The 60,948-nt window shown below is 45.4% G+C and overlaps 1 protein-coding gene and 1 pseudogene across 1 annotated transcript; both read left to right on the top strand.

The window, feature by feature from the left end:
• The first annotated feature begins 13,623 nt into the window (after positions 1–13,623).
• Positions 13,624–14,830, top strand: LOC140906023 (C-C chemokine receptor type 8-like; annotated as a pseudogene).
• Positions 14,831–34,569: 19,739 nt separating this feature from the next.
• On the top strand, positions 34,570–35,395 carry LOC140906157 (C-C chemokine receptor type 5-like). The gene is given in 2 exon segments (XM_073329660.1): positions 34,570–34,841; positions 34,843–35,395. Coding segments are annotated over 2 exon segments (825 nt in total).
• The last annotated feature ends 25,553 nt before the right edge of the window (positions 35,396–60,948 follow it).

The following is a 60,948-nucleotide window of genomic DNA, read 5'->3' as shown; positions in this document are numbered from 1 at the left end:
AAGTGTGCCGGGCCATTAATCACATCCTGCTGCGAAAGACCATGACTCTTGGCAATGTGCATGAGATTGTGAATGGCTTTGCAGAAATGGGCTTTGCAGAAATGGGTTTCCCTAACTGCGGAGGGGCGATAGATGGCACGCATATTTCAATTCTGGCACCGGGCCATCTTGCGACTGAGTACATTAATCAGAAGGGGTATTTCTCTATGGTTCTGCAGGTGCTTGTGGATCACCGTGGGCGTTTCACAGCCATTAACGCAGGCTGGTCCAGAAAGGTGCATGATGCACGCTTCTTTAGGAACACCGGCCTGTACAGGAAGCTGCAAGTATGGTGTAGTGGGGTGGCTGCCCCACTCCTATCCTAGAGGGGGCTTCAGCAGGCCAGGGAGGCGGTGCAGGTGGGAGGCCAATCAGAGAAGGCCTGCTAGGGAGCCAATCAGAGGCTGAGTTAGAGACAGCCAATCAGAGCCAGACTCAGCCATATATAAAGGCTGCCCAGGAAGAGAGTGGGTAGTCTCTCCCTGGTGGTTAAGGGAGGAGGGCTGGCTCCTCAGCTGGAAGGTAGCACCTTGGACAGAGCACTGCTGGGGAAGGCCAGAAGAAGCTGGGGAGCTCCAGCCAAGGAAAACCCCAGGCTGCTGGCCTAGGTCAGACAGGTGCATAGGGCTGAAGGGGAAGTGGCCCAGGGACAATAGCAGAGCAAGGGGAGAGAAGGAGGGCAGAGAGGCTGCTGCTAGAGGGTCCCTGGGTTGGGACCCAGAGTAGCAGGTGGGCCTGGGTCCCCCCCCTTCCCCTTGTGCTACACCAGGCTGAAGAGGAGCGTGGCCTGATCCAGGCTGTGGCTGGGCCCTGTGATAAGGGGCTAGACTTAGAGGCTGCAGCTGGCCACTACAACAGGTGCAGATTGTGGACTGCTGATAACACCAAACCCCCGGAAGGGGGTGAGACCGGAGCAGTGGGCACTGCTGGAGGGCAGTTATCTGAAGAAGATGCTGCTGAGTGGGGAGCAATGAGGGTCCCCAGAGCAGATGAGGGGCAAGGCACCATGTGAAAAAGGTGCTCCATGACTGGACAGAGCTAATTCCTGGAGCAACCAGTGGGAGGTGCCAGTGGTGGTGAGTCCTAACCCTGTCACACAGAGACTTCCTTTCTAGACAGGAAGATCACTGTAGGGGAGGTTGAAATGCCCATACTGATCCTGGGAGACCCTGCGTACCCCTGAATGCCATGGCTCATGAAGTTGTATACAGGGAACCTGGACAGTAGTAAGAAGCAGTTCAACAACAGGCTGAGTAGGTGCAGAATGACTGTTGAATGTGCCTTTGGCCAATTGAAGGCATGTGACAACGCCTTTATGGCAGGCTAGACCTGAATGATGAAAATATTCCCATGGTTATAGCTGCGTGCTGTACGCTACATAATATTTGTGAAGGGAAGGGTGAAAGATTCACTCAAGGTTGGACCACTGAGGCAGAACGTCAGTTGGCTGAATTTGAGCATCCGGACACCAGGGCTATTAGAGGAGTGCAGCATGGTGCCATAAGAATCAGGGATGCCTTGAGGAAACATTTTGTAGCTGAAAACCAGTAATGTTTGTTGCTATGCTTGGGACTGCAACATTTAATAGTGTCTGTCATGCTAGAAAGCAGTTGTAATTGTTAAAGTCTATGATTCAATGTAATGATGTAATAAAATTGCATGTTGACTTGTTGAAGCCATAAGGTATCATTGCTTTCAAAGAAACAAAGATTGCTTACAAATTGTAAAAAATGCTTTCATTTAATGACAGCAACACAGACACACACACAGATGGTGAGGTACAAGGGAGGGGCTGGGTAATGGTCATAGGTTTGTACAAGTCCAGCTTTCATTTGAAAAACTGTCATTGGGAGTGTAATGTAGAGGATAGTGAGACGTTCCAGCAAGCTGATAAGAATATGTAGGGGGAGTTTGGGGAGGGCATGGGAATGAGTTGTGAATCTGCTGAAGGGGAGGGTGGGCATGCATAGGCTCAGTTTGGAGCATGATGAGGGACTGCAGCATGTCCGTTTGGCGTTCCAGGATGGTTATCAGCTGCTCGTCGCTTCCTTATGGAAAGCCTCGTTCTCTTTTCTGTCACACTTCTCACTGTCACTTCAGATCCATCTTTTCTTCTGCCAAGTGCAGCATCACATCCTGGAGCAGATCCTCCCTGCTCCACCTTGACTGCTTTCTAATCCTATGGAGATGCTCTGCCAGGGTGGGAGGCTGGCTTCCCAAGGTCATTTTTGTGAAGCCCAAAAGTAACAATTAACAGAAGCATTATTGTTAGCTAAACATAAGCAGTGATACACTGTATTAAAAAACACCACAGGTAACACACCTATCACTTTCTTGGTGACCCTAGGCAAGCACACATGAGACAGAAGACTCCAAGAATGGTGAGTGAATGCAGGGGCATTGTTTATTACAGAAAGCAATGTGAACAGGCCACACAGCTCTTAGGGGGAGCCAACACTGTTGGGGGGGACGGGGACGGGGGGACGGACCAACACTCAATAACTTTCCCAGCATTTTCCACAGGTGGTGGTCACTTTGGAAGATATGTTGCTGCCGAGGGTGAGCAAGGAAGCAAGAGAGCATCTGCTACATGCTTGCAGCTTCCATCCCGGTCCCTATGCTACTCTCCTGTGTGCAGCGATGGTCCCTGCCCAAGTGACTGTAGAGTGGCACAGGAAAGTGTCTCTTAATGGGGCAAGGAACAAAGCAACTCTGCCCAGGAACTTGCAGCAGAGGATTGCAGAGTACCTCCAGAAAAGTTTCCTAGAGATCTCTGTGGAAGATTCCCTTGAAATGACGGAGTCCATCAACTTGCTGTTCTGCCATACTGCTTAGCTGTGTGGGGAATTGCACAGCACACGGAAACAAGTCAGGCTACTACAGTTCTCTACCCCAACCTGCTTCAGCGCTTCACAAAAGCAAAGCCACTTACCAGTGGTCTCCTCTCCTGCTTCTGGCTCACCAGACAGTGACTGCTGTGACTGGCTAGACTCCTCTGGAGTGGAGAAGAGCTCCTGGTTGGATGCATCATGGGGCTCTGAATCTTCAGCCTCCACCTTTTCATCAATGACTTCCTCCTCATGGCTAGGTCCACTTTCCACTGGCTCCAGACCCACCGAAGTATCATGGTGGTCTTAGCGGTGGATGTGGTGTTGCCACCGAGGACAGTGTCCAACTCCTTGTAAAAATGGTAGATCTGGGGTGCAGCACCAGAGCTATGGTTTGCCTCCCTCACCTTGTGGTAGGAGTTCCTCAACTCCTTCACTTTGGCCCTGCACTGCAGCATGTCCTGATCATATCCCTTTTGGCACAAGCTGCGCACAGTCTGGCCAAAGGTATCATAATTCCTATGGCTGGAGCACAGCTGGGACTGAACAGCCTCCTCTCCCCAAACGCCGATGAGATCCAGCAGCTCAGCATTGCTCCAAGCAGGAGATCATTTGGTATGTGGAGCCGCCATGGTCACCTGGGAAGATATGATGAGACCTCTCCATGTTTTGCTGAGCAAACAGGAAGGGGAATTTCAAAATTCCCGGGGCTTTAAAGGGATAGGGCAGACGGCAGGGGTTCTGGAACAATGTGTATAATGGGGGTGCTGAGAGCCATTGAACTGAAGTATAAACCCTGCATATAATGGAAATCACTTCAAGCCGGGGGTGCAGCAGCACCCCTAGTTCCAGCACCTATGCTGACCAGAGTAGTCAGGATGGGCACTGTGGGACACTTCCCGGTGGCCAATAATGGCGTGAAATCAACCAGGGTGTCTAAACTGGCCCTGCGGCTCTAAAGCCTCGGCGCAAAAAATCTTACACCTCTCATCAGGGTGGTTTGTTTGTTTTTTTGCAGCACTGCAACTGAGGACTTTCAGAGCAAAAAGTGGCTTTGCAGTGTGTACACCCCTGTGGCTTCAGTGCAAAAAGCTGCTCTTCAGCACAAAAACTTGCCAGTGTAGACAAGGCCTTACATAAGACACTTCTGTTAATACACCCTGGAATGATTTCAACTTTTTTCACAACTGCATCACATTGCTGAAATATTCAATTTGTGAGCCACTATAACCACCAGATCCTTTTTCTACAGTACTGCTGCCTACCCAATTATTCCCCATTTTTGTAGTTGGGCATTCAATTTTGCCCTCCTAAGTGTAGTATTTTGCAGGTGTCTTTAACTATCATTTTATTGATTTCAGACCAATTCTCATTTTTCAAGGTCGTTTTGTATTCTAATCCTGTCCTCCAAAGTGCTTGCAACTAGGGCTGCCAAGTGATTAAAAAAACATTAATTGCGATTAATCGTGCAATTAATCACACTGTTAATAACAGAATACCACTTATTTAAATATTTGTGGATGTTTTCTACATTTTCAAATATACTTATTTCAATTACAACATAGAATACAAAGTGTACAGTGCTGACTTTATATTTCTATTACAAATATTTGCACTGTAAAAAACATAGTTTTTCAATTCACCTAGTAGAAGTACTTTAGTGCAATCTCTTTATCATGAAAGTCGAACTTACAAAAGTAGAATTATGTACAAAAACCCTGCATTCAAAAATAAAAGAATGTAAAAATTCAGAGCCTACAAATCCAATCAGTTCTACTTGTTCAGCAAATCGCTCAGACAAGTAAGTTTATTTACATTTGCGGAAGATAATGCTGCCTGCTTCTTGTTGACAATGTCACCTGAAAGTGAGAACAGGCATTTGCATGGCACTGTTGTAGCTGGTGTTGCAAAATATTTACATGCCAGATGCACTAAAGATTCATTTGTCCCTTGATGCTTCAATCTCCAATCCAGAGGACATGCATCCATGCTGATGACGGTTTCTGATCAACAACGATCCAAAGCAGTGTGGCCCAACGTATGTTCATTTTAATCACCTGAGTCAGATGCTACCAGCAGAAGGTTGATTTTGTGTTCTGTAGTTTCAACTTCAGAGTGTTGCTCTTTTAAGACTTCTGAAAGCATGTTGTACACCCCGTCCTGATCAGATTTGGAAGGCACTTCAGAGTCTTAAATCTTGGGTTGAGTGCTGTAGCTATATTTTAGAAATCTTACATCGGTACCACCTTTGCATTTTGTCAAATCAGCAGTGAAAGTGTTCTCAAAATGAACATGTGCTGGGTCATCATCCAAGACTACTGTAACATGAAATATATGGCAGAATGCAGGTAAAACAGAACAGGAGACACACAATTCTCCCCCAAGGAGTTCAGTCACTAATTTAATAAACTCATTATTTTTTTAATGAGCATCAGCATGGAAGCATGTCCTCTGGAACAATGGCAGAAGCATGAAGAGGCATAGGAATCTTTAGCGCATCTGGAACATAAATATCTTGAGATGCCAGCTACAACAGGGCCATGCAAACACCTGTTCTCACTTTTAGGTGACATTGTAAATAAGCAGGTAGCAGTATTTCCCATAAATGTAAACAAACTTCTTTCTCTTAGCAATTGGCTGAACAAGAAGTAGGACTGAGTGAACTTGTAAACTCTAAAGTTTTACATTGTTTTGTTTTTGAGTGCAGTTATGTAACAAAAATCTAAATTTGTAAGCTGCACTCTCATGATAAAGAGATTGCACTTAGTACTTGTATGAGGTGAATTGAAAAATACCATTTAGGTTATGATTTTTACAGTGCAAATATTTGTAATAAACTAAGTGAGCACTGTATAATTTAAAAATGTAGAAAAAAATCCAAAAATATTAAATTTCAATTGGTATTCAATTGCTTAATAGTGCAATTAATCACAACTGATTTTTTTAAATTGTGATTTTTTTTGAGTTAATCGCATGCGTTAACTGCAATTAATCGACAGCCCTACTTGCAGCCCCTCCCAACTTGATGTCATAAGCGTGCTCTCAACTCTGTTATCCAAGTCATTAATGAAAATATTGAGTAGTATCGGTTCTCTGTGGGACCCCACTAGTTATGTTGTGTAGTATGAAGAAAGGATTTCAGATGTGAGGAATAACTGGGCTAGAAGTTTTGCAATGTATTAGTTTCTGGTAAAATTTGCATGAGGTTCTGTGATACTAAGACAATGGGTAAAACCACTGATGTCAACACAGGTAGGGTCCCTGTGTTTGTCTGCAGTAAATAGCTATACGTGAAGCACCATTAGGGGATCCAAACATTAACAGCCCTATCAGCTTTTTGTTTGGAATGTTCTCAACAATGCGCATTTGAAGAATACCTGGGGCACAACCATTTTTGGTGTAGTGAGCAGCTGCTGCTGCTGCACAGGGGTAGTAGCAGGAGTGCTTAAGGGCTTGTCTAAACACACAAGTTGTACCGCTTTAATTATTCTGGTGTAGTTAAAGTGGTACAACCCCCTTGGTATGGATGCAGTTATAGAGAACTTATTCTGGTAAAAGAAGGGGAATAAAGCATCTTTATATTGATAGAACTTCATCCACACTAGGAGTTGCACTGATTTATCTATTTCCGTAGAAAAATCACAGCCCTAATTGAAATAGCTAAATCGGTACAAACACTGTCTAGACCTTGGCAGCTGAGAAAGCTCATCCATTGCCCTGTTAGCCATAGATAGGCAATGGCTCAGCAAAATGCAGCTCCTAAATTGGCCTTCCTCACCCAGAAATCTACAGACCACATCACCTCCCTCTTCACCACATCTAGTTTAAACTTCTTGTCTTCACTTTCCACACCCTCCATAGCCAAACTCGTCTTTTATCATGGCCCCCCGGCTTCTCCGTTCCAGCCTCAATCCCTGTTTATCCATCTCTCTCACATGCATCTGCCTATCTTCTTTCACACTGCTGCCCACGCCTGGAATGTCCTCCCATTTCTGATCCACCAAACCACTCCCCTCTTCTCACACAAATCAGCATCTCAGACCCAATTTTTGGCAATGCTCATAAGAAGTGAGTCAATAATAATGGCTATTATTCTTTTAAGTATTAACTGAACTATCAAGATGAGCACATCACTGCGTGGCAGAAACACATGTTCTTACTACTGTAACTCTAGTCTTTCCTCACCTCATTCCCACATTATGGTTTCTCACCTCAACTTCTCAAACATCTAAGATTAGAGTGTAAACTCTTGGGGACCATTTGAACTGTAAAGCACCCAGCACAGCTCTGGGTACTGTAGGAGTGAAAGTGCCATACTTTGAGTAACCAACTGTCATCAAGGCAATGCCTAGTAACAACAGAGGGTGATTTTGTTCTTGGATGAGACTGGCATGACTCAGTTGAAAATGCAGTCTTTGGAAACCAATGGAAGCCAGGCAACAGATCAAAGCAAACATTTCTGCTGTTTTCTAGTTGATTGCTGCAGTGGCAAGCTGATTCAGGGTATATTTAGCCACTTACTGGTAAACCTCATGTAAAGAAAGTGGTCTAATTTTTATTTTTATTTTAATCTCCCCCCAGTTGCTGCCAAGAAACGGCCTGGGGATGCTCTATGGTATACAAGTGAGAGGTGCCTTAGAAATACCATTGCTAGACAGCGTAGCTAAGAGTTTATGAAGTAATTGTCCTTGAGGTCAGAGACATACTTGAAAATATCTGCTGTCACAACCACAATTTCCTTTTTGTGACAAAACAAATCTTCTCTAGATCACTGTGTAGGAAGGAGAGGTTTAAGAGTCTTTCTACAAAGATGACACCTTTTTGCAGCAACTGGTCTCATTTTGTGGTCAGCACTAGAGTTAAGTTAATCTAGGTGGGTGCCATTACAATTCTAGGGCCAGAATCCCAGCACGCGGCTAGGCCCTCAACTTGTGTAAATTACAATGAGCTAAACTGACTTACAGCTGCTGAGGATCTGACCTCTAATGTTTACCTCCCTGAAAAATTTACTTTGAAATACTTTAGCATTTGCAGTATTCCTTATAATTAAAGTGGGAGTATGCCAAATACCATGATATTCTCAGCTACTGCTTGTTCTTCCCACCTCTACTTACTGGCTTGTGGATTAACACATTTTTGTCCACTCTTGGCCTCATTAGAAACAGCATGATCAATAGGCAGCAGCATCCCTTTCTCCTGTTCTCTCATGATATTCTCTCCCTGGTGAGGACGGATTAGGCATTTACATGCCATCTGCTCTCATGTTTTTAATTACCACCTTTATGCCAACAATTCCCAGATCTACCTCTCTACTAGAGTGGAATAACTGAGTATTTTGATTCACTGGCAATTTTGTAAAAGAAAATCATTTGGGGTCAAATGAAACATTTCATCCAATCTGAAATGAAATGTTTCATGCATTGAAGGTGCTGGGGTTTGGGGGATTTTTAAAGAAAATTGTAGGGAATTTCAAAAAGTTGTTTCAGATCAGAAAAATCAAAATGTTGTTGTGTTTCAAAAGCATCAATGTAAAGTTTTGTTTTTAACCACAAACTATTTGGTGAAACCAAGACAAATTCACAAAACTGTTTGATGTCACCAAGCCTGCATTTTTTTGCCTAAAATTGTTTCAGCCAAAAAATGTCACCCTGCTCTAGTCTCTCTACTCTAATCTCTAGCTCTGTCCAGTGTCAGACTGACTCTCTGCTATCAAACTCTACCCTTCCAAAGCTGAATTGCTTGTCTTTCTTCCTAATCCTTCTCTCCTTTTGATAACTTCACTCTCCTCCCTAGCTCCCAACGTCACATACTCTGTCACTTTTAGTTCCTCTCTCCTATACATAGGTGTTTTTAAAAACTAACCCTCTAAGTTCCATTTTCAAAAGGGACTTAAGATTTAGACTCCTAAGTCTTACTGAAAGCCAGTGGGATTTAGGCATTTAAATGCCAAAGCCACTTTTGAAAATGGAACTAGGATCCCAAGGCATTTTAAAATATTGTACCTCAGACTCTTTACATCCTCTTACTTCCTGTGTTCTGTAACAAAACCCTATCTCTTCCTCTTCCTCCATATAACTAAAATTCTTATCCATGTGTGATGGGGTGTTAATCCCACACTGGAAAGGAAGGAGTTAAAAGCAGCCTAGGGAGGCTGTTCAGGGAGCAGCCAGTCAGAGGCTGCACGGAGCAGCCTATCGGGGCCCAGTGGGCTTACATAAAAGGAGTTGTAAAGCCAGAGACAGTCAGTTGCTGCAGGGAGCCCAAGGAGAAGCCACTGTGTTCCCAGCAAGCTGCAAGAAGGTAGCACCTTGGATGGAGCAGTTGCTGGGAGGGACTCGGGGAGCAAGAGGGAGCTCCTAGGTGGGAGTTGGGACTTGCAGGCTGGAGGACCTTTGAAGGTGCTAAGGACCTGTGAAGAAGGTGCTAAGGCCACAGGGATATGGTTCAGGGAATTGAAGCAGCAGTATTGGTGGAGAAGTTACAATGAGGCTGCTATCTATGGGGTTCCTGGGCCAGGATCCAGAGTAGTGGGCAGGCCTGGGTCCCCCCCCCCACTTGCTACTGGGGAAGTGACTGGACTTTAGAACTGGGAGATACTTCCCCTCCCCAACCTGGAAGGGGGTAAACATGGAAGGTGCCATGGCCGGAGGATGCTGTGGTTCCTGGGCTGAGATGGGTCTGCTGGCAGAGAAGGCAGCAGAAGCAGCACGGTAGGAGAGGGCATGAAGGCTGAGAACTAATTCCTGAGACGGCCAGCAGGAGGTGCTGGTCTGGTGAGTGAACTCCATCACACCATGCGTTAAACATTTTTGGATTTCTTTCTGTAACTTTCTCCTCCCTGATCTCTTCACATCTCACTGTTCTCCAACCGCAGTCTATCCAAAATGCAACTGCTAGTCATCTTCCTCCTCTGGCACTCTGCAACTATTTGAGTAGCATCCTCTCTTTTAACATAGCAGGTTCATGCTTTTTGTCCTGACCTTCCAGTGCTGCATAATTTCATCCCCCACCTTACACCTCTGCCCTCATTTGTTTCCACTCTCCCTTGTATTTCCTCTGCTTACTCCTATCGCCTCACTAATAAACACACTCTGTTCATCTAAAGTCCCATATATCTTTACAGCACTATATAAAAGAATCATAATTTGAAGCCAATCCTAATTCCAGCTGGGCCAGTATTTTGTCCCAAACCACATGTACTGAATATATTTTGGTGCATGCAACCAAATAAGCAAATCTCTCAACTTTAAATAAAACTGAGTTTTCAAAAATGGTTCAAGGGATGTGTAGGTGTGTGTGATCTCATTGAATCAAGTTTGTACATTAATAGACAGGTGCGTAAAAATAGTACTTGGCTAGATCTAGCATGTTGGTTGAAATCAGTTACAAGATAGAAACAAAATATATTTTTTGGAAATTACATGCCAGGTCTTCAGCTGCTCTAAATTGGTGTAATTCCATTGACTTCAACAGAGCTACACCAATTTACACCTGCAGTTCATTGGCACTACTTGTCCCTGGCATAGGTTTTAAGGGGTCTTAGTTTCTATTATGGAGGTAGCCATAGTGGTGTGTGTGTGGTTTTTTTTGTTTTTTTTTTTGTTTTTTTTTGCTAAAGGCAAGAGTCAACTGTGCAACCCTTGCACACACTGGAGAGCACCTGCTCACATGCATAGACCTATTCACTTCAGAGAGTGTGAGGTTGATACTTTCTCACAAACTATTTATAAACCCTTTAATGTTCACCTTTTCCTGTTTACTCATTTTATCTTAATCTAGCTCTTGAACTAGCAGTCCATACTTGTTCAATATCTTCATTAATGATCTGGAGGATGGTGTGGATTGCACCCTCAGCAAGTTTGCAGACGACACTAAACTGGGAGGAGTGGTAGATACGCTGGAGGGTAGGGATAGGATACAGAGAGACCTAGACAAATTGGAGGATTGGGCCAAAAGAAATCTGATGAGGTTCAGCAAGGACAAGTGCAGAGTCCTGCACTTAGGATGGAAGAATCCAGTGCACTGCTACAGAGTAGGGACAGAATGGCTAGGCAGCAGTTCTGCAGAAAAGGACCTAGGGGTTACAGTGGACGAGAAGATGGATATGAGTCAACTGTGTGCCCTTGTAGCCAAGAAGGCCAATGGCATTTTGGGATGTATAAGTAGGGGCATTGCCAGGAGATCGAGGGATGTGATTGTTCCCCTCTATTCGACATTGGTGAGGCCTCATCTGGAGTACTGTGTCCAGTTTTGGGCCCCACACTACAAGAAGGATGTGGAGAAATTGGAGAGAGTCCAGCGGAGGGCAGCAAAAATGATTAGGGGACTGGAACACATGACTTATGAGGATAGGCTGAGGGAACTGGGATTGTTTAGTCTACAGAAGAGAAGAATGAGGGGAGATTTGATAGCTGCTTTCAACTACCTGAGAGGTGGTTCCAAAGAGGATGGATCTAGACTGTTCTCAGTGGTAGCGGATGACAGGACAAGGAGTAATGGTCTCAAGTTGCAGTGGGGGAGATTTAGGTTGGATATTAGGAAAAACATTTTCACTAGGAGGGTGGTGAAACACTGGAATGTGTTACCTAGGGAGGTGGTGGAATCTCCTTCCTTAGAAGTTTTTAAGGTCAGGCTTGACAAAGCCCTGGCTGGGATGATTTAATTGGGGATCGGTCCTGCTTTGAGCAGGGGGTTGGACTGGATCATAGAATCATAGAATATCAGGGTTGGAAGGGACCCCTGAAGGTCATCTAGTCCAACCCCCTGCTTGAAGTAGGACCAATTCCCAGTTAAATCATCCCAGCCAGGGCTTTGTCAAGCCTGACCTTAAAAACTTCTAAGGAAGGAGATTCCACCACCTCCCTAGGTAACGCATTCCAGTGTTTCACCACCCTCCTGAGGTCTCTTACAACCCTGATATTCTATGATTCACACTTATTCTGCAGTTGTTGGGAGTCTATACATCACAAACGCTCATCAGTCTCCACCACCAAGGGAAAAGACCATTTGGACACATCTGTGACCAAGGGAGGAAGACGATACAGTAGAACAGATGCCAAACCAAGCCCTGCCTCCGTAGTCAAAGGTAAAATATACTGTCATCTTAATTGTAGTTAACTAACTATAGTTGACAAGGGGAAGACACACCTTAAGAAATACTTATCGCTAGATAATCTAGAAAACTATGCTTTTTCAACTTGTTAGGCCAACTGAGGTGGAGAAGAGATCCTCCATGGAAAACAGTGAATTTTGGAAGTCATAAAGATGAGAAGAGGGTATCAGCAGCATAACAATAGCATAATCTTCAGAGATGCTGAGCACCTGCATCTCTTATTCATTTTAGTAAACTTGTTGTTCAATTATATGGGTGTAAATGAGATCAGAATCAGATGAATTCTATTTATAATTTCACATTGCATACATCTATTCTACATAAATCTGTTGCTTTATAAATACTGAACATAATTCTATAATTATGTTGGAATTATAGCAGAGATTTAGGTTAGATGACATAAATGCATTGGTCTTCTCATTCCTTATTATTTGTAACTAAATAGAGACAAACACCTACAAGATCTCTATCAAGCGTTCTTGCAACTACAATACCCCCCTGCTGAAGTGAAAAAACAGATTGACAGAGCCAGAAGAGTCCCCAGAAGCTACCTACTACAGGACAGGCCCAACAAAGAAAATAACAGAACGCCACTAGCCATCACCTTCAGCCCCCAACTAAAACCTTTCCAACGCATCAGCAAGGATCTACAACCTATCCTGAAGGAGACCCATCACTCTCACAGATCTTGAGAAACAGGCCAGTCCTGTCTCACAGACAGCTCCCCCAACCTGAAGCAAATACTCATCAGCAACCACACAACAAAAACACTAACCCAGGAATCTATCCTTGCAACAAAGCCCAATGCCAACTCTGTCCACATATCTATTCAATTGACACCATCATAGGACTTAATCACATCAGCTACAATATCAGAGGCTCATTCACCTGCACATCTACCAATGTGATATGCGCCAGCAATGCCCCTCTGCCATGACATTGGCCAGACTGGACAGTCTCTACATAAAAGAATAAATGGACACAAATCAGAAGTCAAGAATTAGAATATTCAAAAACTAGTCAGAGAACACTTCAATCTCTCTGGTCACTTGATTACAGAACTAAAAGTGGCAATTCAACAAAAAAACTTCAAAAACAGACACCAAGGAGAGACTGCTGAATTAGAATTAATGTGTAAATAGGACACCATTACCTTTGGCTTGAATAAAGACTGGGAGTGGATGCATCATTACACAAAGTAAAACTATTTCCCCATGTTTGTTTCCCCCCCACCTCCCCACAGCTCCTCAAACATTCCTGTTAACTGCTGGAAATGGCCCACCTTGATTATCACTACAAAAGGGTTTTTTTTCCTCTTTTCTCTCCTGCTCGTAATAGTCCCCTTATCTGATCACTCACATTAGAGTGTATGGTAACACCCATTGTTTCAAGTTCTCTGTGTATATAAAATCTCCCCATTGTATTTTCCACTGCATGCATCCGATGAAGTGAGCTGTAGCTCACAAAAGCTTATGCTCAAATCTGTTAGTCTCTAAGGTGCCACAAGTACTCCTTTTCTTATTCAACAAGCAGTCACATTGATTTCATTCAGCGTTAGTAACAATGGCAAAATGCTGTCTTTTGCAACCCTTCCATACCCATAATCAAGTAATTATCTCTTTTTTTTGTGCACAGGTCTTAAAGATGACTGTTACAAGCCCTTTCCAAAACACCACAGAATATAACTATATGTATGATGAAGGTACCTCTCCTTGCAGTGAGGGCAATGGTTTCGGCAGGTTTAAATCACTGTTTCTTCCAACAGTTTACTTTCTGGTGTTTTGTCTTCTGCCTAGAGCGAAATGCCTTGGTCATATGTATACTCCTGACTAGGAAGAAACTCACCACCATGACCGACGTGTTTGTTCAACCTTGCAAACTCTGACCTGCTCTTTGTTGTCCCCCTCCCATTTCAAGCTCACTATGCTTCAGAAGAATGGATTTTTGGAAATGCAGCGTGTAAAATAATGGCTGGCATTTATTACATAGGCTTTTACAGTAGCATTTTCTTTATAACCCTCATGAGCATAGACAGGTACATAGCAATCGTTCATGCTGTCTATGCTATGAGTTCAGACAGTCACTTGTGGCATAATTATAAGCTTAATCTGTGGATGTTGGTCGGCTTGGCTGCTATACCAAATAGGGCGTTTACCCAAGAAGTGGAAATTGAACAGTCTCTCAAATGTGTCCCCAAATATCATTGAATACCAGGGTTGGAAGGGACCTCAGGAGGTCATCTAGTCCAACCCCCTGCTCAAAGCAGGACCAATCCCCAATTTTTGCCCCGGATCCTTAAATGGCCCCCTCAAGGATTGAACTCACAACCCTGGGTTTAGCAGGCCAATGCTCAAACCACTGAGCTATCCCTCCCCAAGCGACTGGGTGATTTTTCACTCAGTTTGAAGTCAACATCTTGGGCCTTTTGATCCCGCTCAGCATCCTCATTTACTGCTACTCCCACATCCTGAAAAAACTGCAGAGCTGCAAAAACCGGAACAAGATCAAAGCCATCAAGCTGATTTTCATCATCATGGTCATCTTCTTCCTTTTCTGGGCTCCCTTCAACATTGTGCTTTTTCTAGACTCTCTGCAGAACTTGCACATCATCAACGACTGCAAGACGAGCCAAAGGCTAGCGCTGGCCCTGCAGTTGACCGAATCAATCTCCTTCATCCACTGCTGCCTGAACCCGGTGATCTATGCTTTTGCTGGCGAGATGTTTAAAGCTCACCTTAAAAAAATATTCCAAACCTGCATCCGTCACATTTCTAGTAGCAATTCAGCCAATCATTCTCACTCCTTGCCCACTCAACTGTTAGGCTATTCTGATAGTGACCGAGTTCTGTGAAAGCTTTCCCACTCCCTGCCCAGGAATACATTCTACCTGCGTTCATCTAAATACAGCGATTGCCCTGAAAAGCTTACGAGCATTGACTTAGCCCAGGGGTCTACCTCCGCTGTTTATTTTTTAGGGACAGAGGAAAGTTGGTCCTGGATTCTGACTTCCACTCCTTCAAAAATTGCAGCAATTCCTCCAAACCCATGCTGTGAAAAAATCCATCTACCCACATGCAGAGATCCTATCTAGAAACTCACACATGAGCAGAACATACCATCACCAACATGATCTGACACCTTTGTGGACAGTGGAAACCGGCAGTGAATGAAGAGGACATAGAATTGCTGGACTCTTCATGTCAATGTTTCCATAATACTATGCGTTGCCTATGCTCAGTGTCTCTTCTTCCTCATAGTATTTTTCTGTTTTAAATGTGTTTTTTTTTTCTTGAATAAAGCAAAATGGCATCTTTGTATAACTGGCTTCCTGACGGTTTCCATAGTTTAAAAATCTGGGAGAAGTTTATGTATACAAGCATTAAAACATAAACTGGGCTGGAGGGAGGGGACATCTATTGAGTTCTGACTTAATTTTAAATGTGTGTGATAGCTTTTTTAAAAGTTTCCTAGCAAAAAATTCCCTCCTGATTGAATAATTCTCATCAAGAAAGAAAGCAGCCAGTGTAGCAATTGTGTAATAATTTTCAGAGACTACAGTTAAGCAATAGAGAGAGACTGCTACTTAGCTTAGATGTGAAATGAATCATTGCACATTTCACTGGATGGCTGTGCACACAAATCAGTTACAGTTTTTAAATGTATGGCCTGACTCACCCTTCAGTTTGACACAGATGTAACTCTCAGTTTCAATGCCATTATGACTGTGTAACACTGAAGTCAGACAGGAGTGAAACACATTCTTGTATGGAAACCTCTGAGGGCAGAATTTTTTCTTATATGTTTAGTTTGGTGCATAACCTTTCTAAAAAGTAGAGGGCTCTGCTGCCGTGTGCTATTGGCCCAATCCAACACTCACTTTGAAGTCAGGGGGAGTCTTCCCCATGACTTTGACGGGCACTGGATTAGATTTTATGACTTCTGTATGTCCCACCCCACAACCCAATCCTGTAGAAGTAGCCTGGCAATATATGTTATGATAATTCCTGAAGCTACATTAAAGTACAGTGCACTGAAATTTTTCATCAAAATAAGACCTCTCATATTCCCTTCTAGGCAAGTCTTTTCTCAAAACTCCAATAATAATTTATGGAAAGAAAACTACATTTATGTTCATTTAAGGTTGCTGTAAGCACATTTTTAAAGAACAATATAATGCCTTAAAATCTAGAAAATATACAGATGAGGAATTGTCAAATAATTGACTGTGTCAAGAAATAGTCTAGTCTTTTTCAGCAACTCTACCTTTCATTTTTAAAATATCATTACAGTTACTGTAATGTTACTAATTAATTACCAAAAATATATTTCTAACTTTAATTCTTACTTCTTGTTGTCATTTCTCATGTCTCTAGAAAGAGTAGAAGTATACTGTGATTTAATTACAGTACTTTCATTTCTCCAAAGACTTTACAGAGTTAGAAATTGTGAAGCACTCCATTTACATATTCGTATTTTCCACTCTATTCTCCATGTTTAGTCAGAGTTTAGGTTGGAAATGTATACTGTATATGCTCCTCAGATGGACTACATCTTTCATCATACCATGCAATCATATGACTCCCATGATGTACGGCCTCCCTCACCAAGAAGAGAGACCACGATATTTCATAAAAGATGTGGTCTAAATCGGGATTCCAGGCTAACGATGAAAATGAAGCAGCTGAACTAGAACACTCATGAGGCACCACAGCACCATTTCAGAATCAAACATTTTAGGTTTGGAACAAAATATTATGATTTCAAATTTTTCTTTAAAAACTTGAAGTTTTCCATGGGAAGTTGTGATAAAAATGAATTTTTCTTCATTTTTGTCAAAGTTTTCTTATGGGTGAAAAAAACATCAATACATTTTCTGACCAACTGTTCTGGAGACACTTCCCCGCAGGGTTACACAAGTATTTATTATTCAGCAGTACAGTGCTGGTGGTCCAATATCCGGGTTTCTCTCTCTGGCTCTGGCAGAGGTATAGCTCCTGTCTCCTTTTCAAGTTGCAAACAGCTCAGTGACCTTTTTCTAGTAGAACACCTCATGTGATGTATTTACAGTGTTCCTTTCCACCACTTTTATAGAGTACACAGCTTCTGAGGCACTCACACAAGCAAGAGAAACCTCCCACTCTTTTCCTCTCCTTTTATGCTTTCTTCCTGTAGAGCAGTTTTTAAAATAAGGGCCAGGGCCGGCCCCAGGCGGGTCGGGGGCCCTGGACATAGATGAGGAGCTCCCCCCTCCAGTTCCACCTAGGCCCTGTCCCCACCCCACCCCTTCCCCAAGGCCCCACCCCGCCTCTTCCCCCACCCCCGCTCCACCCCACCCCTTCCCCACCCAGTTCTGCTCCCTCCCCCGAGTGCGCTGTGCCCTCGGTTCTCTTCCCTCCCCCCAGTGCCTCCAGATGTTGCGAAACAGCTGATCGGCGGTAGGCACTGGGAGGGAGGAGGAAATACTGATCGACTGGTCCCACAGGCGGGCAGGAGGCACTGAGGGGAGGGGGGGTGGTAGAGAGGCTCCTCCCCCCCCCACTCACCCGTCTCCCAACTCACCTCCCCGCCCACCTCCTCACAAAGCGTGGGGCTGGCCCAGGCCATCACCCCAATTTCCTGAACCCTAGGGCTGGAGGAAAGCCAACAGGTGCGGAGGAGCATGTGGATCAAACAGATACATCCCTTAGGGGAGAATCTATTCATGGAGATTCTCTATGGCCTAGTAAGGAGGAGAGGACAGAAGATGATAAAATACGGGTAGGGTCTGATGAGAAACAGTCAAATGAAAAAACATCCCATTCAATTACATCACATAATGGCAGACAGCTAAAAAGTGATAATTTTTAAGTGCTTATATACAAATGCTAGAAGTCTAAGTAAGATGGGTGAACTAGATTGCCTCATATTAAATGAGGATATTGATATAATAGACATCACAGAAAGCTGGTGGAATGAGGATAATCAATGGGACACAGTAATACAGAGTACAAAATATTTCAGAAGGACAGAAAAGGTCTAATTAGTGGGAGAGTGGCACTATATGTGAAAGAAACCGTAGAATCTAATGAAGTAAAAAATCTTACATGAACCAAATTGTACCATAGAATCTCTATGGAGAGTAATTCCATGCTTCCATAATAAGAATATAGCAGTAGGAATATACCACAGGCCATCTAACCAGGATGGTGATAGTGACTGTGAAATGCTTAGGGAGATTAGAGAGGCTGTAAAAATAAAAAACTCAGTAATGACGGAGGATTTCAACTATCCCCATATTGACTGGGTGGATTTCAACTATCCCCATATTGACTGGGTACATGTCACCTCAGGATGGGATGCAGAGATAAAGTTTCTTGATATGTTAAATGACTGCTTCTTGGACCAGCTAGTCCTGGAACCCACAAGTGGAGAGGCAATTCTTGATTTAGTCCTAAGTGAAGCACAGGATCTGATCCAAGAGATGAATATAGCTGAACCGCTTGGGAATAGTGACCATAATGTAATTAAATTTAACATCTCTGTGGTGGGGAAAACATCACAGCAGCCCACCATGGTATCATTTAATTTCAGAAAGGAGAACTACACAAAAATGAAGAATTTAGTTAAACAGAAATTAAAAGGTACAGTGCCAAAAGTGAAATCCCTGCAAGCTGCATGGAAACTTTTTAAAGACACCATAATAGAGGCCCAACTTAAATGTATACCCCAAATTAAAACACATAGTAAGAGAACCAGAAAGTGCCATTGTGATGAAATAACAAAGTAAAAGAAGCAGTGAGAGGCAAAAAGGCATCCTTGAAAAAGTGGAAGTTAAATCCTAGTGGCAAAAATAGAAAGGAGCATAAACTCTGCAAGTGAAGTGTAAAAATATAATTAGGAAGGCCAAAAAAAGCATTTGAAGAACAGCTAGCCAAAGACTTGAAAAATAATAGTAAAAAAAATTGTAAGTACATCAGAAGCAGGAAGCCTTCTAAACAATCAGTGGGGCCACTGGACTATCAAAATGCTAAAAGAGCACTCAAGGATGCTAAGGCCATTGTGGAGAAACTAAATGATTTCTTTGCATCAGTCTTCACGGCTGAGGATGTGAGGGAGCAAGTTCCCGCTAAGCTGTGCAGCCATGCAGCATGCTATCAAGGGCCATGTAAGTGGGGAGAGGAACTGCCATGGCCGGGGAGAGGTGACTCTCCCCCGGTCCTAGCCCCGGAGCTGCCCCAGCCTGGAGAGGTGCTCTCCCCCAGCCCCGGGCTGCTGTGGCGAGAGAGGGCTGGGGGGAGTCCTCTCTCCCCACTGCAGCCGTGGGGCAGCCTGAACCCCAAACCCCTCAGCCCCAGCCCCAACCCTAGCCAGAGTCCTCACCCCCCCATACACACCCAACCCTCTGCCCCAGCCCTGAGCCCCCTCCCACACTTCAATCCCCTCAGCCCCACATCACCTCCATATTGGTGCATACAACAAAATTCATTCCGTACAAGGATTAAAAAAATTAGAGGGAACATTGTGAGGGAAATTCCCAAACCTGAGCCATTCTTTTTGGATGACAAGCCTGAGGAACTGTCCCAGATCGAGGTGTCATTAGAGAAGGCGTTGGAACAAATTGACAAATTAAACAGTAATAAGTCACCAGGACCAGATGGGATTCACCCAAGAGTTCTGAAGGAACTCGAATGTGAAATTGCAGAACTACTAACTGTGGTTTGTAACCTACCATTTAAATCTGCTTCTGTACCAAATGACTGGAGGATAGCTAATGTGCCACCAATTTTTAAAAAGGGCTCCAGAGGTGATCCTGGCAATTACAGACCAGTAAGCCTGATGTCAGTACCGGGAAAACTGATTGAAACTAGAGGAAAGAACAGAATTTGTCAGACACATAGATGAACATAACTTGTTGGGGAAGAGTCAACATGGTTTTTACAAGGGAAATCATGGCTCACCAATCTACTAGAATTCTTTGAGGGGGTCAACAAGCATGTGGACAAGGGGGATCCAGTGGATATAGTGTACTTAGACTTTCAGAAAGCCTTTGACAGGGTCCCTCACCAAAGGCTCTTAAGCAAAGTAAGCTGTCATGGGATAAGAGGGCAGGTCCTCTCATGTAACTGGTTAAAAGATAGGAAAACATAGGATAAAAGATAAAACATAGGATAAAAAGATAGGAAACAAAGGTTAGGAATAAATGGCCAGTTTTCAGAATGGAGAGAGGTAAACGGTGGTGTCCCCCAGGAGTCTGTACTGGGACCAGTACTTTTCAACATATTCATAAATGATTTGGAAAAAGGGGTAAACAGTGAGGTGGCAAAATTTGCAGATGATACAAAACCATTCAAGATAGTTACGTCCCAGGCAGACTCTGAGATCCCTTCGTACCTCTTCACAAAACTAGGTGATTGGGCAACAAAATGGCAGATGAAATTCAGTGTTGATAAATGCAAAGTAATGCACATTGGAAATCATACTCCCAACTATACATAGAATCATAGAATCATAGAATCATAGAATATCAGGGTTGGAAGGGACCCCAGAAGGTCATCTAGTCCAACCCCCTGCTCGAAGCAGGACCAATTCCCAGTTAAATCATCCCAGCCAGGGCTTTGTCAAGCCTGACCTTAAAAACCTCTAAGGAAGGAGATTCTACCACCTCCCTAGGTAACGCATTCCAGTGTTTCACCACCCTCTTAGTGAAAAAGTTTTTCCTAATATCCAATCTAAACCTCCCCCACTGCAACTTGAGACCATTACTCCTCGTTCTGTCATCTGCTACCATTGAGAACAGTCTAGAGCCATCCTCTTTGGAACCCCCTTTCAGGTAGTTGAAAGCAGCTATCAAATCCCCCCTCATTCTTCTCTTCTGCAGGCTAAACAATCCCAGCTCCCTCAGCCTCTCCTCATAACTCATGTGTTCCAGACCCCTAATCATTTTTGTTGCCCTTCGCTGGACTCTCTCCAATTTATCCACATCCTTCTTGAAGTGTGGGGCCCAAAACTGCACACAGTACTCCAGATGAGGCCTCACCAATGTCGAATAGAGGGGAACGATCACGTCCCTCGATCTGCTCGCTATGCCCCTACTTATACATCCCAAAATGCCATTGGCCTTCTTGGCAACAAGGGCACACTGCTGTCTCATATCCAGCTTCTCGTCCACTGTCACCCCTAGGTCCTTTTCTGCAGAACTGCTGCCTAGCCATTCGGTCCCTAGTCTGTAGCTGTGCATTGGGTTCTTCCGTCCTAAGTGCAGGACCCTGCACTTATCCTTATTGAACCTCATCAGATTCCTTTTGGCCCAATCTTCCAATTGGTCTAGGTCCTTCTGTATCCTATCCCTCCCCTCCAGCGTATCTACCACTCCTCCCAGTTTAGTATCATCCGCAAATTTGCTGAGAGTGCAATCCACACCATCCTCCAGATCATTTATGAAGATATTGAATAAAACCGGCCCCAAGACCGACCCTTGGGGCACTCCACTTGATACCGGCTGCCAACTAGACATGGAGCCATTGATCACTACCCGTTGAGCCCGACAATTTAGCCAGCTTTCTACCCACCTTATAGTGCATTCATCCAGCCCATACTTCCTTAACTTGCTGACAAGAATACTATGGGAGACCGTGTCAAAAGCTTTGCTAAAGTCAAGAAACAATACATCCACTGCTTTCCCTTCATCCACAGAACCAGTAATCTCATCATAAAAGGCGATTAGATTAGTCAGGCATGACCTTCCCTTGGTGAATCCATGCTGGCTGTTCCTGATCACTTTCCTCTCATGCAAGTGCTTCAGGATTGATTCTTTGAGGACCTGCTCCATGATTTTTCCAGGGACTGAGGTGAGGCTGACTGGCCTGTAGTTCCCAGGATCTTCCTTCTTCCCTTTTTTAAAGATTGGCACTACATTAGCCTTTTTCCAGTCATCCGGGACTTCCCCGGTTCGCCACGAGTTTTCAAAGATAATGGCCAGTGGCTCTGCAATCACAGCCGCCAATTCCTTCAGCACTCTCGGATGCAACTCGTCCGGCCCCATGGACTTGTGCACGTCCAGCTTTTCTAAATAGTCCCTAACCGCCTCTATCTCCACAGAGGGCTGGCCATCTCTTCCGCATTTTGTGATGCCCAGCGCAGCAGTCTGGGAGCTGACCTTGTTAGTGAAAACAGAGGCAAAAAAAGCATTGAGTACATTAGCTTTTTCCACATCCTCTGTCACTAGGTTGCCTCCCTCATTCAGTAAGGGGCCCACACATTCCTTGGCTTTCTTCTTGTTGCCAACATACCTGAAGAAACCCTTCTTGTTACTCTTGACATCTCTGGCTAGCTGCAGCTCCAGGTGCGATTTGGCCCTCCTGATAACATTCCTACATGCCCGAGCAATATTTTTATACTCTTCCCTGGTCATATGTCCAACCTTCCACTTCTTGTAAGCTTCTTTTTTATGTTTAAGATCCGCTAGGATTTCACCATTAAGCCAAGTTGGTCGCCTGCCATATTTACTATTCTTTCGACTCATCGGGATGGTTTGTCCCTGTAACCTCAACAGGGATTCCTTGAAATACAGCCAGCTCTCCTGGACTCCTTTCCCCTTCAAGTTAGTCCCCCAGGGGATCCTGGCCATCCGTTCCCTGAGGGAGTCGAAGTCTGCTTTCCTGAAGTCCAGGGTCCGTATCCTGCTGCTTACCTTTGTTCCCTGCGTCAGGATCCTGAACTCAACCAACTCATGGTCACTGCCTCCCAGATTCCCATCCACTTTTGCTTCCCCCACTAATTCTACCCGGTTTGTGAGCAGCAGGTCAAGAAAAGCACCCCCCCTAGTTGGCTCCTCTAGCACTTGCGCCAGGAAATTGTCCCCTACGCTTTCCAAAAACTTCCTGGATTGTCTATGCACCGCTGTATTGCTCTCCCAGCAGATATCAGGAAAATTAAAGTCACCCATGAGAATCAGGGCATGCGATCTAGTAGCTTCCGTGAGCTGCCGGAAGAAAGCCTCATCCACCTCATCCCCCTGGTCCGGTGGTCGATAGCAGACTCCCACCACTACATCACTCTTGTTGCACACACTTCTAAACTTAATCCAGAGACACTCAGGTTTTTCTGCAGTTTCGTACCGGAGCTCTGAGCAGTCATACTGCTCCCTTACATACAGTGCTACTCCCCCACCTTTTCTGCCCTGCCTGTCCTTCCTGAACAGTTTATAACCATCCATGACAGTACTCCAGTCATATGAGTTATCCCACCAAGTCTCTGTTATTCCGATCACGTCATAGTTCCTTGACATCACCAGGACCTCCAGTTCTCCCTGCTTGTTTCCAAGGCTTTGTGCATTTGTATATAAGCACTTGAGATAACCTGTTGATCGCCCCTCATTGCCAGTATGAGGCCGGAGCCCTCCCCTCACAGACATTCCTGCCTGTGCTTCCTCCCGGTATCCCGCTTTCCCACTTACCTCAGAGCTTTGGTCTCCCTCCCCCGGTGAACCTAGTTTAAAGCCCTCCTCACTAGGTTAGCCAGCCTGCTGGCAAAGATGCTCTTCCCTCTCTTCGTAAGATGGAGCCCGTCTCTACCCAGCACTCCTCTTTCATGGAACACCATCCCATGGTCAAAGAAACCAAAGCCTTCTCTCCGACACCATCTGCGTAGCCATTCGTTGACTTCCACGATTCGATGCTCCCTACCTAGGCCTTTTCCTTCCACGGGGAGGATGGACGAGAACACCACTTGCGCCTCCAACTCCTTTATTCTTCTTCCTAGAGCCACATAGTCCGCAGTGATCCGCTCAAGGTCATTCTTGGCAGTATCATTGGTGCCCACGTGGAGAAGCAGGAAGGGGTAGCGATCCGAGGGCTTGATGAGTCTCGGCAGTCTCTCCGTCACATCACGAATCTTAGCCCCTGGCAAGCAGCAGACTTCTCGGTTTTCCCGGTCAGGGCGGCAGATAGATGACTCAGATAACATATAAAATATAAATATAAAATATAAATATAACATATAAAATGATGGGGTCTAAATTAGCTGTTACCACTCAAGAAGGAGATCTTGGAGTCATTGTGGATAGTTCTCTGAAAACATCCACTCAGTGTGCAGTGGCAGGCAAATAAAGCAAACAGAATGTTGGGAATCATTAAAAAAGGGATAGATAATCAGACAGAAAATATCAGATTGTCTCTATATAAATCCATGTTACGCCCACATCTTGAATACTGTGTGCAGATATGGTCGCCTCATCTCATAAAAGATATAATGGCATTGGAAAAGGTTCAGAAAAGGGAGGGATACGATAGAGGTCTATAAAGTCATGACTGGTGTGGAGAAAGTAAATAAGGAAGTGCTATTTACTCCTTCTCATAACACAAGAACTAGGGGTCACCAAATGAAATTAATAGGCAGCAGGTTTAGAACAAACAAAAGGAAGTATTTCTTCACACAATGCAGAGTCAACCTGTGGAACTCTTTGCCAGAGGATGTTGTGAAGGCCAAGACTGTAACAGGGTTAAAAAAAAGAACTAGATAAATTCATGGTGCATAGGTCCATCAGTGGCTATTAGCCAGGATGGACAGGGATGGTGTCCCTAGCCACTGTTTGCCAGAAGCTGGGAATGGGTGACAGGGGATGGATCACGTGATGATTGCCTGTTCTGTTCATTCCCTTTTGGCACCTGGCATTGGCTGCTGTCGGAAGACAGGGTACTGGGCTAGATGGACCTTTGATCTGACTCAGTATGGCCGATCTTACGCCTTTTGTACCCTCTGGGCTAATGAGTTAATTAGCCTTTTAACTCTCTCTGGCCCATCCCAGTCCATCAACTGCGTGCAATTCCCATATGCAGGTGTGCTCCAGGGCAGCTAACTGGAGTTGCAGTGGTCCGAGTGCTGTGTTGCGCAGCACTGTGTCACAAATGGGTTTGGGTGCCTCTGTTTTGTCATGTCCAAAAGCAAGGGGCTGAATTTTCAGAAAGAGGGTGCACAGCACTCGCTGAATTCATGCCCCTTTACAGATGTCTCAGACTGGCATTTTCCCCCTCCCCCACCAAAACCCCCCCACTAGTCATGTTTGAAAATCTTGGCTTAGAGAAATAGGGCCAGAGCCTCCAGTGACAAATCAGCCTCAGAGCCAGCCTAACCAGCCACATAAAGATTCCCCCTGCATAGGGTGACCCTCAAGTGGGTTGGTGGAGAACTGCCATAGTAACTCCCATGCCAACCCCTTCCCAGCTGCTTGTGCAGGGGATTGCATGCAGAATACAGCTCCACTCAGGCCCTGAGGCTCTAATTCACTCCAGGAACCAGCCAGGCAGCCCCAGGACTGGGGAGTTGAGGAGGGGTTGAGGCAATCCTTTGCATCCCCCACCTCCTGCTTAACTATAGCTTAGCATCTGGCTGGGATCTCCAATGGATTAACACACACGCACACTTAGTTCTTTGTTCCCTTTATAAATAGGTGTCTGTCCCTTGTCTGGCTGCAAAAAGGGAGAATACAAGCAGCCTTTCCCCCTCACGTGCACTGACCACCAGAATGGACAGGACACGCAATGGAAAATATGCCGCACCCTCCCAGACGTGCACATTCAGCAGAGCTGTCAGCAGCACTGTGCCTCCTCATGAAAGGCACAACTTGAGTCTTCATGTTATAGGCAAGTAGGGGGGTTTTATTGTTTTTTGTTTGTTTGTTTAATGCTATTGCTGATTGTAGCTGACAAGTGCAGGAGCTAGGAAGATCCTAACAGAGCTGAAAAGATGTTGCCCCTCTCTGCACTCAGATATCTAGAATTGCCAACACCCCTCCAGTGTTTTCCGCAAGCATAAAATTCACCTAAGAACAAAACAAGGGGTGTCTCAAAGGCCACTTCATGATTTTGTAGTGCCCATGACACAAGAAAGCCTGTCAAAGAATTTTGCAATACACCTTATCATTAGATTTGATGTTATTACAGAATTGCTGGTATCAATTAAATTTCACTGGCTGAGATGTTGTCATTTCTCTGAACACATAATTTTCTGCCAGCTCTATTTTGTAGGCAGTTGAGGATGCTGGACTAAAATTAAAGAGAAATGTAGGTTAAAAGAAACCCAACTATATTTCTAAGAGCATGTGACTGATATGATTGGTGAGAGCAGATCCAGCAATACTCAATCCCTACAGTAGTATCAGAAAATGCAATTCTTCAATATGATGGAGTTTTGGAACAAATTCATACCCAACTTATCCTCATAAAGCCAAGATCTTTATGAACATCTTCAAACTAGTTTGTGGGGGGCTAAGAAACCACAAGATTGTGCTTTTTGAGGATCTAAAGAAGGTATTCATCACCTCACCAGTACTGGTGTTTTATGCTTCCAAGTCAAAAGCAGTGCCAACAGCTATGGTTGCAGTTGAGCACTACTCCAGGTAACAGAAATGATTGGAAGCCAAAGCCCCATTGTCCCAGACAGCTTTCAGACATTAAGACCAAGTATGCTCAAGTAGTTAGAATGTGGAAAATGTATAGATGTACATGAGGCCCACAAAGTATGAAGAAGGACTCTGTATAAGCTTGAAAGCTTGTCTCTTTCACCAACTGAAGTTGGTCCAATAAAAGATATGACCTTATCCATCTTGCTCTCTAATGAGGCCACAAGACATTTGCAGGTTCTTGATGATGTCAAGGACAGACTACAAGTCACTCATACCATTTAGAGAGTCCAGAACCAGGTGCCAGAGATTTCTCATGATTGAGCCTTAAAGCCATTAAAGCATATGCATCAGAAAAGTCCTTAGTGGTGGTCTCTGAAGAGTCCCTCAGATACTCTAGACGCTCAGGATCATACAGAACACACCTAGCTGCCTGACAGGGTATACTGCCTGTCCAGGGCCGGGGCCAACAAGCCTAGGGTTTTGGGGCAGGGACCAGAACTAGAGCCCATTAGCCTCCCAGAAAACCAGCCAGGAACATGTAAAATAGGAGATAGAGATCATCAGTTGTTGACTCTCCAACCACTTCTAGCAGCCAAAAAGCCACACAGTGGAATCTAGCTGCCTGTAGAGGATCCTTCTGAACCAATGACACTTACGATTTAACTCCAAGTTCCAAAATCCACTTGCCTCATCTCAATAGGGGGAGAGTTTTGGGACTGAGTCTGGGTAAACCCTAAAGAGTATCTTTTCCTCCCTGATTTGTCAGGGCTTCTCCTGTTTTGAAGGACTGCTTGCCCACAGTACCATTTTGAGAGGTTTGCCAGCCTCAACACAAAAGTGAAAACTGATTAAAATGGCCACTAGTGCAGATCCACAACTGCTAACTGTACCTGAATGTATAAGACAGGATTAGCCCAGTTTTCCTGTATCTCCACAGCCCTTTACAGTGTGACATAGAGAAAAGGATGCATGGTGTTGGACAGAGGCCGAGAGTGAGCCTGAATGGCAGTGTGATGAACCAGCACAGGGCAGAACCTAGAACACAAAGTGGAATCATGAGTCTCTAGATGTGAAAAGAAGGGACGTGTCTCTCTGGTAGTCACTGACTAGTTTTAAACTTGTAGAAATTTTCCTTTTCCCTAAACTCACAAATCAACAAGTTACAGAACAGTTAAATGTGTTCTCTCATATAGGCATTCAGAAGAAACGGTGAACTGGTCACAATTTGCCAGGTCTACATTGCAAGCTTTTGAGAATCTGGATGATTTCTGACATATTGTTCCCAGGCCCCACCACCCACAAAGGCATGGTTTGGTGGAGATAACTAATGGTTAACAAAGATCCCAAGATAGCTCTGCTGAACTACAGGGTATAAGCCACACCAGCCACTGGTATAAGCCTATTTATAGCTGGCTGTTTCTGTCCACCTCTTTTTTCTGTGAAGTTACCACATTTCCCTTTTGCTTACTCACCAGTGTCGTTAAGTAATTTGCTCAGAATTGAATCTGGGTGTACATTTTTGTGATCTGAGGAATGTTTCTGAAGAAATCCTCTAGCCTATTTGTTTTCTTGAAACCATAACGGAAAAAACAGTATCAAACCTTAAATCACACAGGCCCTGGTCCTCAAAGGGATTAATCCACCTAAATATCTTTGAGGATCTGGGCCACAGTATTTGGGATCCCTTCCTCCCGCAAAGCACAGCCTCTAGTGTGCGGACCCCCAACTGCCTGAATTCAGTTGAGTACCAATCTGCTCCTTGGGTTGTCAATGCTGAACTGGTGCAGCAATCTGAAGGTCAGTTTTCCTGCACTTAACTCTCTAAGGTCTCATGGCAGCTTTGGATTTCCTTCCTCCTTAGCAACTGCTGGTCCTCCTCTTCCTCAGTCAGAAGTCAAAGCCCCTACAAGTGTTGCAAGCTGGGATCCCACCTTGCATTCTATGCATCGGCCAAGGTCCTCCATTGCAGCCATTGCACCCTGTTCTTCAAGTTGAAGAATACAACTATAGGCACCGGTTCTGTGTTCTAGAGCCCAGCTCCTTGAAGGAATTTAGGCTCTTAACTCCCAATGGGAGTTAGACACCTAAGTACCTTTGAGGATCTGGGCTAAGATGCCTGTGCTATAATTAAAATGCTTCATAGTACAATACAAGATTGATGATGAATATGACTATCTCAGCCTGTTCTCTCCTCAGTCTGAGAAAAAAAGAAAAAAAAAGGAATTATGACTTAGGGTATGTGTAGACCTGAGCATATTTCTGGTAAGTCTATGGCAGCATAACCATGCCAGCATAGCTTCCTAGTGTAGACGCAGTGTACACCTACAAAAAAAGTTTCTGTTGCTGTCGGAGCACAACCTCACAGAACCACATAGCTATGTCAACAGAACCATTTTTCCACTGCTGTAGTAAATCCACCTCTCCAAGAGGTGATTGCTAGCATGATGGAAGAATTCTTCTGTCAGCTAGTGGTGTCTACACCATGCTTCGGTTGGCTTAATTACACTTCACAGGACATGACATTTTTCACAGCCCACAGCGATGTAGCTAAGCCAATATAACTTTGTAGCATAGACCAGTCCTATGTCTACACTGCATTGCAGTGCTGCCTACAGGGATGTGAATTGCAAAGTGCACCAGTGTGTTACAGTGTAATTGCCCTCTGTGGATGCTACTGGCTCAGATGAAAAGACTCCTAGTTCATGTTAACGTAACTCTGAACCTTTTCATTCTTGCCAGCAGTGTCCGCATGGGGCAGTTACAGCTCAACACTCTAAGAAACAAGTGAGCTCCAGCTGCTCACAGGTTCTGTCAATTAATCCTTGTCTTCTCCAGACTGGGGCCTCATTGCTTTCTCATTTGGCCAAACTCCTCAGTGTTATGGGCCCCAACAGGTAATACCCATAGGTGACATACCAGCGTCCAGTCCCGTGGTGGGCTGTGTCACCCCTGCCCTGCAGCCTGGGGTGCCTTACAATTCCTTGCCAAAGCAGCTTCCACCTGGGCCACACACAAACCGTCTTCCAGCATGTAAGCCACCCCTTGAGTGTCTCTGTGTAACTGCAGCCTGCCAGCACACTTGAGTTACACTCTGACTCTTACCAGCCTTAGTTATAGCGCAGGGTGATCACAAAACACCTCCAGTCCCAGATTTCCTCCAGAAATGTATGTTCTATACTGCCCAGCCCTCTCCTAGGAAGTCCAAATATTTGAAGTCTGTTGTTTCTTTAAGAGAATAATATGCCATCTTGTCTCGAATAGCTATTCAAACACTTCAATTTTAACACATTGGATAAGATAAAACAGTATAACAAGTTTATTAACTATGAAGAGAGAGATTTTAAGTGAGTACAAGTAATGAGGCATAAGTCAGAAATGCTTAGAAGAAAAGAGAAGATAGAATGCTTACTAATGCCTAACAACAAATTACATCTTCAAGCAAAGCTTCTCACCACATGCTTTCAGCAGTCTTATTGCCCAAACTATGGGACAAGACCAATTCCCCAGAGTACAATGAATGCTTCCTTTTCTCTTCAGGAGCAGTGATTGTGATGGGTAGGGAGAGAGAGACAGGTCCATTGGGGTGTTTGTCCCTCCTTTATAGTTTCAGTCCCCTTCTTAAAAAATATTTCCAGGTGGGCACTAGAAGACAAAGTCGAAATGGAAGGATGTTCCCTGCTGTTTTTTTCAGCTGTTTGAACTTCCTTTGTCTTCCCATCCTGCTTGATGACTCTGTTTACTGCTTAAATGCATATTAAGCAGAGTACACATTCCTTTGTTTAGGACAGATCGGTTTGACATCTTCTGTTTGGGCAGGGCTGTGGAATTTGGAACATGTGTTAATATCATACAGGAAAAACTTATAACTTTACATACTATGTTGCTACACATATTTTACCAGGACAATACTGACCAACAAATTATGAGTTTTCAAATGATACCTTACAAGACATGCCTTGTATAAAATTACTACAATAGCATGGAGAGTGTGAACACGGGTATTTTCTGTCACACCATATCATCATAGAGTTCAACACTTTGTTAATTACCCTCTCTATGTTTTTACACTGATATAAAATATTTCAAAATCAATCACTTTATCAGTTAGCAAGTTTCCTGGTTGATTCTGCATGCTATGCCTGTCCACATCAGAGAGCTGCAGGCCCAGATCCCCAAAGATATTTAGGCACTCAATGAGAGAGTTAGGAGCTTAAGTAACTTTGAGGACTGGGGGTATGTCTACACTGCAATAAAAGACCTGTGGGCATGGCCAGCGCTGGCCCGGCCCAGCTGACTCGGGCTCATGGGGATCAGGCTGCGGTTCTATACAATTGCAATGTAGATGCTCAGGCTAGAGGCTGGGCTCTGAGACCCTCCCCTCTTACCCAGGCTCCAGTCTGAGCCTGAATGTCTATACTGCAATTTTTAGCCCTGGAGCCCAAGTTAGCTGACCTGGGCTCTGAGATTCAGTGCTATAGCATTTTTTTAATCGCAATGCAGTGATACCCTTTGTGTCTAACAACACTTTATAATAATAAAGTAACTCTAGCCTCAATCCCCAGTTGTACCCAGTTCCATGAGGCTTATTTGGGGACCAGAAACTGTCTGTAGCTCTTCAGTCCCAGGGCTGAATGGAGCCAACAGTCTCAGGGCTGTTCAGAACTCTGACTGCTGGCCCTGGTCCTTAACAAAATGTCTACATTGCAGCTGGGAACAAGCTTCCCAGCCCAGGTAGATGGACTCATGCTAGTGGGGCTTGACTTATTGTACTAAAAACAGCAATGTGGACATTGCAGCTCAGGCTCTGAAGTCTAGACAGCTGGGCAGGCTTGAGCACCCGAGCTTCCACCCAAGGCAGAGTGCTCATAGTGTTATTTTTATCCCACCAGTTTCAGGCCTATTAGTGCAAGTCTGTCTACCCACCCTTAGGGACTCACTCCCAGCTGCAATGTAGACATACCCTGAGGGACTTCAAGTATACTTTAAGGATAAACTTGTTACAGTAGAAAACTTTAAAACTTTGTTTACAATAAACCTCTTTAAAACAAAGCATTTTCACCTCAGAAATACTGTTTAACCTTAAAATGGTGAAGTTCTCTAAAGCAGACCATTGTTTCTTCATCCAAATGTCTCTCATTTTGTCTCTCTTTCCTGCACATAAGCCATAAGTGCCTGCTGGGCCTCTGCACAAGGCTACATTTCACCAAAGAACACAGAAGCTGACAGAAGAGGAGCCAGCATCCATGAGGAGAAGTTAAGCCTGCTCACTCAGCAGTTTCAAAAGGGATCCCAACCAGCATGGTAGTCATTTAAACCTGATTCTGCCACACTGAAGTCAATGGGATTTCTACCACTGATTCCAAAAGGAGCAGAACAGTGTACTCAATAATCAGGCCTCATATCATCATCATCATCATGTTCCTATTACGCCTCTGGCATTTAGGGCAGCGACAAAGCTCCTCCACTCATGTATGTTTCTGGCAAGTCTTTCAATGATTCCCCAGCTGTGCCCCATGTTTTTCAGGTTGCCTTCCACAGCTCTTCGCCATGTTGTTTTTGCGTGGCCTCATTTTCACTTGCCTTCAGGTGTCCATCTTATTGCTACTCTGGTGATGGACCAGCCTATGGTGCATTCTGTGGACATATGGAATTCCTTTCCATATAATCAAAGTTATCAAAAGCTTCTATTTCAACTTTACATGTTGTGTTGATCACAGTGAGTGCAGTTTTTAAGTCAAAACAGGAGTACGTCAGGGGTGTGTCATGTCTGCAATCCTCTTCAACATTGCCATCGACTGTACCTAAGTATTAGAGACTCCCTCATCTTACAGTGAGAAAGTGCCAGAGAATGGATTTGTAGGGAGCAGACTTACATGGCAGCTCCCTCAATGAATTGGGTTGAGGGAGCGGCCAGCTGACTCTCAGATACAACCTTGATGAGCACTGTGTAGGTACTTAACAGCACACCTGAAAAGCTAGGAAAATGGGCCCCCTAAAAACAGTGGAATGAAGAGGAGCTAGTTTAAGCACCTGACAAACCATGCCAATATTTACTTTGCTTTTAAGGTTTCAGGTGAACCCAAGTGTATCTCAAGGGATGCAAACTAAACTTGTTGGTAAGCTTTTCCATAAGCTCTGGGGTCGAGTTAAAGATAGAGCTGCTGCCTTTCCTTTGCACTCTTTGGCGTGGGTGGCTTTTAACTACTCTTTTGGGTCTTGATTTCTTTGTAGACATCTACATGGTCATTGCAAAGAAAAATTGGGAGCACACTGGGTTTGCCTCTATACTTTACATGATTTCCCTGCTAAATTAGACTGTCTAATCCAGGAGTAAAAATACTGGACATACATGAACAAAACAGTTGTAACAGAAACAGCTTATTCACATCTGATTAGCTAACGCATCCATTCAGAGTCAAATGACGTGTTCTTACAGAAGGAGCCCTGCATTAGATATTCCCTGTGACCCTGGACCTGTACCAGTGGCAGAGGTGGCTGGGTCGTGTGAGGAGAAGGGATTTCTGTGTAGGTTTCAAAAGTGATACATGAAACACCAGGTGACCCTTCAGAGAGTGGGGGAGTTGTAGTTCAGAAGTGACTGCATTAGCCTTCTGCAGAATTTTAAAAGGGCCAAGAAATCAAAACTCCATCTTGCCCCAGGTATTCTGCTAGGGAAAAATCATGGCATAGTTGTAGGACTGCAACTCTTGTGCGTCCTGTGGGAACATAGATGCATTCCCTTACATACATGATCCCTTTCCAGGAGTCATGCAGTTGCTTGTTGATAATAGCTTGTTTGTCAGGCAGATTTCCTGAAGCAGAGGCAATGGGTATTAAACTTAGTATATCTTGGTGACGAGCTGCTCTGAGAAAGTTACGGGATTTGAGAATGGGAGTTGGGTCCTGGCAGGTTAGTACCATAGGACAGGGCATCTACCTTGCCATTTTGGGATTCAGGGCGGTATGTGATAAGGAAATCCAATTGTGTAGGTCCCACCAAAGCTGCTGTTGGATTAAGTCCTTTGCTTTATGTAGATATTTCAGATTTTTATGGTCAGTGAATACCTGGACCAGGTGACGAGCTCCTTCCAGGCAGTGACATCATTCTGCAAAGGCGGTTTTTATTGCCAGGAGTTCCTTGTCAAGTATTTCGCAATTTAACTCTGTGGGGGTGAACTTCCTTGAGTAATGAGTGTTAGCCCAGGCGATTGCTTGGGACCAAGTCGCTGGGAGAGGACAGCCCCGATCACTGCACTGGAAAATCAGCTTCTACAGTAAAGGCTTGTGTGACATTGGAGTGAGCCAATATTATGCTGTAGTAAAGGCGAGGTTTAGCTGTTTGCCTGCATGCTGGGCCTTGAGAGACCAATGGCATTGGGCATTTTTCTGGAGGAGAGCTGTGTGGGGTTCGATCTATTTTGAAAAAAATCAGGATAAACCATTGTTGAATCCCAGGAAGCGTTGCAGGTCACATACCATATAGGGAATCAGCCAGTCCTGGACCTTGCATGGGTCCATCTGGATCCCTTCTGGAGGTAAGATGAAGGCCCAGAACTCCACGGAGGCCTGATCGAAGGCACATTTCTCGAGCTTGACATAAAGGTCATGATGCTATAGGCATTCTAGCTGTGCCCAAGGCAAGGAGGGCCGGTAGGACGGGAATTTGCTGGGGTGTGCCAGGTATGTGCAATTGGATTGGCAGCTGCAACTGGGGAGCCCTTTGGCAGGGCTCCGGGCACGTTCCAGTCAAGACCAAAGTACGGGGGAGGCTCTTACAACAGTGTTACTTGCTCCTGCAATAGCTGGTTCTCCAAGGTCAGATGAACGACATGGGCCTACAGGGCTTGGTTGTCTGCCTGAAGCTGAGCAGTCCACTCGAATATGTCTGGTGCTCCCCAGGCAAGGAAGTTAATACTGGAGGAACTGCACAGAACTCACCCTGTTAACTCTCTAGAGTCTTTGCTCGTGTCATCTGCAGTATTTTTCACATCTTGATATCAGCAGTTGTTCTACTGTTTACAGCAAAAGGTATTCTAAGCTGAAACTCAACATACACAGTACATTTTAATGTCTTTCACAACCATATGATTTCACAGGATAGTGTGTATATCCTGTCTTTCATACTGATAACACACAGTATCCTGTAAAGAACCATCCATTTCTTCACACTCAGGCGAGTGAAAGATCAGCAGTTTCTCAGTGAAGAAGAGATGGAGATACTGACAACAACACAGAACTACAGTCATGATCATGCAACACCATGTACAAATGATGTCAAACATTTTGCATCCCTGTTTCTGCCACCTATTTACTCCTTGGTGCTGATATTTGGCCTGGTGGGCAATGTTCTAGTTGTGCTGATCCTGATAAAACACAAGAGGCTGAGAAGCATGACTGACATCTATCTGCTGAATCTGGCAAATTCCAATTTACTCTTTATTCTTTCCCTGCCATTTTGGGCTTACTATGCAGCACATGAGTGGGATCTTGGAAATTCTTTCAGGGGTCTATTATGCTGGCTTCTGCAGTGGAAACTTTTCCATAATACTTTTGACAATAGACAGATATCTGGCAATTGTCCATGCAGCGTTTACTATAAAAGCTAGGACAGTTACCTATGGCATCCTCACAAGTGTTGTCATTTGGGGTGTTGCAATATTAGCCTCTCTTCCAGGTTTAATATTTCACACTGTTCAAAAGGAAAGCGTTTATTGGACCTACAGGTCTCATAATTCATCAGGCCATGAAACAAAATGGAGGCAATTCCTGATTTTAAAGATGAACCTCCTGGGACTTGTCATTCCACTGGTCATTATGATCATCTGCTATGCACAGATTATAAAGACATTACTGAGATGTAGTAAGGAGAAAAAATATGAGGCAGTCAGGCTGATTTTTATCATAATGACGTGTTATAGTGAAATGTCTATTTCAGTTAAACTGAGTTCTCCATTTCCATTTTTATTGTGCTGTGAATTCTTCTGCTATGGTTATTCTGCTTCTTTATCTTTACCTGTTCCTAAAAGGTGTTTATAAAATCATTGTTTAAAAAGCTACATATATTGGATATTTCTTATTATCTTTGAGGAAAAGGGGCTTCAGCTCTGATCTCTGGGAAAGGGCAGGGATTGCTTCTTACACGGACACCAAAGGAATGCACAAAGCCACAAAGGGAGTGGAGAGGAAGTGGAGTCATGGACCAGAACCCTTCCCCCACACCAGCCCACAGAGAAATGAAACCTGCTGGGCTATGCTAAAAGATGTTGCAGCTGGTGCAGACCCTGTGCACCAAGAAGCTTGAGGAGGGATTTGGCACTTTGGCCTTTGAAAACACTTTTTTTTTCATATTTTCAGGAGCAAATATCAGTTTTGGTGGTTTTAAAAAATCAAGGCGGGTGCAAGTGAGTGAGGAAATATTGTCTAGCACTGGGGAACAGGCTGGATTCTCCCACAACCCAGCTTTGACCACTGTACGATCTCTTGGTGCTGCTTGGGAGGTATAAAGTGACTTTAGCCAACCAGAGAATCTGGCCCTTAAAGTTTTATATCTAGAAAGTACTAAGCATTTACAATTTAACATGGAGACGTGTCTGTTGTCCTACATCCCTCTCCATGCTCCACTCCTTGCCCCCACCATTGCCCTGCCTGCCCTCGATGCCTCCTTAGGCCTTGTCTGCAGGAAACAATTTTGTCAGCAAAAGGCAGCTTTTGCCTACAAAACAGTGGAGGTGTACACACTACAAAGCTATTTTTGGCCGCTTTGCCGACAAAATAAAACCACCTTGACGAGAGGCAAAGAGCGTTTTGCAGCAAAGTTAAAGTGACAAAGCGCCAGTGTAGATGCTGCCGTTCATTATGTCGACATAACTGGCCTCCCCCAGTATCCCACAATGCCTGCTGTGCCCGCTCTGCTCACTGTTTTGAACTCGACTGCCCTGCACCTGGCTGCAGACATGCGCCCCTCCCCTTTCAAAGCTCCAGGAAGTTCTGACAGCTGAGCTTGCTCCTCAGCTTGAGCAGCAAAGAGCAAATCATTAGGGCGCAATCCTTCTCTTCTCCCCTGCATTGGGAACACAGCCGCAGGCAGACTGCTGCTGTGAGGAGCTGGGGGGCTGCCGTGCTGCTTTTGCTTTGACATTCCTCAGCACAGCACGGAGAACTCACAGAGCTGTTGAGGGTGCCGCTCCTGTCAGCTGAGGCGGCTGTGGGAGAACTCTGAGGGAACCACAGAACCATATCCTATTGGGTTCGAGGGATGTGGCAGGCGCAAGCCCACCCACGGCTAAAGGACCCTCCCCCAGTCTATGGGGAGGATCCACAGAGCCTGGAAACTCAAGTAATTACGGGGGACAATGGAAAAAATAGCAGGGGTTATTAAATAAAGTGTCAAAAATAGGAAACCTGAAGGGGACACCGAGCAGAGAACCCCAGACAGCCCCCACTGCTCCTCAAAGGTATCAAGGCAGCCAGCGGACGCTGCCCAGAGGAACTCTGCTTGGACACGTGAACAGAGGGAGGATCGGAAATAGGCCCCACAGTCTCACAGAAACCCCCTCAGCCAACATCCTCTCCCTGGTGTTATAGACGGCCACCTTGGCCATGGCTAGGAGGAAGTTGACGAGGAGGTCCCGATCACAGAACCATAGGCAGGCAGGCAGAGGGGACTGCTGCTGTGTGTGGGGGGGGGGGGGAGGGGAGGGGACTGCTGTGCCATGCAGAGGCAGGGCTGATGTGTGGGGCGGTGTCCCTCTCCCCCTGCCTCAGGATAGGTTGGTCAGGCTGCTGTCTGAACTTAAAGAGACAGTATGCTGACACACTCTCTCTACCACAACACACACACACTGTTCCTGCCTCTCCCCTCCCCACACACACTTCAGCTGAAAAGTGGCTGACATGCTACTAGGATGCGCATGAAACAATGGGATTGGGAAACCTGCATCATGAGACGCTGTACCTGCCCCAAGAGGTATTGCAAACCCTTCCCAAAGCACCCTGTGGCCAGTTGCGCAGTGGGATAGCCACACACACTGCTCTCTGTGTCAATGGAAGAGCTGCTAATGTGGATGCACTCCACTTACACAATGAGCATAATGTGGACATACAACAACAGTTTAATTAAAATGGTTTAATTAAAGCGGCATAACTTTTGTCAACAAAACTCTGCAACGTAGACAAGGCCTTAGTCTACTGCAACCTGCTTCCACGCATCCCAGTCCTCTGTATGCTTCCCCCACTTTGATTCAATGACTCTCAGCACCCCCACTATAAAAAGTGTTCCAGCACCCCTGTATATCTGTCCTCCCTGACAGCCTCTCACTCCAAGACCAGATAACTTGGCTCTCTGACATCCACTCCCTGCCCCAGTGGGTCTCAAACTTTCTGCTATCATGCCTCACTTTTATTGAAGCAAATGAGCTCAGTCCCCACCTTCATGTGAGTTAGAGAGAACATTCACATATAGCAATTATTAATGGATTACTAGAAGGGTAAAGGATAGAAACTCACACTAGCATTTACTTTGCAACATTTCAGAGAGATGAATGAGCCTGAAGAGAAGCTGGGGACTTGGGGGAGGGGTGAGAAATGGACCTAAAAGAAGTACAAGCTGGGGATAAAGGGACTCAAAGGGAACAGGCTGGGGGTGCAGACTGTGTTGGTTGACAGAGACTCCCTCTCCTCTTTACCAGCTAAACCCTGAGATAGCTGCTGGCAACTGCAGCTACAGTACTTACTTCTTCCCCTCCCTGTTCTCACTCCACAAGCAACTCCATGTTGGCTGAGCAAGAGCAGGGAGGACTGACAGGAGAACTGCGCTCAGTCCCTGCTGTCCTCCAGGATGCAGGAGAGAGAAACTGTGGTTGGAAATGGAACAAGCGCACAGGAAATCTAACAGAAAATCCATGTGGCAATTTGCATTTTTTTTGTTTTCAAGATATCCAAAAAGACAGATAAGAGTTTCAGGCCCCACCCAGACCTTACAGTTTCTAGTGCACAGCCCTCCTCACTAGGCCCCTTCCTGGACGCCTGTCATTTGACATTCACTGTCTCAAATGATAAACTGCATTAGTGATAACTAGAGAGATCTATCCTGACAGATCGATGATCATATGGATAGATCTATAGAACTATGATCTACACTGATAGATCTCTGATCACATATTGTATCATACATGGTAGATGCACAGGAAATCTAACAGAAAATCCCATGCAGTAATTTGCATTTTTTCAAGATAGTCAAAAAGTAGGATATGAGTTTCAAGCCCCACCCAGACACCACCGTGGGGCTGGCCCTAAGTTTTTGGAAAGCCTGCCCTAACCACAGTTCACATCCTTTCCAGTGCACAACCCTCTTTACTGTGCCCCTTCCTGGACTCCTGTCATTAGACATTTACTATCTCATTGGCGATAACTAGATGGATCTATCTTGATGGATGGATGATCTACACTGATAGATCTCTGATCACATATTGTTTCATATATATCACAAACTGGTGTGATTACTGGGAAAAACACAGGTCTGTATGTTTATTTCACGGTGATCTCAGATTACAAAGCTTAATAATTAAAACAGCAAAAAACAACTGTTTTAGAAGGGATATAAACCCTTAGCTGCAGGACATAAGCCAAGCTCTAATTATTGGGGTTTAGAAAGAAATTTTACCCATGGGCAGGCTTCTCCTCAATTGCCCACTACAAGGCTTTCTTGCAGCTTCCTCTGAAGCAGTCGGTGCTGGCCACTACTGGAGACAGGATACTTGACTAGACAGACCATGAGTCTGATCCAGGCTGGCAATTCCTATGTTTCTAGAAAGAGACAAGCCCCTTTTCTTTCATCTTTCCTACTTTTTCATCTTGAAAAACAAAGTCCTTCCCATACTCAGGAAAAACTCATTGACACCTGACAGATTTGGAATTGCCTGTGATTGTTTGTGAAGGTGTTTTCTATATAGAATCATAGAAATGTAGAATTGGAAGGGACTTTGAGATGTCATCAAGTCCAGCCCCCTGCACTGAGGCAGGACCAAGTAAAGCTAGACCATCCCTGACAAGTGTTTGTCTAACCTGGTCTGAAAAACCTCCAAGAAATGGGATGCCAAAACCTCACTTGGAAGCGTATTCCAGAACTTAACTACCCTTATAGTTAAAAGTTTTTCCTAATATCTAAAGTAAATCTTCCTTGCTGCAGGTTAAGCCCATTGCTTCTTGTCCCACCTTCAGTGGACATGGAGAACAATTGATCACCATCCTCTTTGTAAGAGCCCTTAACATATTTGAAGACTGGCATGAGGGTCCCCCTCGGTCTTCTTTTCCCAAGGCCAAACATGTCCAGTCCTCTTAGTCTTTCTTGATAGGTCATATTTTCTAAATCCTTTTATCATTTGTGTTTCTCTTCTCTAGACTGTCTCCAATTTGTCCACATCTTTCTTAAAGTGGGGCACCAAAAACTGGACACAGTACTCCAGCTGAGGCTTCATCAGTGCCAAGTAAAGCAGAACAATTACTGCCTTTGTTTTACATACAACAGTCCTGATAATACACCCCAGGATGATGTTAGCCTTTTTTGCAACTGCATCATTTTGTTGGCTCCTTTCAATTTTGATCTAATATACCCCTCAAACCTTTTTTGCAGTTCTACTGCATAGCCACTTACTAGAGAGACAAGGCAGGTGAGGTAATATCTTTTATCAGACTAATTTCTGTTGGTGAGAGAGACAAGCCACTTATTCCCCATTTTGTAGTTGTGCATTTGATTTTTCCTCCCTCAGTGTAGTACTTTGCACTTGTCTTTACTGAATTGCAGCTTGTTGATTTCAGATCAAATCTCCAATTTATCACCATCCTTTTAAATTCTAATCCTGTCCTCCAAAGTACTGGAAATACCTCCCAGCTTGCTGTCATCCACAAATTTTATAAGCATACTCTCCACTTCATTATCCAAGTCATTGATGAAAAAATTGAATAGTACTGTGTAGGCCTTGCTGGAGCCCTAGGCATAGTTAACAGCGAGAACCAAAGGCTGTGAACCAGATTAGGTCTGGCTTTGGCAAAACCATACCACAGAAGGCATTAGCTAACACCAAGTAAGCACATTCCTGACTGGAGGGGATGGTACAAAACCACACAGCTCTCTCAAGTAACTACATGAACACATTCCTAAGAGATGGTGCAAGAACACACTGGCTCCTCATAGATAAGGTTGGGATGACAGGATAATGGCTAAGGATGTTTTGTTCACACTTAATATAAACGTATTCAGTGGAAAGGTATAGTAAATTATTAAGAATTAGCAATAATGATGGTGTAATTAAGCAAGGGACGCAGCCTTTCAGCACCATTTGAGCAGGAAACCAGGAAGGAAACAAGACGGGGATTGAGCTAGTTGGGAATGCAGTGGTATGAGATGCTACCCAAAGCCATAAGGACAAACAGGAGCAATCTTGTTGAAAATTTCTGACAAACATGATATTAAAAACAATTCTGGATTTTAGTTCCAAAACTGCTTCATGAAAATATTAGTTTGTAAACAGCTTCATATAAGAACACCGGCATGTTAAACATAGAATGCTTCATATCTAATCCAGGGGGTATCAGATTTATTGCGTGCCATGGGCTGAGCTCACAACATCTATTATTGTTAATGTGGATTCATATGAGCGAGTCCGCATGCACTGGGTGGAGACTGTACTATTTAACATCTTATCTCCCCGCAAAAAGAGGCTCTCTTCTGTTTAGAAAGAATTAAAAGCTGTGGCAGGAGTGGTCCAGAAAAACTGCACTGGCTCTTGCAATATGAACACTTGGTAGAAGCCCTGCTTTCAAATAATGTGCAATTCCATCGTAATTGAGCAGTAGTACTTATATAGGATAGAACAGTGGTTCTCAACCTCTTCCATACTCAGGCCCCTTTCCCCGATTTAGCAATATGGGAAGGGCAGGGTGGTCATAAGCCTCTGACACTTGGCAGTGACCCCGAGGTTGAGAATCTCTGGTATGGAGTATTACCCTGCATGTTTATATTTAACTCCACCCCTGCAAGGGTTGTGAATGCAGGAGCTGTTGAAGTCTGTGGTTTGTTTGAATTGATCTGACCTGATTTTCTTTGAAGCAGTCATATGGTAGGAAGTAGAATCTAGTTATGAAAGCCCAGGACTGGACACTGGAACACCAAGTCCTATTACCACCTCTGTCACAGACTTGCTTGTAATCTTGAAGAATTCACTTCATCTCTTTCTCACTGTGCTATTGTGAAACTTAATTAATGTTTGTACAGCACTTTCATAGCCTCCTATGGAAATTGCTATAGAAATGCTAAGTATCCTATATAGGAGTTTGCTAAATATATTGAGAACATAGAGCATTTTGACTCAAACTACGAATTTTTGAAAAGTCAGTTTCAGACAATCTCAGTTATATGTGGAATTAATATTGTGGGGTCTTGCTATACTGATAGTTTGTGTTCCTTTTTTTGAACGAGGAACTATGATTAAAGGGAGAACACGATCTATTTTATTTTAAATTGATTTATATGTGTTTAACAACAAAAAAGGCTCAATAACTTGCAGTTTTCGCAAGAGTGTCTTTCTGCTTTTGATACCGAGTATTAAGTATCTGGGTCTGGGAACTATTATTCTCAACAGCATTTCTCTGTGTCTGTCACAAATAACTTTTGAAGCCTCATCTGATCAACTCCAAAATTTCAGGGAACGTTCTAGGCATCAATGGCCAGAAACCTACTGATCTGTGGGAGAGGGGGAAATCAGAAAATTGAAAGGTGAAAAATGGAGGACACATGGAACCACTGCAATCTGTTCAGCAGAGCCACAGCTTCAAGCATCTCTACTGGTTGATTGGCATCCATTAACACTTTTCAGAAGAATGCCACACCTCATCTCTGTTCATCCTCCCAATAGAGTTTAATATGTTGACACCTTGAATGACATCTCCCAGACAGAAAGACGATATAAGAACATAAGGACACAACCTTTCCTCAACCTATCGCTGGGTCATGTCCTTACTAACTTCAATTTTCCCATCTTACTGTCTCCAACTTATCCTTTACTCATGCTAACAAATTCAATTTCCTATACCCCTCTATTCTTAGCCTAACTTAAACAAAACCTAATTCCTACTTATTTCTTAACCTAACATGTTCTGTAGGGCACACCTACCAGACCTCATCCAAATCACCAGCCATGTGACCAATACAGCTTAAATCAAAGAACCCTGACACCTGTTAAAGTGGGGCCTCCACTTTTAGTTGTTTTACCTGCTGATACATTGGAAAGGGGAAGCCTTGTATTTGGACTTTGGAAAGGAAAACTTTAGGCTTAATTTTTGTTCTGTGAGCTGTTCTTGCTGCTGATAAGGGATACTCCACCCTCTGATACGTCACTGTTGACTTGTAGTTTTGCAACATTTATTCTGACTGCTGTGAGGCGGTTTTGACTAAATCCCCTTTTGGGATCATTTCAAACACAGCATGCTCATTGAGCAATGATCTGTGATGGCATAACTGAATGAGTCAGGGCTGCAATTCTGAGTCCCTCTTGCTTGAAGGGTCCCTAAATGCACAATTTAGGAAATATCAGCTAGACATACCAGCTCCCAGACGCTTGAATGGCTAAAAGATGTCACCTCCAGTCCCCTCATAGGTGAAAGCTGATATTCAAGAGGCTCAAAGGCTTGGCTCAAAGCAGCGCAAACATCCAGCTCCAGAAATAAAAAAAAATATTTTCAAAGCTACATGCTCAGGCCTGTGAACATACTGCAGTAAGCATGGCTTTGCTATGCAGACCACTGTCTGCTTTTCTCAGGAGCACGTGTGCTTCCAACTTGGTCTGGGGCAGTGGGAGTGGTGAAGAATTCAAATGCCTCTCTCTCTTTCAAGTGGCAGACCAGTATTTTCTGAGCATGCTCAGCCAGTCTCCCCACCCCTTCACTGAAATCAGAAATGAACAGTCTGAAATTGTAGTTTTCCCCTATAGCATACACTTATTTTGGCCAGAAATTACTCTGAAGAGCAAAGGCTTTACCAACCCCTCATGTGTCTTGTAGGCTGTGACGGTGCGCTCACCACTCTGGCGCCTCCTGCTGGCTGTCTTGGGAATTAGCTCTGCATGCCACTGTCACTCCTGCTCTAGGACCCACGTCTCTCCAAGGACCGTGATGTCCTCATCAGTGACACGGCCCTCTGGCCATGCTACACACTGTGCACTCCCCTTCCGGGGGATCTGCAGTCTGCTCTTCAGCCACTTCCCTTAGTGGCTAATGCAGCAAATTGTCTGGCCACTTCCTCACTGTTATGTAAAACCTCCGCTCAAATGCGATTGTAAAGTTCGTAACTTGTATCATTAAGTTCTGCAACCTTGTTGCAGACTTTGTAACTTCAGTTACTGTTAGCATAGCCTTTTAAGTTTTGTAACCCTTGCAAGCTCTGTAACCTTTTCAAGTTACCACTTGTATGAACTGCCAAGCTTTGTAATATCCCATCACGCAATCAGAGAGAGTGTGAACAAGGGAGTGTGTGTGTGGAAGATAAAGGGGTGTGAACAAGAGAGTGTATGGGGGACTGGGCAGAGAGAAACTGCAAGGAGAAAAGAGCCCACAGGAGATAGGTGTGTCTGATATAATCTACACTGAGAAGGCAATCATGGAGTGCTGTAAAGAAAAGATGCATGAAAGGAACAGGGACTGGGAATGCTTCTTGGTGACAGACACAGAAGAAAAACTCAGTGTACGTGACAGGAGCGCCCAGTTCCAAAATAAAAGGAAGCAGCCATGCACACAAGCTGCTGCTCCTTGACCTGCTCACCAGCCCGGATCCGTGACCGCAGGCGGACACACCAGATCTACCACACTTCAGCTTCTTGGTTTCCCATGCTGTCTCTGGTAACTCTCCACCTGTGTAAGTGTGTGGGTACATGGGGGTATGAATGCGGTGAATGTGAATATGAATGCGGTGTATAAATAAGCTTCTTCCCTTTTCTGTCTGACCTAACAGCAGCATTGTAATAAACCTAATACAAGTGTGACCCTCGGATGGTTTTTTAGGGGAACAGAAGTAACATGAGTGGTGGAGAATGCGGGCAACCACTGATAGGGTACACTAATGAAAAGGGGCAACATGGAGTAGAGAGTGCGTGAGGCGCCTGCTCCCCCTTCTGGGTACATTAGAGGAAAGGGGTGACATGGAGTAGAGAGCGCATACAGGTAGCCTAGGAATCCCAGTATGCCTGCTCCTCCTTCCTAATTTTGGGCATGATGCCGCTGTTTAGAAAGGGAAAGAGCCCCCCCCCGAATCCACAACGGAGGGGAAGGTGGCAAAATTTCTCCTCCTCCTCCTCTGGGCAGACTCCAAGGGTCCCAGGGGCAGTTTCATCAGGGGACACCATGGTAGACGTAGAAGGTATGTACCAGAAATATTGTGAGCTTTACTATCCAAACTCAAAGACTAAGGATCGGGCAGCAGCATGGCTGTTGTGGCAGACTTGTTGTGCTTGGCAAACTGCTAAAACTGATTATAATTCTGAGACTATGCAAGTGAAGCAGGAGTTGGAGCAGTAAAGGTGGAAAGGGATATGTGGAAGGCACAAGCACAAGCGGCAGGGGCAAGTTGTCAGCAGCTAGCAATCTCCACCGTCAAGGCTACGGAGAGAGCTGAACAGGCCAAGGAAGAGAGGGAACAATCTAAGGAGTTGGAGGTCCAGGTGGAGTGTTTGCGGGGATTGGTGTTAGAGGAGGGGATGCATCCGGGCGGGAGAGCAGCAGGACCCCTGAGATTGGGAACAAAGGCACTGGAGACCTGGAGACTGGGATGGGGACATATGGTATGATCCTGACCCAGGATGGCTGCCAGATGGGCTGGGAGCTCAGCCAGCCCCGGTGGCAGCTGTGCAAAGGTTAACTTTCCAGCACGGCCCCCCAGCCCAGTAATGGGGATAACCATGCAGGAAATAGCCTTGACCCCTGCGGAGATAACTTCTCTGACTCAGGGGTTAGGGCCAGCCAAGGCGAGCACATTTTCAGAATGGGCATACCAGTTTCTGATGGCAATAGAGGATCAGGGGTTAAACCCAGAGGAGGTTAGGAAGCTATTGAGGGCGGCATCCACTGTACCAGGATGTGATATGGGAATTGCACTGCGAACGCAGGCAGCCAGATGGTGGCAGTCCCCATTCACCTTAGTTCATAATTTGGCTCAAGGGGAGGCACTGCAGAAGGTTAGCCGCCAATATGCAGCAGGCTCCCCTGCTCTGAGGGAGGCCCCTCATGTTTTTGTGGAAAGAATAGTATTAGCAGGATTGTTAACTCAGCGGTATCTGGCCCGCGCCCAGGGGGGAGCGATCCCCAGGACCCTGTCCGAGATTGTGATCCCAACGGCCAAATTAAGGCCTATTGCAGCAATGTTGCCCAAAGATGTTCAGATGGCTATGGGAGTGTGGAGGCAGGGAGAGCCCCCTAGACATATCACACCTTAGGGAAGCGGCGCACCAGGCCACTAGAATGGTTGGTCAGCCTGGAACTGGGGCTCCTGCTCCTGTCACTGTGGCTGCAGCCCCAGCACCTCAATACAGGTGCCCCCGATCAGACACCAATTGGCTCCCCATATAGTTGTGGATGGCCTTGAAGGACCGGGGGAACCCATGGGCCAATGGGACAGGAAGTCCATGGAGTCCCTAGCACTCCGCTGTATTCAGCTGGGGTTGAAGCTCCCGGAGCCGGGGGGTGATACCAGGACCAGAAAAGCAACCTCAGATTAGGGGGGCCCTGACTCCCCGAGTCCAGTGAAAGAGGGAAGCACCCACGAATGGGCCTGGGTGGGACCTCTCCAGGTGGATTCGGGAGGAAGGTTGTGGGTGCGCCTTCGGGTGGGTGGGCGGGTGGGGGGGGGAACAGGACATCTGAACTAGATTTTGTGGTGCCCTGAGACATCTGAACTAGATTTTGTGGTGCTGGTGGACACCAGCGCGGCTGTCTCACTGCTTCCCTGCCTCATGCCGGGAGTGCCAATCCAGAGAACCATTGAGATCCAGGGATTTGATGGTACCTTGGCGCAGGGACAAGTGTTGGGACGACTGGTCACCTGGGTGGGGAATCTTACCTGAAGATGGCCCTGGATTTACAGCCCCATGACTACAGAACCAACTTTGGGCATAGATTGCTTGCGGGAGGGAGGAATAGTGGTTGATTGTGCTAACAAAGGTTTATGGAGGACCCCAAAGAAAGACTGGACCCCTGAAGTAAGACAGGAAGATACCGGATTGCTGACACGTAGTATGCTGGGGGTGGCAGTAGTGACTGGGGATAGCAGGGAGGAGTGGAGGAAACGCTTTCCCCAGGCATGGGTGGCCCACAAGCTGGACTGTGGTAAATGGACTAGGGAACCAGTGAAAATAGACCAGGGAAAATGGACCAGGGAACCAGTCCCCCCACAGAAACAACGTCCTATCCCCACTGCGGCACGCTGGGCTGTAGTGGAGATAGTCAGGGAGCTGAAAGGACAGGGAATACTGAAAAGAATGACTTCCCCCTTTAACTCCCCAGTATGGCCTGTGAGGAAAGCTGATGGTGTCTCATGGAGACTGACTGTCGACTATCGGAGAGTCAATGTGATGACGCCCCAGTGAGCGCCAATAGTCGCAGACATGACCCAGGTGTTACAAGACGTACCAAGGGAAGCTAAAAGATTTTCTGTACTGGACTTGTCTAACTGTTTCTTTGCTATCCCACTCGAGGAAGGATCATAGGATCAATTTGTGTTCCACATGGATGGGGTACAATATTGCTTTACCTGTGTGCCCCAAGGATTTCATAGTGCTCCTGCTATTGCACATAAGGTAGTGACCCAAATGTTAGAGCATCTCCCTCCAGGGGATAAAGGGTGAGTGGTCTGAGATGTGGATGATATCCTGATAATGGGAATAGATGACGCGGATGCCCGAGGGAGGACTGAACGAGTACTGGAGTTGATTCAACAGTATGGCATGAAGTCGTCCCTGGAAAAGGCACAATTAATACAACTACAGGTGGAGTAGCTGGGGGTTACCCTGTCAGAAACAGGAAGCTCTATTAGTGAACAACGATTGTCAGCATTGCAAAATCTACCAGCCCCCCAAGATTTGAGAGGCCTACAGGCCATATTAGGGGCTTTTAATTTTGTAAGAGCCCACATATGGGACTATGCGCGTATCACCAAACCCCTTTATAGCCTATTGAGGGAGGAGGCACAGTTCCGATGGGGCCCAGAACAGGAAGCAGCTTTCAGCGAGCTGAAGCAGCCTTTATTGCGAGCAGCAACACTGCGACCCATACGGGTTGGAGAGTCCATATATGTGAGGGTCGCCACCAGTCCTGAGGCGTTGGCTGTGGTGTTGTTACAAGCGGACCCATTGCAGAAAACAGTCCTGATAGTATTGAATTCATGCCTTTTAACACCAGTGGAGCAAAAGTTTGGTCCATGTGAAAGGGAATGTCTGGCAGTAATATGGGCACTGGAAGTAGGGGCGGTGGTGGTAGGAGATAATCAAGTTATTATTCAGAGCACCCACACCCCCTTAAAATATATATTGTCAGGAAAACCCGCCCAAGCAGGAGTAAGTAATCTAAGGATGGCTCTGTGGACCCTGGCCTTGGTAAATCGAGGGGTCCAATACCAAAAATACCCCAGGTGCTGGGCAACTACACGGGGTCTTGCTTCAGACAAAAGGGGCCCTGTACCAGAGACCCGTTCAGTGCTGGTGGGTTGGGTAACCTCAATAGAGCAAGCACGGAGCCTAACAGCACTGGCCAACATTTATTTTTCAGATGGGGCAGCTTGGGTACAAGAAGGGAAAAACCACATACAGAGCGCAGTAATAGATGTGGAAGATAAGTCAGTAGTGCGAGTTTGACCCCAAGGGTCGGCACAGGTGGCTGAATTAAAGGCATTGGTGGAATGTTTAATGCTTTAGGAGATGTGTCTGGGACACTTGGTGGTCTTTTCAGATTCTCAGTATGTGTTAGGAGGGTTGACTAAATGGATGCCACAATAGGCCAGCAGTGACAGGATAAGTCCTGACGGGAAGGACTGGGAGGGGGTGCATCAGTGGGTCACCGCTAATCCTAACCAAGTGCAGACTCGTCAGTGGAAGCCCTTTTTATCAATAAAGCGGATGGTTTAGCAAGGACCCCTGTGGTGGCCGCAGTGACCACATGTGGGGCCCTGCATCAGCAGTTGAAGCAAGATGGACACCCAGAGGACCACCTGGTAGTACCAGCATGGTGGGATCGACAGGAAATTATATGTTGGTCCCATGCACTGGCCCACGAAGGCGTGGAAGGAACTCTGCAACAAGCTAGAGACATAGCCCTAGGACATAGCTATGGCTAGGACAGCAACAGGACATGACCAATTGGGTACAGAATTGTCTTACATTTGCTGCTTTTAACCCACGCTGACCAGGGGAATCCGAGGATCAGCTGCCTTTAGGTCATCAGCGAGAGCCTGGAGGTCAGTGGACTCACCTCCAAGTAGATTTTATTGCCCCAACATCCTCTTTGCCCTTGCCTCAGGGCCTCAGCCTGCAAACCCCAGCAGCCAGCCAGGAGCTGTCTCTCACTACAACAGTGCCTGCTAGCAGCACTGCTCTGTCCAGGGTGCTGGAAGTTCTCTCAGCCCTCCAGAGACACAATCCTTCCACCCTGGGCTCCCAACAAAGAAATGCCCTCCTCTGCCCTGCAGGTCCCTTTTTATATGGGCCTGCTTGGCCTTGATTGGCTTCTCCCTTCAGCCCTTCTCTGATTGGCTGCCTCCTGCACAGCCTCCCTAGGGCTCTATTAACCCCTTAGAGCCCAGTGTGAGGCAGGCATCCCATCACATAAGCGTTTGATAGCCTAGTGTTTAAGAACCAGCACTTTTCTAATCCAAAGGTCTGCAGGAAGGGCAGAGCTAGAATTTTCTGGGAGGGATTCTCCCCTCCGCTATGGATACTGTACACCACTATAGTGGCACACAGAGACCATAAAGACCCCTTAGCTGACCAGGAGAGAATTCCAGCACCACTGGCATGCTGGGGCCAGGGTGGTTAGTGGGAGGGGGCATGTTAGAGCAGGATTATAGCACACACTGCTTTGTCACCGGTAGCACCAGGAAGTCTGCTGTAGATTACAGTAGTGCACCAGGAAGTCTGCTGTAGATTACAGTAGCTCACTGGGCCCCCAGACAATCCCAAATCCCAAGGTTGTAAAGGTGGCTTAAAGTCACCCTTGTTCCCCATATTCCTGGGTTATGCCTCTGTGGGCAGTACCTCCTGGAGGCATAGTGCATATCTCAGTCTCTATGGGGAATTGAAGGGACTTTCTCAGTGTTATACTCAGAGATTTTATGGCCAGAAAGGACCATTGTGATTATCTAGTCTGACCTCCTGCACATTGCAGGCCACAGAACCTCACTTATCTCCTCCTGTAATAGACCCCTAAGCTGTGGCTGAGTTACTGAAGTCCTCAAAACATGATTTAAAAACTCTAGGATACCGACAATCCACCTTTTACTTTATTTTGAACCAGCAAGTGACCTGTGCCCAATGCTGCAGAGGAAGCTGAAACCCCCCAGGGTCTCTGCCAATCTGACCTGGAGGGAAATTCCTTCCTGACCACACATATGGCAATCAGTTGGAGCCTGAGCATGTCAGCAAGACTCACCACTCAGACACCCGGGAAAGAATTCTTTGTAGTAACTCAGAGCCCTCCCTATCTAATGTCCCATCACCGACCGTTGGGGTATTTGCTACTAGCAGTTGCAGATTGCCTAGAGTGCCATGTGGCCCATCTCATCATACCATCCAGTCCATAAACTTATCAAGCTCAGTCTTAAAACAAGTTAGGTTTTTTCCCCCACTGTTCCCATTGGCAGGCTGTTCCAGAATTTCACTCCTCTGATGGTTAGAAACCTTTATCTAATTTCAAACCTAAACTTGTTGATGGCCAGTTTATTGCCATTCGTTCTTGTGTCATCATTGGTGCTTAACTTAAATAACTCCTCTCCCTGCCTGGTATTTATCCCTCTGATGTATTTACAGAGAGCAATCATATCTCCCCTCAGCCTTCATTTGGTTAGACTAAACAAGCCAAGCTCTAGGATACTCCTCCCATAAGGTTTTCCACACCTCTGGTTATCCTAGTATCCCTTCTCTGCACCTGTTCTAGTTTGAATTGATCTTTCTTAAACATGGGAGACCAGAATTACACACAGTGCTCCAGATGAGGTCTCACCAGTGTAATGGCAATAACACTTCACTATCTCTACTGGAAATACCTCCCCTGATGCATTCTAGGATTGCATTAGCCTTTTTTCACAGCCACATCACATTGCGTCTCAGTCATCTTGTGATCTACCAGTACACCCAAGTCTTTCTCCTCCACTATCACTTCCAACAGATATGTACCCAGTTTATAGCAAAAAATCTTGTTTTTAGTCCCTAAATGCAAGACCTTGCACTTTGCACTTTTGAATTTCATCCCATTTCTATTACTCCAGTTTTCAAGGTTCTTCAGATCTTGTATGATATTCCGGTCCTCCTCCATATTGGCTCTACCTCCCAACATGGTGTCAACCACAAATGTTATTAGCACACGCCCACTTTTTGTGCCAAGGTCATTAATGAAAATGTTAAATAAGATTGGTCCCAAGACCGATCCCTGAGGAACTCGACTAGTAACCTCCCTCCAGCCTGACAGATCACCTTTCAGAATGGCTCATTATAGTCTCCCCTTTAATCAGTTTCTTATCCACCTTTCAATTCTCAGATTAATCCCCATCTTCTCCAGTTTAACTAATAATTCCCCCGTGGAACTGTATCAAATGCCTCACTGACATCCAGGTAGATTAGATCTACTACATTTCCTTTGTCTAAAAAAATCAGTTATCTTCTCAAAGAAAGAGATAAGGTTGGTCTGGCATAGTCTACCTTTTCTAAAGCCATGTTGTACTGCATCTCAATTACTATTTACCTCTATGTGCTTAAGTGCTTTCTCTTTCAAAATGTGTTCCAAGATCATGCATCCAATTGAGTTCAAACTAACGGACCTTTAGTTTGCTGGGCCACTTTTTTCCCCCCTTTCTTAAAAATAGGTACTATATTAACAATTCTCCAGTCATAGGGTCGGACCCCTGAGTTTACAGATTCATTAAAAATTATTGCTATTGGGCTTGCAATTTCATGTGCCAGTTTCTTTAATATTCTTGGATGGAGGTTATTCAGGTCCCCTGATTAGGTCCCATTAAGATATTTGAGTTAGATTTCCACATTGGATGTGGTAATTTCTGCTTCCATATCCTTTTTCCCATTAGCCACCCTGCCACTACCCCTAAATTCCTCATTATCCTCTTTAAGAACTGAGGCAAAGTATTTGTTTAGGTGTTGGGCCATACCTAGATTATCTTTAATCTCCACTCCCACCATCCTCAGGGTTTAGCAGTTTCTTCTTTTTTGTTCTATTTTTATTTATATTGTTATAGAACCTTTTACTATTGTTTTAATTCTCTTTGCAAGGTCCAACTCTGCTTGCTTGTTGGCAGTTCTCACTTTTTCCTTACATTTTTTGACTTCCAAGAGGTAGCTTTCCTTGCTGATCCATCCCACCTTCCATTCCTTGTTGGCTTTCTGCTTTCTCTTAATAAGGAGTTTGATACACTTGCTTATCAAGCTTGGTCTGCAACCCTTTCCTATAAATCTTTGACACTTGCTTGGGATACAGGCTTCAAATAGCTTCTGGGACTTTAACTTAGAGTAATTCGAAGCCTCCTCCACATTGAAATCCTTGAGTTTTTCAGCCTAGTCCACTTCCCAAACTAATTCCCTTAATTTTTTAAAGTTTTCCCTTTAGAAATCAAGGGGAAAATCTTAGAAATCAAAATCAAGAAATCTTAGATGTAGATCTATTTTTGTCTATCCTTCCATTTAGTTTAAACTGAATTAGCTTATGATTACCGGAACCAAGGCTGTCCTGTACAACCAGTTCTTCTGTGAGGTCCTTGGTGCTTACCAATACTAAATCTAAAATGGATCTCCTCTTGTTGATTCAGTGACTATTTGGTGAAGAAATATGTCAGCTATCACATCTAGGAATGTCTGGGCCCTATCAATATTAGTAGCACTTGTCCTCTAATATATAGCTGGGCAATTAAAGTCTCCCATAATCACACAATTCCCAGTAGTATTTATTTCATTAAAATATTAAAGAGGTCTCTATCCATATATAAAATTGGATCCTCGGGATCTGTAGCAGACCCTAAGCACTATCCCAGCACAGCGTCTCTTACCTTTCTTCCCCAAAGTGACTTTGACCCAAACCAATCCTGTGTTATCCATTCCCTCAGGTCTAATTTCTTTTCAGTGTAACTCACCATTTATAATACTACTCTGCCAGTGTTCCCTCTAATTTTTCCCACGCGTGTGTGGAATTAATTTTGTTATGTGCAACAATATGGGGGTGAGGCATGACACATCACCTCTGTATTGGTGCACATAACAAAATTCATGTGGCGGGACTAGGGCCGAGGTGTTTGGTGCGTGGGAGGGGGCTCAGGACTGGGGCAGAGGGTTGAGGCGCAGGGGGTGAGGACTCCCACTGGGGACATGGGCTCTCCCCCAGCTGCAGCAGGTCCAGAGCTGAGGGAGAGCTTTGCATTGCTATATGGACACCTGAGTAGTTTCCGCTCAGCTTTGCCCAGATTTCTCTCCTGTTTAGGTACAGTCTTTCTACTGCCAGTATCACCTACATCAGGGGTTCTCTTGCTGAGACCCCCCCTCAATATTCTATAAAAACTCCAGGGCTCAGCGGGGGTGAGGGGAGAACTTGGGGCTCTGGGGGGACTCTTGGGCATAGGTGTAGTTTTACTTCTATTTGGGGGGGAGGGGGCAAGGTTCTGGCAGGGCTCAACCCAGCTCCACACAGCGGTGTCCAGAGCGCAAGAACCACCTCCACCCCTTGACTCACTCAGGAGGCCACCCAGCCTGTCTGGGCTGTGGGGGGATGCAACCAAAAAATATATCTCAAAGGGGGGACTCAGTTCAAAAAGTCTGAAAACCACTCAGGGTGCAGGCAGGAGATAGCTAGGGACCATGTAAAGTGAGGGGGAGTAGCGCAGGGTGTAGCTAGGAGCTGTGTATGGACTAGGGGGGAAATACCAGTGCAGTTCCTAGCTTCAGCAAGGTGGGAGGGTGCTGGGGCTCCCAGCTTCAGCCCTGCACTGCTCCCAGCTTTGGGGGTTGTCACCTTCAGCCCCAGACTGCACCTGGTTGGGGATGGGGGCTCCGGCTTCAGGCCTGCACGGCTCCCAGCTTCGGGGCGGAGGAGGGTTCCACCTTCATCCCCATGCCAGACATGCCAAAGCCCTCCTTGTAACACTACTGCCTGAGCCAGCTGTTGACCATCATAATCTTGTGTCACCTTCGCTCTCCTCCTCTAAGGACAGATAGAATCCCACTGAAGTTCACCCGAGCCTCCATTTCTTCAAGCATCTTCCCCAGCCTGGCATAAGTCAGGTCTACACTGGCAAAGTTAAAGCGCTTCGGTGGCTCACGTAGTTGCGGCAGAGCGCTGGGGGAGAGCTCTCCCGGCGCTCTAAAAAAAAAACCCCACCTCAACAAGGGGCGTGGCTACCAGCTCTTGGAGTGCAGCTCCCAGTGCTGGGGCACTGTCTACACTGGCGCTTTACAGTGCTGAAACTTGCTGCGCTCAGGGGGGTGTTTTTGTCCCCCCCCGCCCCCCGAACGAGAAAGTTGCAGTGCCGTAAAGTGCCAGTGTAGACAAGCCCTTAGTCTCCTTAGATGCTTCCCAGCGAGAATCTAGCTGTATCACTTGTTCCCACATGAAGGACCCTCAGTGGATTCTTTCCTGCTCCCATTAGGATCCTCTTCAGCCTCACGTCTACGTCCTGTATCTGAGCTCCTAGCAGATAGTACACCCTTCTGTTCTCTGGATCAGCTCTGGTGACAGGCCCGTCTGTTCTTCAAAGCAGAGAGTCCCCAGTCATGTAGACCTGCTTCTTCCTGGTGTTGGTATGATTCTCTGAGTCACAGACAATGTGTGTGTGTGTGTGTGTGTATATTTTTTACTCTGTTTACATAGTGTACATATAGAATAAGTTGGAAGGAGGCAGGGACTTGAAGGGGTAAGAGCTGGTGACAGCTCCCCTTCTCCAAGGTTTGAAGCTTTGGTTAGATTGAAGCTAAACCATCTAGTCACCCACCACGTGCACAGACCAGGCCAGAATCTGCAACAATACCCAGCACATGTACACATGAAAAGTGTGTGTGTGAAGATGTGCAATAAGAACACAATTCATACTTTGCCCCCATCAAAAAGTATCCTGCAGGTTCCCCCATTCATGGCTCAGAAGGTGGGTGGAGGATAGGAGAGTAAAAAGCCAAGGAGATAGCTGTCCTCTGCAGAATCATCCCAAAAAATACCTGTGAGAAGTTACTGTGCAAGGATATGGGTTTCTTGGCGGATGATTCTGCAGGCAGCATGTCCTAAAGATGCCTAAAATATGCATCCCTGGGTTACTTTGAAGCGACAAGCAGACAGAGCTAACAATCATCTCTCTGAATGTACACAAGCAGAAATTATTAGACTCAAGCTTTTAAAAAAATGCAAATAATGATTTCCTTTGCAATTTGCATAGAAGATCCTACTCCTCAAAAATCTTTCTTAATTGAGAATGTCTGTGAGGTTGAGGGGAATGAATTTTTTTGCAGATATTTTAGAAAATATATTTCTTGTTTGTACTAACCTCAAAATGTTGATATTTCATTGTATGTGTTTGCTTCCTCACCCACATTTCCTTCTCAGATGCACTTGTGGTTTGGCCTTGCAGACAGTCTGTTTCAGGGAAGGATCTTGATACTAGAGCTCCTCTTTTGCTTCCCTCACAAAATTTACCCTCTAAATCTCCACCAAATGAAGATTTAATTGATCCGTTCTCTGGATCAAGTAATCACATTACACACAAATTATCCTTTGACTTTTTTAAATGTCCAAAGCAAAGTATCAAGATAAATAGTGAGTGGAAATTCTTTGCTACTTTCATCAGATAAACTGAATAATATCTTAACCCTTATAAAGTATTCTCTGCTTGATAGTGACCAGCAAAATGTGTTTATGAAATTATTATTTCTTTCCATCATAGTAGCAGCTACAGAGATTGAGGTCCCATTGTTCTGGGCCAGTGGTGGGCAACATGCAGCCCACAGACTGTACTTGGCCCGTAAGGGTAATCCGCTGGTGGGCCATGAGACAGTTTGTTAACATTGACCGTCCACAGGCACGGACGCCTGCAGCTCCCAGTGGCCGTGTACATGTGGGATTGGTAGTTTGTGCAGAAGGTATTTATAAACACTTTCGTATTCACCTTTTCCTGTTTACTAATCTATCTATTTTGCCTCTGCACTTATTCTTTAGCCATTGAGAATCTATAAAACAAATATAGATCACAAATGCCCATCAGTCTCCACCACCAAGGGAAAAAAGCATTTGGACACATCGGTACCAAGGGAAGAATAGGACATGTTAGAACAGATACCAAACCAACAGAAACTGAAAGACCAAGTCCTGCTTCCTTAGTCAAAGATAAAATCCATCTATATTAAATAAACTGTTGTCTTAACTGTAGTTGACTAACTATAGTCAGTAAGAGAGGCACACTTTGAGATCTACTAGTCTCTAAATAATCTAGAAAGTGATGCTATATCAACTTGGATTGTTAGGCCAACTGAGGTGGAGAAGGGAGAAGAGGTCCTCCCTGGAAAGCGGTATGCTTTGGAAGTTGTAAAGATGAGAGGGAATCTTCAGCATAAGAATAGCCTAAACTTCAAAGATGCTAAGCACCTGCAGCTCCTATTCATTTCAGGGGATTATACCTGTGTAAATTAAATACAATTCATCTGATTCTGATCTATTTATATATCAGATATTTTAAAATAGTTTGATTCTCCATATCTGTTGCTTTATAAATATTAAACGTAATTATAGAATTATATGTTAATTACATTGGAATTATAGTAGAGACTTAAATTAGACAACATATTGCATTGCTCCTCTCTCATTCCTTACTATTTTTAACAAAAGATCTCTGCATGAAAAGATGTTTACAAAAAAAATAGAAATTCTCTGTACATAACATGCTGATTGTCTGCTATAGGACATCACACGAAAGGTTTAGAAGTTTGGATGAGGAAGGACAGACTTCAACAGCAGTCTAGATAGTAAATTACAGTCCTGATTTCCCATCCCCTCCCTCCTGACCCAGCACAAAGGGGAGCCTCCATTCATACATTTTCCCGCTTTGGAACAGATGGGAGGCTCAATCACTTCAACAGGACCATTCAGAGCTTGTGCAGAGGTAGAGGGAATCTGCCAGGTTAAGAAGGACAAAGCCCACTTCCCCAGTAGCACAGTATAGATTTATGTGAGAAAATCCCCATGGAGATCTCCTTCCTTTAAGTCCCCTCCCTCTCCCCTTCCACCACCCACCCCCTCTGCTGCAGGTGCTGATGATCTGTGTCAAAAATAACCAATTAATAATGATATCTATGGATGAAATGAGCTAGGTCTTAAAGTTCTGGATCAACCTTTAAGAAACAAAGAACCTGTTTTCAAGATTGTGTTAGTAATGTAGAGCAAGAAAATGCAAACGTTTTACGAATTAGTGATCCCTACATCAGGCCACAGCAGCACATCACCACCTGGGTCCACAGCTTCCGAGGATGGTCTCTCCATCATCTTCCACCCCTCCAGCATGACTGCCACCTTCCTTGCCTCCATCTCAAGCATCTTCACCTTTGCCTGTACTGGCTTCAATCTGCCTCCACCTGGAGCAACATCTGTCATAGGCTTGCAAGGGATATCTTCCTCCAGCTCCCTCTATCCTCTCTATCTGATGTCTTCCCACATGGTGAGACCAATCACCATCAGGACGTACCAGGGATGGCTCCTCCCTGGGAAGCTCACTATCTGGGCCTGTCCCATCCCAAGCTGTAGAAGGGCTTGCCTTTTTCACCTGATCCGAGCCCCGCTTATGAGAAGGCTCTGCACCAATATCAGAAGGGTCATGCTGCAGATGCAGGGGTGCTTGGACCTACTGGTCTATGATCACTCACGAGCAATGCAAGAGAGCATTGCAGATATAAATTTTAAACTGGATAGCCAGACTGCAGTGGTTAAGCACTTAGCTGACGTACTTCAACTTCTGGATGACCATTAGTGTTACCAGGTTGCTAGCATTCTCCCCAGGGGGCAACCCACACCAGCAGAATTTCCACACCCTCTACCTGGCTCTGCCAGAGACCAGTCCCTAACACTGCCCCCTCCTTCCAGCCCCAGCCCCCCATGGAACCTGGCCAGCTGGATCTTTGCCCTGCCATCACCCCCCACCCCCCACCCTGTCCCTTCTCCTGATACCCTTAGGTCTGATGGCCCTAACTCTCTTGCTCCTAACCCCCTTGTCAGTGAGTCTCCATCTCATCTCCCACTGTCTGTCACCCCTCCTCACCAGAGAGAAGCTGCATCTCCCTCGACTTCCCCCCAGTGAGATGTCCCATCAACCCCTCTGGACCTTCCCATCGCCGTTGGTCTGTCTGTAGGCCCTTGGGTACAGGTATTGCACATTGGCTTACCTGTGGCCCCCATGTGGCACTTATGCAAGGCTGTGGGGCCCTGCACCTATTGGTGCCCTGCATTCTGCCCCCTCTGCTGGGGGAGGATGTCAAGCATGGTCTGAGCACCTACTGAATCAGGCCCCGCAGACAACATGGACATGTGGACACCCATCCCTAGGTGCTTTATGTATTGCTCTGGGGCTTGAGGTGGGAGATAAGTGCTTGGAGTGAAGCTGCAGTGTGCGTGCCCACAGACACTGAGCTACCTAGGGACCTTTTACAGCACAAACTTAGGTGCCTAGTGAGTTTAGACACCTACAGAGTTAGGCGAAGGGTTTTATGCATTGCAGTGGTGCAAAAACTGGGACTTGAACACCTGAAACAGGAATTCAGAAGCCTAAATCCTTTTGTGAATCCAGGCCTAGCTAGTTGTCTAGGATATTCTGCAAACCAGACTTCTCTAAGGTGTCTCAGGATGAAGGATCCAAAAATTGAGGCACCCCAAAAAATCACTAATCTCTTTTGAAAATCTTGACCCTAATATTGTTAAGTGGAATGAAATGAAATTCTTCAGCCTATGCAGAGAGAAACCCTAAACATTGGGTTTGATTTTCTAAAGTGAAAAATTGAAATAAAACAAAGAACTCTGCTGCTCAGCTTGAGTAAAATTGTTACTTAGAGCTATAATGCTAGGGGATGGTTTAGACAATCAGAAGACTGACTTCTGTAAAACGGCATATCTTATCAGCATGGGCGGCCAGTAGCATAGGCAGGGGAAGGCTGTGCCTCCCCAAACAGCCTGGTGTGGACCCACCCCCCGCCCCACCCTCAGGTTCCCTCCTGCCCCCAGCTCCCTTCCCGCTCTTCTGTGGCCTAGAGGCTGGGGCGGGCAGCCGGTGCACACAAGACCCAGGGCTGGGGGGCACTGGGACTGCGCCATGTGCCTGGCGCTCTGGGGCTGGGGGCGCTCCAGCTGCACCGCCCACCCAGCACTGGGAGCACTCAGGGGCTGGGGGCACTCTGGCTGCACTGCCCACCAGCACTCTGGGGCTGGGAGCACTTTGGACACATCACCCACCCTAGTGGGGGGGTGTGCTCTGGGCTCCAGTGGGGAACAGGGGGCAGAAGGGGAGGGGCAGGGCAGAGGAGGAGGGACTGGGGGTAGCCTCCCCCAATGGCAAATTCACCTGCCGCCCATACTTATCAGTATTTTAATACATAGAGAAAGCCAGATTCTGCTGTGCTTAGCTCTGGCCTCCACACAATGTTTATACCAGTATAACTATGTCAGTTAGGGTTGTGATTTTTTTTTTAAACTAACACAGTTATATCGATATAACCCTCTAGCGTGGTTGTTGCAGTGATACCAGTATAAAAGGTGCATTATACTGATATAGCTTATTGTCTCATATGGAAGTAAACTATACCAGTATAACTGCATCCAAAGTCGGGACATTGTATTGCTTTAATTATACCCGTATAGTTAAAATGGTATAATATTCAAGCCTTTACATTGATCAGTACCTTATTCTTCTCTGACCTGCTATTTGTTTTCCTTCTCCCATTTCAAGCTCACTATGTTTCACAGCAATGGATTTTCAGAAATGCAGCATGTAAAATAATGGCTGGCATTTATTACATAGGTTTTTACATTAGCACTTTTTATGCCGTCATGAGCACAGACAGGTACATAGCAATGTTTATGCTATGGGAGTTCAGACAGCCGCTTTTAGCATAATTGTAAGCTTAATCCTGTGGCTGGTTTGGGTTCCACACCAAATATGGTGTTTAACCAAGAAATGGAAATTGTGACTTCCGCGACCTCCATGACAGACATGGGGCACTAATTATCAGTGATTCACAGTCAAGCTGGAAGGGCATATCCCTGCAGGATTCCACTGGATAAGTTCTAGGTCTGGTTCTGTTCAATATCTTCAATTATTTAGATAATGGCAAGAGAGCACACTTATAAAGTTTGTGGATGATACTAAGCTGGAAGGGGTTGCAAGTGCTTTGGAGGATGGGATTAAAATTCAAAATGAGCTGGACAAACTGGAGAAATGGTCTGAAGTAAATAGGATGAAATTCAGTAAGGAAAAATGGAAAGTTCTCCACTTAGGAAGGAACAATCAGTTGCACACATACAAAATGGGAAATGACTGCCTAGGAAGGAGTACTGCGGAAAGGGATCTGGAGGTCATAGGGGATCACAAGCTAAATGAGTCAACAGTGTAACACTGTTGCAAAACAAGCAAACAGCATTTTGGGATGTATTAGCAGGGGTGTGGCAAGCAAGACAAGAAGTGATTCTCCTGCTCTACTCTGCACTGATTAGGCCTCAGCTGGAGTATTGTGTCCAGTTCTGGGCGCCATATTTCAGGGAAGATGTGGGCAAATTGGAGAGAGTCCAGAGAAGAGCAACAAAAATGATTAAAGGTCTAGAAAACATGAGTTATGAGGGAAGATTAAGAAAAAAAATGGATTTGTTTAGTCTGGAGAAGAGAAGACAAGACTGAGGGGGACATAACAGTTTTCAAGTTCTTAAAAGGTTGTTAAAAGGAGGAGGGAGGTAAATTGTTCTCATTTATCTCTGAGGATAGAACAAGAAACAATGGGCTTAAATTGCAGCAAGAGAGGTTTAGGTTGGACATTAGGAAAAACTACCCTGACAGTTAGGAAGTTAAGTACTGGAACAAATTGCCAAGGGCAGGAGTGGCGAGTTCTATGGGCCCATGGTGCCCGGGCTCCAGTAAATTCAGGGCCCGGGGGTCCCGGCTCCACCAATGTTCAGGGCTAGGTCTCTCCCCTGGCCCCATGCACCTCCCCCAAAAGTCCCTGCCTCTCTGGCCCCCAGCCCCAGGGCAGCCTGCCCTGTTGCACCCCAACCTCCCCATGCCCCACACCCCAACCCTCTGTCCCAGCCCACACCCAGCACCCAAACCCCCTCCCAGA

The sequence above is a fragment of the Lepidochelys kempii genome, chromosome 2 (assembly GCF_965140285.1).
Source record: "Lepidochelys kempii isolate rLepKem1 chromosome 2, rLepKem1.hap1, whole genome shotgun sequence".
In the NCBI taxonomy this organism is placed as follows: domain Eukaryota; kingdom Metazoa; phylum Chordata; order Testudines; family Cheloniidae; genus Lepidochelys; species Lepidochelys kempii.
This window is presented reverse-complemented; position numbering and strand designations above follow the sequence as displayed.